Source organism: Pipistrellus hanaki (assembly GCF_964339955.1).
Source record: "Pipistrellus hanaki genome assembly, chromosome: 12".
Classification (NCBI taxonomy): domain Eukaryota; kingdom Metazoa; phylum Chordata; class Mammalia; order Chiroptera; family Vespertilionidae; genus Pipistrellus; species Pipistrellus hanaki.
This window is the reverse complement of record NC_140514.1, coordinates 23,301,557-23,373,645: the sequence shown is the minus strand read 5'-3', so window position 1 is coordinate 23,373,645 and position 72,089 is coordinate 23,301,557. Positions and strand designations below refer to the sequence as shown.

The 72,089-nt window shown below is 41.2% G+C and overlaps 1 protein-coding gene across 1 annotated transcript; it reads left to right on the top strand.

Annotated features, from left to right (window-relative positions):
* Positions 1-20,665: 20,665 nt before the first annotated feature.
* On the top strand, positions 20,666-71,821 carry LHCGR (luteinizing hormone/choriogonadotropin receptor; the record flags this gene model as incomplete). The annotated part of the gene is made up of 11 exons (XM_084901018.1): positions 20,666-20,829; positions 39,956-40,027; positions 43,270-43,344; positions 46,255-46,329; positions 48,257-48,331; positions 48,421-48,498; positions 56,327-56,395; positions 61,517-61,591; positions 62,875-63,060; positions 66,012-66,092; positions 71,453-71,821. 11 exons carry the CDS (start codon positions 20,666-20,668, stop codon positions 71,718-71,720), a joined length of 1,218 nt encoding a protein of 405 aa, XP_084757144.1. The 3' UTR covers positions 71,721-71,821.
* Between the last annotated feature and the right edge of the window lie 268 nt (positions 71,822-72,089).

Genomic DNA, 72,089 nt, shown 5'->3' with positions numbered 1-72,089 from the left:
CAGCCTCTCACCACAGAATATTCTGAATCGTTTTATCATGAGGTGCAAGATCCTTAGAGAATGATGCCAAAAGCACCTCTGTCAGATAGTTTTGCTACAAAAACAGGCCTGTTAAGACAAAACAGCAGCATTTGGGAAGACTGTGGTATTTGGCAGGCTGCCTTCCCCGAGCCTCTTTCTTTCTGTCCTTGCCCTCAAAGATGATAGTGGTGAGCGTTTTTTAGGCATTCCAGAGAGAATGATAGTGGAATTTTCAAACAGGAAAGATACCCTCAAAATATGGGCTGTAACACACGACCAAAATAATGCAGGTATCTTATCAGATCTATGTGTTTAGGTCCAAATGCACTAGGTCAAATTTCAGGAACAGAGGTCACCCTTATATTTTGTTGCTTAATTTTTAACTGTTAAAGTTGACAGTTTCTGGAATACATAGATGTCCACAAAACATACAATGATATGGAATAAAGGAATGAATAACTGAGCTAATTACCTAGAAATAAAATACAAATACCACAAATAATGGTAACTTGTTAAACATTCCTATTAGTATTTAATGCCTTATTGGGAAAGGAAGTTTTTAAAGGGGGGGAAATTGGAAGGAAATAAACAACAATTACATTGTACACTACATGGTTAGTGCTGTGCTGCCATGTTATATATGTATTTATGTAGGATTAATATGTTTAATCCTCACAATTACCTAGGAAGTCATTAACATAATGCCCCTTTTAATTTTGAGATGAAACTGAGTTTATATGACTTGCCTCAGGTGACAGAATTGGTAGAAATGGGAAAAGTAAGAGGACACTAGAGTAGCAAGGAAACACTGCAAAAGGAAAGTGGACGGCTCCATCTTACACTACTCAAAAAAATTAACTCCAAATAAAGTCTTTACAAATAAAGACTTAAATGTAAGACCTGAAACCATTAAACTCCTCCCAGAAAATATAGGGGAAAGCTCCTTGATATTGAACTTGGCAATAATTTTTTTAATATGACACCAAAAGCACCAGCAACAATAGCAAAAAATGGATAAATGGGACTACATCAAACTAAGAATCTTCTGAAAGACAAAAGAAATAATCAATAAAATGAAAAGGCAACCTATTGAATGGGAGAAGATATTTGCAAGTCATATATCTGATGAAGGACAAATATTCAAAATATATAAGAAACTCTAGCAAGAAATAATAATAACCAAATGGGCAAAGGAACTGAGTAGACACTTTTCCAAGATATACAAATGACCAATGAATACATGCAAAGGTGCTCATCACTAATTATCAGGGAACTTCAAATCAAAACCATAATGAGATATCATCTCACACCTTGTTAGGCTGGCTATTATATAAAAAGACAAGAAATAAGTACTGATGAGCATGTAAAAAAATGGGGAACCCTTTGCATTGTAGGTAGGAATGAACAGCTAATAAATAACAACAATATGAGGTTCCTCAAGAATTAAAAATAGAACTCCCATATGATCCAGCAATCCCACTGCTGAATATATGTACAAAGGAAACAAAATAATTATCTTGAAGCGATATCTGCACCCCTGTGTACACTGCAGCATCTACACTAATAAGAGAGAAATATGCAAATTGACCATACCTCCACAAGCCACACCCACCATCCAATCAGGAGTGAGTATGAAAATTAACCCAGCCAAGATAGCTGTGGCCATGGAGTAAGCAGGAGGCTTGGGTTGCCCCTGGCAATGGAGGAAGCCAAGCTTCCCACTTGCCCTAACCGGCCTGGCCTCTCCTCAAGGCTACAAAGTTTCAACTTTAGAATATAAATAAATCCAGATACCAGGGCCTTCATTTGGGTTGCCAGGTGGCGTGGCTGGCCTGCAAACCACCCTAGGCCCCTTCCCCAGGCCACCCCACACCCCAAGGGAACCCCCCACTCTGATCTGGGACACCCTTCAGGGAAAACCAGCTGGACCCCATCCATGCACAAGCTTCTATCCTATCTAATATAAGAGTAATATGCAAATTGACTGTCACTCCAACACACAAAATGGCTGCCCCCCTGTGGTCAAAGATCCTGCCCCCATGTGGACACAAGATGACTGCCACAAGAAGATCAGCAGGGGAGGGCAGTTAGGAAGGACCAGGCCAGCAAGGGACCAGGCTTTCAGGGGAGGCCTTAGGAGGAGGGCAGTTAAGGGTAACCAGGCCTTCAGGGGAGGGCAATTAGGGGCAAACAGGCTGGCAGGGGAGCAGTTAAGCATCAATCAGGCTGGCAGGGGAGTGGTTAGAGGGTGATCAGGATGGCAGGCAGAAGTGGTTAGGGGAAATCAGGAAGGCAGGCAGGTGAGCAGTTGGGAGCCAGAAGTCCTGGATTGTGAAGGAGATGTCCCAGATTGGAGAGGGTGCAGGATTGGCTGAGGAACACACACCACTGTGCACAATTTCATGCACCGAGCCTCTAGTTATCTATAACAGCCAAGACATGGGAACAGTCTAAGTGTCGACAAATAGAATAGGTAAAGAAAATCTATACACGTATTACTCAACTATAAAAAAAAAAAATGGGCAGGGAGGGGGAATCCTGCCATTGCAACAACATGGATGGACCTTGAAGGCTGTATGCTAAGTGAAATAAGTTAGACAGATAAAAACAAATAGGAAAAGACCCCACTTATATATGGGACCTAAGAAAAACTGAACTCATAAGAACAGGAAGCTAAACTGCAGTTGCCAGGAGCTGAAGAAAGGGATTTTAAGACACTGGAGTCACCTGAGCACTTTCACAGGTAGAAGGGGAGGCAGGAGAAAGGGGACTGAGGGCATAAAAAAAACATAGATCCATCAGCTAATGAATCAAAGGGGAGAACTCCCTTTCAACACTTACAATAGGATTTAATTTGTAAACATTTCATTTTCTAGAGGACACATATTTCTTAAAGCAAAGTATACCAGCACTAAAAGGTTTGATGTCTTAGCAGATGACAAGGGCAGGGTGGACAAAAATTAGGCAAATTCTTCTGTCAAGAGTCCTTGTGTCCAAGATCTGCTATCTAATGTGCTAGTTGGTGCTGAGGGTTTAATCTCATGCAAAAGTGCAAGCCGAGAAAAAAACAACTGGTCATCACCCTAGCTGATGTGGTTCAGTTGGTTGAGCATCATTCTATGCACCAAATGGTTACTGGTTTGAATCCCAGTCAGGACACATGCCAGGGTTCAGTCCTCAAGAGGCAATCAATCGATGTCTCTCTCTTACACGATTTTTCTTTCTCTTTCTCTCCCTCTCCCTTTGTCTCTCTCTGAAATCAATTTAAAAAAACACATACTTACAAGAATGACTGATGGTGATCTGACCTTCACAGAGGCATTTTACTAGGTCCTGTCAGAATTCATAAAGTTACACGTGCTTGACAGAGAGGGTATAAAAGTTACTGAATGAAAGTACTAAGTGAGAAAAATGAGAAATTTTTACTGAAGAGTAAGACTTAGAAATCTCTACTCCTCATTCTCAATTAGAGAGGCAAAGACAAAATATACACATTTTCCTATTTGAGTATTTACAATAACTTAATTGCTTTGATTTTATTGTGGTACCACAAATTACCATCTTAAATATTTGGGGCTCTAACTTTTATTAATTTAAAACCAGAGTTTTCATTTAGACATTTATTTTTAATCAGGTTCTACAAATGAGCCTGATTACTTGAATATTAATAATAATAATCAACTTGCTAGTGACTTATTTTTCCTCAAGTTGTGGAATTCAGCACAGCTATTAAATTGTAGTCATTAGCATTTTTTCCACTGGAGAAACTAAATCAACTGCACATGTAAAAGCTCATTTTTTCCATGCACATCCGCACAAACTTGTCTATAAATTTTTTATTCTTTTCCCACTTTATCTCCAGGCTAGAGTACTTACTGTACTCTCCAAAATGCACCTGATCTTATGTCAGATAATCATCAGAGGAGAGTGAAGAGCCAGAAAAATTATACCATTATAATCATCATTAATTACAGTAACTGCTGCTGTTGAACACTCATGGACCAGGTACTGTTTACAAACTCCCTACACATCATAGATAAAACTTAAGAAGTAGGTACTTGTAATATTTCTATTTGGCAGATAAGGAAATTGAGACTTTGAGAAGTTAAGAAAGAAGCAAATGGCAGAGTTCTTGTCTCTCTGACTCTTAGTCATTGCCTGCCCCACTCACTCATAAGTCCCTTACTTTTTCATGGGCTTAGTTAAAAGCAAATGGGACTTGCAAAGTTGGTTTAACATTAAAAAAAAAATCAAGCACTGAATATGGCATATTAATAAAATAAAGTATAAAAACCAAATGATTATCTCAATGACAGAAAAAGCACTTGACAAAAATACAATACTGCTTCATGATAAAATATCTCAAAAATTATTACAAAGTAATCAAGATAATATGGGACTGGCATAAGAATGAACATATAGATCAATTGAATAGAACAGAGTCCAGAAATAAACTATCATATTTATGGTCAAATGACTTTTGATAAGGATACCAAGACAATTCAATAAATAAAGAATGGTTTTCAAGAAATAGTGCTGGGACAAATGGATATGCAAGTTGGAACTCTACTTCACACTATCCACAAAAATCTTTTCAAAATTGATCACAAATCTATGTGTAGACTCTAAAATTGTAAACTTTCAAAATAAAATGTAGGAGTAAATCTTCATAACCTTGAGTTATATAGTGGTTTCTTCAATATAACACATAAAAAAAAGCAACAAGAGAAAATATAGAAAAATTAAACTGCATCAAATGATACCATCATGAAAGTGAAAAGACAACCCAGAGAATAGGAGAAAATATTTGCAAGTAACATAGCTGACAGCATACTTGCACTCAGAACACTTACAACTTGCCAATAAATAGACAAATAGCCCAATTTTTAAATGGGCCAAGAATTTGAATAGACATTTCTCCAAAGAAGATATACAAATGGCCAATGAGCACATAAAAAGATGCTTGACATCATTAATCATTGATGAAATGCGAATCAAAATCACAATAAGATGCCACGTTACATGCCCTAGGATGACTATTATCAAAAACAGAGACAATAACAGGGATTGGTGAGAATGTGGAGAAATTGGGACCTTCAGACATTTCTGGTGGGACTATGAAATGGTGCAAACATGATGGAAAACAGTTGGTAATTCCCTAAAAGATATAACTGAGAAATTCTAATTCCATTCATATACTCAAGAGAAATAAAAACATGTACACAAGTGTTCATAGCAGCTTACTCATAATAGTCAAAAAGTAAACAACCCAAATGTCCATTGAATGACAGATGGATAAATAAAGTGTGATATATCTATACAACTTAATATAATTTGGCAATAAAAAAGAATAAAGTGCCGATACATACTATGATATGGAAGAAACTTGAAAACAATATGCTAAGTGAAAGAAAAGCCTGATGTAATAAAACCACATATTGTATGATTCCATTTATATGCAACGTCCAGAATAAGCAAATCCATAGAAACAACATAGATTAGTGTCTTGTTTTTATTCTGAACAGTCGGGGGAGGGAGTGCGAATAAAGAGTGACTATTACTGTGCATGGTGTTTCTTCTGGGGGTTGTTGAAAAGGTTCTAAAATTATAAAGAATGGTTGGTGAGAATGAAAATCCAAGAAAAGTGGTTGACGGCATGGTAAAGTTAGTTTCTCCACCAGATTGAAGCTTAGAAATTAGACAGCAGATGCAAAAAGAAGTCCATTGTTTCACATGTAAGCCCCACATAATCTATATGGATCTAGCCTACATAGTCACATGCTTTCCAAAACTGACAGGACAGCAAACAAACATTAGTACATCAGAAGTCTAATCTCCTTTTCCATCAGTGTTTTGGTGTGGGATTTATTACCATCAAAACCTATATATCATTTCCTCATTAACAACTCGTCCTTATCCTCTTGTACCTGCACAAATGTCAAATAAGTTGATACGAGAGGAGGGGAATTAAAAGCTTTCATGTTTTATGAATATTCCAGGAAACACAAATCTGAATGTGCCTGAGAAGTTGGTGAAGGAGCCAGCAGAGTGTATTCGCCCTGAGAGTGATGGTGTGCTGGATCAGGTTCATGCCACCTGTCTAGAGCCAATCATGCTCTTCTCTTCCCTACTCTATGTGCACATCGGTAGTTTGCAATCAGCTACACTGGAGGTTTTAGAATGACATCCCTTTCCTTGAACTAGTGTGAGTACTTTAAGAGTGAGTGGGGCAGTTTTGTGATTAAATGCACCCACATTTGGGACTCTAATTCTGGCTCTGCCATTTGATACTTAATTAACCTATTTTCAAGAGAGCTGGTTTGCCAGAACAGCACTGGCAGCTCCTAAGAAGGCTTCCCATTCTAATGGCATCCTGACTCACAACCTGACTGAAGGACTGTGGGTCAGCAGCCTAAGGGAGGGGTCAATTTGAAGATGAATGGTATCATCCTCCAGCAGACCGAGTCCTAGAAAAAGAGAGGCTGTAATGAGAGCTCATAAGCCAGACCTGGAGCAAGAGTCCAGGACAGCCCTGGGGCTCCTTCACTAACACGCTGCTACCAGAACTGAGGGGACTCATGGAACACTGCAGAATTAAGTGGACCCCACCCAAGCTGCATTTGTACCAACCCACATTTGAAATAAATGAAAATAAAAAGAAGAGGGCCATTTGCGGACTTGTGAATTGGTTTGCACATATATACTATCTATTAGCATGAACAACTGGCTAACTGATTCATTTTTACTCTCTGGAGCCCCTGCAGCCTCTCCTCCAAAGCCCAGGAGACTCTTAAACCCTTATGTCAGGCAATTAATTTTTTATTTTTTAATAATTATGTTTATTGAGACATAATTCATATACCATACAATTTGTCCTCTTAAAGTATATAATTTGGTGGGTTTCAGTATATTTACAGAGTTATACAACCATCATCACTATTTAATTTTAGAACATTTTCATCACCCCCTTAAAAAAAAAAAAAAAAAAAAACACAATCCATAAGCATTGGCAATTACTCTCCATTCCTCCCTCCCTCAGCCCCTGGCAACCACTAATCTACTTTCTGTCTATTTTGAACATTTCATATAAATAGAATATTCAACATATGATCTTTTGTAACTTGCTTCTTTCACTTAACACAATGTTTTTAAGATTTATGCTGTAGCTTGTTTCTTTTTTTTAAATATATATATTTGATTGATTTTTTTACAGAGAGGAAGAGAGTGGGATAGAGAGTTAGAAACATCGATAAGAGAGAATCACCAATCAGCTGCCTCTTGCACACCTCCCACTGGGGATGTGCCCGAAACCAAGGTACATGCCCTTGACTGGAATCGAACCTGGGACCTTTCAGTCCGCCGGCCGACGCTCTATCCACTGAGCCAAACCAGTTTGGGCACTTGTTTCATTTTTTATTGCCAAATGGTATTCCATTATATCAGCAGTTTTCAACTGGTGTGCCACAAGAATTTTTAAAACATGCAATAGCTGACTATTTAGTCAGGAGAACTCACCTCTCTCTCCTTAAATTGTCAAATTTAAAAATGTCCAACACAATAGCTATTTGATGTAAATGAGTAAAAAGTATACCTTTTTTGTCAGAGCTGCAAAAAATATATTTTTGGTGTGCCATAAAATTTTTGTAATTAGTTTATGTGTGCCATCATGTAGAAAAGGTTGAAAATTGCTCCATTATATAGCTATACCACATTCCGTTTATCCATTCATTAGTTGATAGAGATCTGAGTTGTTAGGTTTTGGCTATTATGAAAAGTGATGCTGGGAACATTTATATTCAAGTTTATGCCCAACTCTCTAGGCATTTGAATCTCTCTCCTGGCTGTGTCCCTGGCCAGATGAACAAAGCTGCAATAGCAGTTCTGTTAGGCATCCCTAGCAAAGCTTTTTCAAGGAGACTGGTTCACGTTCCTTGCTGGTCTTCCTGCCACCAACTTCTTTCCAACCCTACTTCTCCAAATATTTGAACACAAGATTTACCTTTCTGGGCATTGATCTTCATGGTATCGGTTTTGTCACTCATTCCTACCTTCATCCAATCTATCCAACAGGAGTCGCCTTGCACATCTCTGCCATCCTATGCTACTTCTACATTCACCCAAAAGACATTACTAAAGTCCTGTTAAGTGGCTGGGCACAGTGATAGACATTGAAAACATCAAGAAATGAATTTAAAAAGATAAGGAGCTCATATTCCACATCTGAGTGCAGCAGGGGGGATATAGGATAAGAGAGAGTAAATAGACATGTTTGCCGACAATAAAGAAGCAATGTAGTTATGCAAAAATGTCATATTTGTCCAGTCCTACCAATGATTCAACCAGCCTTTACAGAGCCTTTTTCTCACTCCAGATGAAGTTTTTGATAAAATATTTTGGGCCCAGGGTTTGCATGACTAAAATTATGAGAACTTCCCTCCCCCCCACCACCACCTCCACACATAGATTACTAAAAAAGGGTAAGCGAGCCCCATTTGTCCCCAGCAGTGACTGAGGCTGGAGGGTGAGAGGCACTCTCAGATTGCCCTGGACAGCCACATCTGCACCCTGTCAGGATTATCAAAATTGCCATGACAATGACCCAAGGGCTGTTCCTTGGATAAATCCTGTAAACAGCTGATTTCAGCCAGGCCCAACTGCTTGCCCTTGACGTTTGCATATTGTTTTAAAAAAAGAGGACAAAAAAAGGTTGGGGGTGGGTAAGAAGTGGGTAAAGGCATGAGAGAGAGCCAGAAGCAAGAGAGAAAAGGCAGTGAGGCTGCTCACCCTTAGAATAATTCTCAGCCAAAGATGAAAAGAATTCACCTTACATCCTGACTTTATCTTCCTTTGTAAATGCAGAGGTAGAGCTGCTCATAGCTCCAGGTCACATTGCGAGTACCTCAAGACCTCAGAACTTTTCCTCACTACTGACCACAGGAGGTGGCTCTGTGCAGAGCGAGGGAATATATAGAGGTTGATTCCCCAAGGAGTCTTATTTAGACAATCTATTTAGAATTTAGCCTCTGCTAGATTGTGATATAATTACATTTAGACTTCCGAGTCCTGGCTTCTACTTTTTTAACCCTCCCACTCCTACCCTGGGCCCTGATTCAAATAGATCAATTCCCCTCATCATACAGATGGACATACTGAGGTCCAGAGAATATATCAGTCAGGGAGATTGAAACCCCTCTCTCAAAAGGAGGTTGGATTAGATGATCCCTAACAACACAAAGGTTCTATGATTCTAAGACTTGTCTAAAGGAATCCAGCTATTTTGGAGCTTAGACCAGAACAAAGATTTGTCTACTGCTAGTCCAGAAGCCACTGCAGGGTAAACCCTAGTTTGTCTTTGCTGACAAATCCACTATATGAATTTTCAACTCATATCTTAAACATCAGATAAGCACCATTATCTTGGGTAGAGGGAAAAAGAAGGAACAGAGCAAGAAGACATGCAGAACTCCCTTTACGCAAGTGATATATCCCTTAAAAGCTGAAAATACAATCACATTTTGCAAACTAAATTCTACTTTTAAATGAAAGGCAACTGCCCTGTAAATTGGATTTTTGAATTCTTAGAAAGGGGGCAATCCTTTTAGTAAAGTGAATAACCACTTCTTAATGTGTTAATGTAGGATATTTAGATATTTGTGCTTGGTTTTCATTAAAGCCCTAACTATTTTCTTGTGGCCATTTTACAGACAGTAAAACCAAGCTTCAAAAGGGAGTTGTATGCCAAGATCACAGTGGGACAAACTCCACACTATCATGACTCTCAAATCCCTTCCCTACCCACCCAGCCTCACAGCCTGGGTCTCTCCGGAACTTCATCTGGTCTCTTCTCCTCCCCTACATCAGAGCCCAGGGCTCCCAGTTGGCCATATCTTCAGATTTTTTTTTAATATGTTTTATTGATTTTTTTACAGAGAGGAAGAGAGAGGGATAGTTAGAAACATCGATGAATCATCGATCAGCTGCCTCTTGCATGCCCCCTACCGGGGATGTGCCTGCAATCAAGGTACATGCCCTTGACCAGAATCGAACCTGGGACCTTTCAGTCTTTCTATCCACTGAGCCAAACCAGTTTTGGCCATATCGTCAGATTTTTAAGCAAGGCTCTCAAACAGCCTTGTGCTGGATCCTGACATGGGAGAAGAGGACTGTGTATCGCCAACACACAAAGCCACCCTGAGTTCCCCTAATCCCTAACAATCCCCTCCCTGCCGGCTAGTCTTGTTGTTGAAGGGGAACATAGGCCCCTCTGACCCTGACCTGGAGAAGTGCTGTGCATTTAGGAAGACAGAGAGAAAGGATAAGCAGAAAACATCTTTCAGCACATTATCAGCCTGCTTGATTCCTACAGGCTGCTCCAGTAGGCCTGACCCCCCGCCCCCCTCACCCCTCCATTTTTGGAGGAGGGACCCTTGAGACTAGAGGCTGGCAAAGCATGAGCTCCCTGGGAAGCAGTGAACTGCTGGACAAACTGTTCCTTTTCCTGGAACAAGCAACCCTTCATACTCACCGTTACTGGAACAAAAAGCAATAAATTATTTTTCTTCCTCTCATTGTCCTTTAATGTTACAGTCACTGAACTCTTACTGCTTATTGACGAAGCCACACGTTTGCCAATTAAGCACAAGTACAGCTCTTAAATTGTTGTCAGACACAGATGATTAGCTTTGGTAAGGGTACCTAACTTCCTCCTAGCTATTTGAGTCCTCTCTCTCCAATGAGGCTGAATGCTCTTGGAAGATTGAAGCAGAATCCTATATGTTTTTGCTTTTACCCACAGAGAGGCTTGCTGATGTTTGGGATAGAACTGACATTCAATACACTAATTAAGCTATGGATGAAAATTTTTAAGGGCTTATAACCATTATGAATCTAAATTAACACACTGAGACATGCAAAATATCAATTTCTTTATTTTTTTAAATTAATTTTCATTTTGAGTTCTCATCTTCCTAGACTTGCAAGAATTTCTGTCTCTGGTATTACTGAGGTATCCTTCCTCCTGAGGGTCTCCCCAGAATTCAGTTGGCTTCCACAGTACTCAAAAAATCAATCATTGCCACTGCTGACATCCTCATTGTCCCAGCCAATGATGAACCCTTACAGTTTGATATCTCTGCTTCCATGCCCAGCCTGAAGAAAAGGAATTTTTGCCATTGGGAGCAAAGGGGCCTAATGTCAGGCTCCCTGGGTTCATTATTGGCCCTCCCCTTAAACCTTGCCACTGTGTTGAAGAGGCTCACATGTTGCTGAGCCCAAGTCTTTGCCAAGCTTTGTCCCTGACTCCTCCCCAGTCCTGGTGTCGTGTTAAGAGTCTGAGGGAAATCACTCTCCCACTCCTCTTGCTGCTCTCTATGACATTCACCAGTCTCTTAAACAACATCACCAAGACAAGTCAGGGCAGTCTTTTACTCAGAACACACTTAGGAAGCCTGCTTGCTTAAAGAAGTAGGAAGCAGTCCTTTCCACTTTTGGCCAATAGAGCAAAGAACAGAAAAGACAATATGTGGAGCTCTGGCTGGTATGGTTCAGTTGGTTGGAGCATCAGCTCTTATACCAATGGGTGGCAGGTTCCATTCCCAGTCAGGGCATTGACCGATGGATGTTTCTCTCTCTCATTGATGTTTTTCTCTCTCTCTCCTCTTCCCTCTCTGTAAATTAATGTTTTTAAAAGGACCACATATGGAAAGAAAAGTAGAGAGACTTAGTGTGTGATTAGGTTCTTTAGTTGTAAGCAATTAAAACTGATTCTAAAAAAATATAGACAAAATAATAATAATAATTTATTAGAACAACAGGACATTGGATAATGTCCTAGAACTTAAGAATTTAAGAAAGATATAAATAAGAAGTCTTCAAAAAGGAGAGAAAAAAATCAGTTCCAAGAATTTCTTTCAGTCAGAGTCTCACAGATGAAAGAAGAATGACTCAACTCTGGCCACCTCTGTTGACAAGTCATTCACTGAATACTGAACTTCCAGGAGAAAGTGTAACCCAGGTCCTGTGCTCACCACCTCTCAGGTAAGAGAATTGAATACAAAGGAGCACTTAGGTCAATACACCTTGAAGAGGGGACAGAGAGTTCCCTGAAAAGCAAAGCAGAGTGCAGCTACTAAAGGAAGAGTATAGTAGGTAGGCAAAATGACTAGTGCCAGCCCACAGAAGAGAGTCCTACCAGGTAACAAGATACCTGGGGCACAGCATTGTGTGTGGAAGAAAGCAGAACATCCTCACCAATATCACTGACATCTGATACTTAAAATGAAGTATCATTACATTTGCAGATGCAAAAACCAAGAGCTGGCCAAAGGAAAATAATACAGGCATGAGTATAAGAAAACTATCTCCCCAGAGCAGACTGGGTGAGAATAGAAAAGAATAGGCCACCTCCTGTAGGATCAGGATATTTAGAAACACTCAGGAGAAGAAAATTACATATCAGACCAAAAAGAAGACTATTTTGCCCTAGCCGGTTTGGCACAGTGGATAGAGCATGGTCCCAGTTCGATTCCAGTCAAGGGCATATATGTTGGGGTTCAATTCTGGTCAAGGGCATGTACTTTGGTTGCAGGCTCCTCCCTGGCTGGGCCCTGGTTGGGGCACATGCAGGAGGCAACCAATTAATGTGTGTCTCTCACATCGATGTTTCTCTCTGTCTTTCCCTCTCTCTAAAATCAATGGGAAAATATCCTCTGGTGAGGATTAATAAAAACAAAACAAAAAGAAGACTATTTTCTTGGGAGTAAAAATTATATCCATCTTCCTGGAAGGTGCAACTTGAGATTTATTTAAGAATTGTACTCCAAAAAACATATCTCATCTCATTGATATATGAAAGTATATCTAGGCTAGCTATATGTTAACTTACACATGATTCTCATAATTTTATGTGCGTTCAATTATTATAAACTAATTTTTTATGATTTTTCAAAAGTCCCTAAAGAATCCGTCCTGTTATTATTAAATACTGATACCTTGACTGGATATTATTCTGGGGGAGAATCGCAGACCTGTGCAGAAAATAGAGAAAGCTTTGGGGAAGAGACCTTCATGAACCACATAGGTGACATCAGCACAAAGAAACCTAAGTTAGTCCTCAGCACAGGCTGACCATTGCTGCCATATTCACAGAGCCTTCAATCATGTCAACATTCTAATTGGAACCTAACTAGTATCAGAATGTAATGAAAGTCTATACAGAGATTAGGCCACCAGATCTTCCTCCAACCCTGCCCACCCTCCACCAGCTAAGCCGTGCCCCAAATCCTGACCCACAGAAACTGTGCAATAACAATTTTAGGCTGCCCAATTGTGGTAATATTGTTATACAGCAATAGGTAATTAAAGCAGGTAGCTATAGAAGTATATTATTTATAAATGAAGCAAATGCCATGGCTGTGGATGGGGGAGAAATATGATAAAGTATTATATTTTTCAATATTTGGTGTTTCAAACCATCTGGATAATTTTAGCAGGGACATTACTTCGATGCAAAAAAATTTTAAGTAAAAACTTAGACATTATAGAACCCTTGAGGTGGGTGTTAGTACTTGAAAGTGTCTGAAACTGGGAGGGCCTGTCACATGGAGTCTGAGGGGAAGGAAGGTGAAAGTTGGGACAGAGAAAGGCCAGATGCTGATATAAAGTGAGAGGGTCAGAAGTGGCATCTTAAGTCGATAAAGAGCAGGGAAGAGTTGGAAACCAAGCCAATGATGGAACTGGGGAGAAGAGGGGTTATGATGTTTACATGTGAGAACCATGTAACTGCTCAGAAAACCAATTGGTGTCTGTGGCTTGCTTTATAGGTTACCAGGAACATGGTACATGATACATTGAGCTGACTTGGAGTTGCAGGATTGGGACAGAAAACAAAATATGGTTTTCTTCTCAAAGGAATATGTTGATTTGAACTTAAAATGTAAAGATTACTTTGTACTCTGACTTTTTTTTTTAACATATCCAACTCTTCTATGTCTCTTAATTAGTCCAATTATTTTAATTACTATAATATTTCAATGATTAAGTGAATTCATTTATTTAAATCACTGTAATATTTCAAATTTGTTATATGGACACTACTATAATGAACATCTTCATTCTCGTTGTGTTTTTTATCCCATTTGAATACTGTAAGTTCTAGAATCAATCGATTGACACACATATGCCTGGATCAGGATAGAAATTACCATATTGCTTTCCAAAAGGCTGAAATCACTTTAAATGCATGGATGTGTTTGCTTTACAATTATTTCTCTACCATTTGGTGTTTGCTTTAAATGACTTTTCTTTTGGCTAATTTACTAGTAGACTGAAGTAAAATCATATATCTGGTTTTCTTTAATTTTCAGATCTTTATTTCAAGTTAGAATAACGTTTCCTTTGTGTTTACCTATCATAGGTCTTGTTTCTTGAGTGGATAGTCTATTCCCTCGATTTTACTGCATTCCCAAATTCTGCTATGGCTCCTCCTATTCCTCCTTCTCCCCAACACAGGTAACTCACCATGCTGTCCTGAGCCCACTTCTCTCCAGACATCCTCTCCCTGGTTTCATCTACCACTCTGGAGCAATGTTTCTCAGAGGGTGGACTGGGGTTCCTTTTCCAAATGCACATTTCCTGTCCTGAGCCAAAAGGACAGAAGCAGAATTTCCCAGTAAGTCCCCCTAAATCTGCCTCTTAAGTAACTTCCCAAAAGTGGTTCTAAGAGATGACAACCAATAGGGTAAAATCTCCGAATTCATCTCTCCCATTTCAGTGTTTCCCTAGCTCTGCAACAGTGCGGTCCAGCTGCCTCCTGGGTCTCTCCAGCCAGCTGTCACTTCAAACTCCACACACCCACAGCAGCACTCCTCACCTTCCAGTGTAACCCAGGCTCCCTCAGAATCGTGAATCAGCTCCCACTGCCTTCTGAAAATGGGAGCACCATTCTCTCAGTCTGTCCGGTCCCATATTGCACAATTCAGTAATGACTCCTATTCCTTGAAGAGGATTCCTCCTTTAAGAAAGGCCTTTCGGGCCCTAAGGTGATGACTGGCCTTTCTGTTTGTCTACATGTGACATGATATCCAGAAAGCGTAATTCAACGTGACAAGTATTATCAGCACCATCAGGCTGATGCGGTGCTCTGAGCATCTCTAATGGATCCACATGCGAGCAAGAGGGTCTATCAAGGGGACTGAGAGCCCCAACCACGCCTGATGCAGGGACAGGATGAGAGCAGGAGGGTGAGAGAGCAGGCCACCTCCACACAAGGCAGCCAGGAGGAAAACAGAGGTTTTGTTCACTCTCCAGACTCTACTCTCTGTGTTCTGAATGCATCTGTGGGCAAGTTATGTCTGTTCTGAGGAAGAAACTTCCTGCCCTCCCTCCCTTCAATTGAGGTTCATCCACCTCCTAAACTCCATGTACCCTGGGTCTTCACACCATCCCAGGACTCAGAAAAATTATTCTGAAAACAAATAAATCCAATGAAGATATAATCAAATCAGTGTGCTGTATTTTCATTTTTAAAAGGAGACTGGTGAGGGCAATGCTCACCTTAAAAGGATATACAGATAACATTGGGGTTCTCTACCTGGACTGTCCACATCAAAGGCTAGAGGGAGAAGAGTTATCCAGCAACCTTCCCAATCACCAGCAAGTCCACATATTGGTAGGCTATCTTCATGCCAAGGTCAACTCTGGCTTCCAGGTTAGTGAAGGGGTTCTTTGCCACAAAAGTGTTTTCTCAATCTATATTCCCAAATTAGTATTCCCAATGTATGTCCCAAAGCAACACCATCCCCTGCATGTCCTATGTCCCTCTTGGAGATGTACAATGCATATTACAAATTCTGAGAAAGTCTCTAGTAAAGAACTTTGTTTAATTTGACCCAAATTTCTTGAACTTTGACACCTATTCCCTAAATACTGCCAATTACCATGGGAGACAACAGTATCCTATGTACACACTTTAATTTTACATCAGTTTTTTAAAACTCAAGTCCTGTTTCCTTTTTTATTTATTTCATCCTGTGAGGAAGTTTTCTCTTTCCTTGTGTTGGCTCTACTTAGTATTTTAGTTTGAAATTTTGATTTTTAAACCAGTGGATAGAGCATAGGCCTGCAGACTCATGGGTCCTGGATTTGATTCGGTCAAGGCATGTACCTTGGTTGTGGGCACATCCCCGGTAGGGTATGTGCCCACTGGCAGCTGGTTGATGTTTCTCTCTCACTGATGTTTCTAACTCTCTTTCGCTCTCCCTTCTTCTCTGTAAAAAAATCAATAAAATATATACATAAAATAGAATGCTTAGAGAGTTATTTAGCAAAATGCAGCTTCCCTAAAAAGAAGAATAATGTGTTTCTGTGATTCTGCATCTTTTTTCACTCATTCACATTCATTCATTTGTTCATTCATTTACTGGGCCGGTTTATTCCCAGGAGCACAGTGATAAATGCTACCAATCAAGGGGGAAAAGTGAGTCCTATGACAGAGATAAGAATGGAAAAGCCCTATTTCTTTCCTAGCTGAGAAGGAAAGGAGGGTGTAGGCAAGTCAAATAAAGGTCACAGCAAGGCTGGTAGGAGAGATTAGGAAGTTTAGTTGTAAGTGAGAGAGACTCAACTCCAATTAGATTAATGGGAAAAGGTGCATTGGCTCATTACTTGGGAAATCCAAGGAAGGTGCTGGCCTCAGGGTCTGTTTGCCCACATCTGTCTCTCATCTCTGTTTTTCTCTCTGTGGTTTTAATCACTGCAATAGCAGGTAAGCTTTTCCATGAGAGAAGGAGAACAGCCCCAATTCATTTATATCCTTCCAACAACAGGACCAAAATGGCAAGGCCCCTTCTCTAACTCTCTCCAGCAGTCCTGGAGAAGAACTCTCATACCCTAGACCAGTGGGCTGCAAACTCATTAGTCAACAGAGCCAAATATCAACAGTACAATGATTGAAATTTCTTTTGAGAGCCAAATTTTTTAAACTTACACTTCTTCTAACACCACTTCTTCAAAATAGACTCGCCCAGGCCATACTATTTTGTGGAAGAGCCACACTCAAGGGGCCAAAGAGCTGCATGTGGCTCATGAGCCGCAGTTTGCCAGCCATGGCCCTGGCCTAGACTATCCTTAAGCCTCTATTACCAGGCCCATCCCTATGGCTGGTGCCCATCAGCCTTCAGCTTTGAGCTAGTTCCTGCAAAGGCTCTCGGGAATCCCAGGGCAGTGTTGGAGAGGGCACAGCTGATCACCTCTCTGATTTCACACCATATAGACAGTAAAACAGAAGGTGAAATTTCCAAGCAAGCCACAGGGAGGTTGCATGAAATTTCACAGTGGAACTTTCAGGGGTCATCTTTTTTGTTTGCTTTGTTTTATTTTGCTCCTGGTGGTAAAGTGAACAACTGACAGGCTAACTGTATTTTTCTTTCCTTACACATTTTTTTTTCCCTCTGCCCTACTTTCCTTCTAAGGGAAAGATAAAACCAATGCTTTTAAGAAGGAAAAAATATCAGTTAGGGTATTATACTAATATGATATGTGTTCAAGAATCAGAAAATCTTACCTAACCTGCTTGAGGTTTTTTTCATTACTTTGCCGATTTCCTCCAACTCCAGCATCTTAGTGTGACATCAAGTGCTAATGATTTTTGATCTAGTGAGGCATAAGAAAAAATATGATCTATGATTTTGTAAAATTGTTCATTCTCCCACCAAAAAAAAATTTAAATGAGTAAACTGATTGCTACTTCAAAAAAAAGTAAAACAAAACCTCAGTATTATAATCAGTTGAACAATTTTACAGATATATTATTTGTATGCATGTGCTAACACATACCAGATTTCTTTAACAATGGGTCAAAATTTTTTAACTTCATTCAGAATCCATAGTAAAGATTCTTGAACTTTGTCTTCTCAAGGCAAATTTAATTCTAGGACTTCCATTTTTTAATGTTTCACAAATTGTGTTCTGGGTACCCCATGCATCAAAATTGCATGAGTGCGCGTTAGAATAGTCTCCTGGGCCCCACTTTATATCAACTGAATTCTCTTTGGAGGAAGGGTCCCAGGAATCTTTGTTTTTAAAGCTTCCAAATGATATTTCTGCATCTTAAAATATAAGAAGCCATGTTCTAAAATTACCAAAAAAAAAAATTATTAAGATTTCTGAGTTGTAATGTCAGATATTCTTTTTCTGTTTTTAATCCTCACCCAATGATATTTTTTCCATTGATTTTTAGGGAGAGTGGTAGAGAGAGGGAAAAGATAGAGAAACATCACTGTGAGAGAAACACAATGGTTGGTTGCCTCTTCATGAGCCCCGACCAGGCCCCAGGCCTGGGGAGGAGCCTGCAACCAAAGTACAGCATGCCCTTGACCAGACTGAACTGGGATCCTTTGGTCTGCAGGCTGACACCCTATATCCACTGAGCCAAACCAGCTAGGACACATCAGATATTCTTTATCTCTTTAAGGTAGAATAAACTTCTTGTGAATTCCAAGAACTTTAGTTTATCAGTAAAATATAATTAGCAATCCTGTGGGTCATGCTCTTTTGAGGTTCTGTGACAAAAGTAACTATAAGTATAATTATATGACATAGGGGTTCTTCAGATTTAAAAATATTCACTCTAAATAGGTTACATTTTACTGAGGATAGGTAAATTCCACTGTAAGAAACTTTTGTGATTTTAACAAACCATCAGTGTGCTTTTGTTATAATAGATACACTACAGGAACCAATGTGATAAGCAAGATAACACAGAAATTAATCAGAGATATAAAAGTTTAATGAAAGCTTATTAGAATTAAAGTTTTCCTTCAACTGAACTTCTCCTTTTTATAAAGGATTTAATTTCCAATCCAACACAAGCAATAAGAAGTTAACATGCACAATTCACCTCCTTCCACCAAGACAATAGGAGCTGCCCATGAAGGCCTTGCACTGTTAGAGCTAGAAGAACCTTAAGGATTGTGAATTCCAACCTCTCCTCCTACAGATGAGGAAATCAAAGACCAAGCCACATGGTTGATGATGAAACAGAAAGGAAAATCATGATGTTCTGACCGCTCTGTTCTTCTCTTATGGGAGTTTAAATAGCCTCCAAGGATACCCAAGCACAGAATCAAATGGCTCTTCAGGGATAGGTGGGAACAGCCATTCTTTTTATACTAGTGGCCCAAAATTCATGCATGGAGCGGGGCGGGAGGGTCCCTCAGTCCAGCCTGTACCCTCTCCAATCAGGGACCCTTTGGGAGATTTCCGACTGCCAGTTTAAACTGCCAGCTGGACATCCCTCTCACAATCTGGGACCACTGGCTCCTAACTACTCACTTGCCTGCCTGCCTGATCACCCCTAACTAACTGCTTCTGTCTGCCTGCCTGATCACCCATTAACTGTCTCTATCTGCCTGATTGCCCCTAACTGCCCTCCCCTGCTGGTCAATTTGGTTCTGATTGGTCAGTGTCTATGCCAGTCAGCATCAAAAGCTTTGCCTGTCTGTACAGTCTTGGGTACCTTCCCAGCTCTCAAAGTCCACCTCTTCCAGAAAGACTTCTAGGATTTCCAGAGTCCTTGGGAAGAAGTAGAAAAGTGTTTTAATGATGGGGTTAAATAGGGGAAATTATGGGTCCCCAGGTTTACCATAACATTTTATCTCCTTTCCAAGTTCTTGGTATGTAGATCATATAGTAATTTTTTTGCATGGGTAATATATATGAGTTCAAGCAGGTTTCTGCTGCTTATAAGCTGTGTGACTTCGGGAAAATCACGTAACCTCTCAGGACATCGTTTTCCTAATTGTAACACTTGCTTGTTTACTGTGAAGCTTGGACATGATGTGAAGAAAAGCACCTGTCACAGATCCAGCCTATCCTGGGCCTCCCAGTGGAGTAGTGGCTGTATATCTTTAGAGCAGTTTCATCCACTCAACAAATCTTTACCAAGTGGAAGTCAGAAAGAATCCCTGGCACCTCACAACCTATAGCGGAGATTAGAACAGATTCAACCCTCTATTATACAATATAAGGAGGAAAGCAGTTACTACCAAGAGGGTACTGAGCAGCACTGGGGAAGCTGGGAAGACAGAGATTAGGTTAGAGTGGAGGGAGGTGGTGGGGAAGGAGGAGGAAGGATTTAGGGCTGAGAATGAAGGAGAGAAGAAGCTTCTCAGCTGGGCACTTTCACCCCTGGGATGGGGTACTGTTTGTACCCCAGTACGGGGCTGTGCCCTCCCAGATGAAATAAAAGAGGAAGTGAATTAAAGTTTCCCTTCAACTGAGCTCAACTTCACAGTCCTGGTTCCAGTGGAGCCAGGACAGGCATTCTGAACTTATCCAAGCATGCACCCCTTATCCAAGCATGCACCCTTCCCACCACAGCTACCCTTAGAACTACGGCTATTTGCAGAGGTAGCGGACCAGACAGCCCAGGAAAAGCAGCAGTAAGGAAGCGATGGGGTACTGAACACTGTCCCAAGTCGAGGCACAACCTAATTTCAGCGGCGGGGACGCTGGAGCGGGGGTAAGGGCGGGCGGAGCCAAGGAGGTGGGAGGACAGGCCGAGGGGCGGGGAGAGGGGCGCGGGCCACTCAAGGGCTATCAAGGGCGCCCGCCCAGTCGCCAAAGCCTGCGCTCGGGCTCTCCTGCCATGGGGCAGCCGTCCCCCGCGCTGTGGCCGCTGCTGGCGCTGCTGCTGCTGCTGCCTCCGGCGCTGCCTCTGCCGCTGAGCAGGGCGCACTGCCCGGAGCCCTGCAGCTGCCCGCCCGACGGCGCCCTGCGATGCCCCGGCCCGCGGGCCGGCCTCACCCGACTGTGAGTACGCGAGGCGCCCCAGACCTGCGACCCTCCCCCGGCCTGCGACCCTCCTTTGCTCCCCACCATCTCGCTTCCCTACTCTTTACCTGGAACTTTGGAGGAAATTCTTTCGCCTGGTCAAACCCACCACCTTTTAGAATGATGAGAAGCCAAAGATTGGGGTCTGTCCTTACCACTCTGTACCGCATCTTAGATTTGGGCCCCACCTGCTGTGCACCTCCAGCTCCTAGGGATCCCCTCCCCTCTTTCTCCTGGTTGGGGCGGCAGCAGGGGGCGTGGAACTGCCCAGAAGCCAAAGGGGAAGATGTAGTTACATGAACCGGGCAGGGTGTGATGCTCCTCCATCAGCAGCTGTCTCTGCCCCGAGGAATCTTGCATAGTCTGTGAGCCTTGAGGCAGCGGGTGGGTAGAACTTACTTTGACTCTGGCTTCCAGTGGTCCTCTAGGAATAACTGTGTTCAGGCCCAATGGCCAAGGGTGAGCTGGTCACAACCCGGACAGCTGGGAGCCGCCTCCCCCAGCCAGGGCCCACCTACACCTTAGTGAGCATGCGAGCCCTGCGCCAGACAAATGCATTTCAATCAAGGCCTCATCAGTCAGAGGCTCTGTGTCCCCCCTGGGCCTGCCACCAAGGCCTCCACACCCACAGGACTGGTTAAGGGAATTGTATACATCAGCAAGCAGGTGGAGGAAGGTGTGTGCTGAAATAACAGGGTGAGGAAGAGAAGGGGGGTTAGTGCGAATGTGTCAGAGTGTCTAGTGTATCAGGTCTCCTTTCTTCAATTTAGAAAAAGGTACCCACATAATATGATTCTATTTATTTGAAATATCCAGAGCTCTGCTGGCGTGGCTCAGTGGTTGATCATGGACCAATGAATCAGAAGGTGACGGTTTGATTGCCGGTCAGGGCACATGCTGGGGTTGCAGGCTCGACCTCCAAATGATGTGCAGGAGACAGCCAATCAATGATTTCTCCCTCATCATTGATGTTTCTCTCTCTCTCCCTCTCCCTTCCTCTCTAAAAGCAATAAAAATATATTTTTTTTAAAAAAGGAAATATCCAGATACACAGAAACTGCCAGATTGGAGTAAGGGCCAGGTGACTGTTAATGAGTGTGGCTTTGGGGGGTGACAAAAACTATCTAAAATTAGATTGTGGTGATGGCTGGACAACTCTATGAATATGCTAAAAATTATTGCATTGTACACTATAAATAGGTGAATTTGTGGTATATGAATTACATTTTAATAAACTTTTTACAAGATAAAAGGGATACTATAAAAGTATCCAAATGGCACCAAAGTGGAGGTCTTGGTCATGTTCTAATAACTGGAGGTGATAGAATTTCATGCTGGGCGAGAAAAGAGACCCCTCCCCTCCTCAATGCCCTGGGCCCCAGCAGTCTGTCAGAAGCCCATTTCACTGAGGGGAATCCCTCCCTCCTGAGGGGCCAGACTTCTTCCCCAGAAGAGTGAGTGGCCTTCAGGGGATATTTGTGGTTGGCAGATACGGTTCAAAGGTTGGTTGAGGGGTTTATAATAATTAGTTCTCATTAATTATCTTGTCAGTTCAATCCCCTGAAAGGGAGGAGCATGCTGATAGAATTTGTTTCAATCAATCTACAAATCTATGGAACCTGCCTTCAAAGTCCCAGGCCTTGTCCTTCTCTGACAAGCGTCTCATCCTGCTGTTATGAATGACTATGCCACTCACAGCCTCTCTCACTAGCCTGGTACTCCTCATCCTACTGATTATACATATATATAACTTTTTCTCCAGCTTCTCCAAAATTGGCACTGAGTGGAGAACCCCTGATGGGAGGCAGGAATGGGTGGACCAAGTTCCAGCTCCTTTCAGATTCAGCTTTTCACTGAAATCTCGCAATTCCTGCCGCCACACCCTTGGAGGCCTCAGAAGTGTACCCCTTTCCTGGAGAAGACAGACGGGGAAAGACCAAAATAAAACAAAAATCCTCTTGTTGTCCCAAAGCACGGTTTAAAGAAGCTGAGAACCCTTCTAAAAGATTTTAAGTGCTGACTAGATTTGGGGTTGAGTGTGAGACAAGATAAGTCTGCTAGCATGCTAAAGCTGCCTAGTCTCACTCCCAAAAAGGAACTAGTTGTCCAGGCTCTGAAGTCCTTTGCCATCCCTGTGGGATTCTGGAGAACCCTGGGCTTCCTCTATTTTGGCATCACTCCAGAAGCATCTTCTCCTAGACATTTAGACCCCTTAGGTCAGGGTGGGAAACATCCAAACTCAGGCCGCAAAAGGCCCTTGAAGTCATTTGGTCTGGCAAGTCAACTGCAGGTGCAACTCACAATTCTATAAATCTAGAAGCTTTTTTCATAGCAACATAAATTTATATTAAGTGAATTATATTAAGCAAATTATGTTATAAATATTTAAATGGCCCTTGGCAAAAAAAAAAAAAAAAAAAAGAAAGAAGGTTTCCCACCCTGTCTTGGTCCCAGACTAGCAGCATAAGCATCACCTGGGAAATGTTAGAAATGCATACTCTCAGGCCCCAGCCCCAATCTACTGAGGGTATGGTCCAGCAGTCTGTGCTTTAGCAAACTCCCCATGTGATTCTGATGCAAGATATTGCTCTCTACAGAGAATATAACCTTCTGGAAAACAAGACACATGTTGTAAACTTCCTTGTGCCATATACTTCCCATCTCCACACCTCCACCACCCCCCCCCCCCACACACACACACACACACACATCCATAATACCTATCGATTGTAATATGCAGCTGTGACCAAATTAAAACCCCAAACTCGGAAGCATATGAAAAATAAACAGGATTGAGAAAAATGTTTTTTCTTTTAAAGAGAAATAGGTGGAGGAATCCTTGTCTGTCCATGGAGAAGGACAGACACTGACAATGCAAGGAGTGGGGAGAGTAATATTTGATGGAGTGGGATCTCAGTGCGAGTGGAAGGAAAGTATTCGTCTCAGATCATAGGTTAATCTTAGAAAGAACAGACAGACTTCTGAGTCCCAGGGCAAGAAGTCAGTTGGGTAAAGATATATGGAGACAAAGGGCAGGAAAGGTGTTTGAATTCATGCTAAAATCCTCTTTTCTTAATGATGAATAAATGAAATGGTAAACAGTAATTATAAAATAGACAAATGCTATGAATGACAATTTATCAGGAGTTTGTAAAAAGAAGAGAACTGACATTATGAGGTAAGGCTTCCGGAAGAAGAGGAAGGTGGGCTTGCACTGTTATCCACAGGACTTGCCGAGAGAAGAGGAGCACTCTGGGTTCGGGGATTGGAGAAGGGGAGTACCTAGAGCACCTCAGAATTCAGCAGCCCCTCAGCAAGTGCTAGTTCACGCTTTAATCATTTCAGGCCTTGGCTATCCTGACTTGTAAGACCTCCAACTGAAGTTCACTATTTGGTTTAAATGGGGGTGGGTGGTCTGTGGATTGTAATTGCTTATCATTGACAAGACCATGCTGACATATCTTGAAAATGGCATTGTTCAATCCTGTCCATCCCTTCTGTATTTTATTAAAACTTAGGTATTTCAAATCTAAAATGTGCTACACACACAAAAAAAAAGCCTCCCACGTTTTTACTAGTTTTAATTAAGGCATAAAAAATATAATAGAAAAAATAGATTTAAATTTTTTCTTTCCTTATTAGTTCCAGACAAATAGAAGGGAGAGAAAAAAATCTCACCTTGCCTATGATTATATAAAGATCTCTGCCTCTATGACAACAAAAAGGTTGATCTGCTTGATATAAAAATCAAGCTTCTGAAAAAATCTGTAAGAAAATGCTAATAATAATTATGGCAATTTATTTTTTGCATGTTGTTCCAATTGAGCAGAGATTAAACTTTTAGGCTTTATTATAAGACATGATCCAGAGACTTGGAAAGATAAAATGTGCTGTATACAGGAGTCCAGTGTCCCAGCAAAATGTTAGTATCCTGATATCTTCCCTGAATCTCTTTTTCCTTCTTCCTCTTGGAAATCAGGGTCCAATGTTGTAGAGGGATCTGCAGGAGGACCCTGTTCTTTAGTAGCCCATAGTCTATGTATAAATACACCCAAGAGACTGATATACATGAGGAAAGAGGTAACAAGGCTCTTAAGGAAATTAGAGAATAGACCGGTAACAGTGAACTGAAATCTCCAAAGGTTTCATGAACCAAGGGTCATGAGGATGAACCTTGAAAGAGAAAAGGGAAGAACTGCCCAGGTGGAAGAACTATAACCATAATAGGTTATAGTAGACTAGAGAAGCATGAACTAAGGTTACTAAATGGATTTTTCTCTTACTATGCCTCTCCCCAGCTCTTTGGGGAAATTTTATTTTTAAGAGAAGATATGAAGTCATCAAAAACATTTGGTTAAATTACCCAGAGGGTTGTGCAAAAAGAAAAAAAAAATCCAATATGTAGTTCCTGACTAATAAACTTTCAAAAGTCATTCTTGGACAGTTAATTAAAAGACATTAAGTAAAAATCGTGATTTGGAGTCTTTTTCCCATGAAGCTTTCCACAATGTCCCCCCCTACCCCTACCCTTCCAAACACAAACATATGTACTTGCTTCAATATCTTGTACTTACGTATATTTTTGCATGTATCTCACCACAGCATAACCAATTATTCAATGTGTGTATCTTCTGCTACAGCAGGTTTCTAAACCTTAGCACAACTGACATTTGGAGTCAGATAATCACTTGTTGTGGGGGCTGTTCTGTACACTGTGGGATGCTTAGTAGCATCACTGGCCTCTACCCACAAGGTGCCAGTAGCACTGCCCTCCCAAATGTGACAACCAAAAATGATTCTAGACATTTGCCAAATGGCCCCTGGGGATAAAATCTGCCCCCCTTGGTTCTGAATTGTTGAAGTGAGAATCAGTTGAAGAGGTCTTACTCAACTCAAGATTCCCATAATTTCTCAGGTAGTATGATTCAAGTGTTTACTGAGCTATTGAGAAAATAGTTGAATAAGAACAATGAACCAATGCCAAAAGGAAATACATGTTATTTAGAATGTACCATATCTAAATGCCATTTAAAAATTCTCCATCCTAGACAATGAGGAGGGTGCTATGAGTATTGGAGGGAGTTCTCTCTGTTATGAGAGATTTTGCAGAGCCCTAGTCTGTCCTTTGAATGGGCCTTTGTAGACATATCAGCCTCTGAGAAGCAAGACTGGAAGCTTCCTTATATTAATATACCCCATCCAGATTTAATTTTTATTGCCTATTTGTTTTAACTCACTCATTAGAAGAAGAAAAAATTAATCCCCAGCCCAGGATCCATTAAAACAAAACAAAACCATTACCAAGGCAGCCTGAATTGAGACTGATGGGTTTTCTGACAAGGATACCAGGTAGAAGCCTGCAGAACAATGAGAAGCTTACCTGACTCTTGCAAGTAAGACAGTTTGTATTATCCCTGCCTTCCCTAACGCTAGCCAGACAAAAAATAATAATAATAAAATAAAATAAAATAAAATAAAATAAACAACTCAAAATTCAGGAAGCTCTTGTCCCACCTCCCTATCCCACAAAAAGCAAAGGCCCCAGGTAGCAGTTGATCCTGAACCTCAGTTCTGGCTCAGCTCCCCCAGCTACACCTTCAAGGCAATTCTTAAACATGCCTATAAACAGGCTCCTTGGGGGAAGCTTTGCAAGAACCAGATTTTATTAGTTTAAAAATCATCCTTTTGGGGAAAGTGAATGTTGGCCCCTAGTGAGATACCAGAAAGCATGCAATAGAGTTCCCAAAATCTCAGTGGAAGTGTAGAGCCAAAAGGTTCACGTACAGACCTTTTAGGCATTGGACCCAGCTTCCCCCCTTGGAGAGCAATAATTCTGTGGGTTTTTCTTGCCTTATTCTATTTTTTTATTTCAAAAGCAGTGTCAGATTAATTCAAGCTTCTTTTACCCACCTCTATCTTCTTTCCAAGCCCCTCAATTTGGCTTCCTTTCATGTTTTAAAATGAGACCTGAAACCTTTCTTTCCAAAATATAATCTCCCAGAGTAGCTGTACCAGACGATGTCTTGGCCACATGTACCTGATCTCACACCTGGGAAGCTAAAACCAGCTGAGCCCCTGCAGTGGGGCAGGCCTTGCCGCTCACACCCAGACCCCAGAGGGCTGACTCCAGGGGAGCATATGTGTTCTGTTCTGGCAGCTCCCCTGGGTGTGTGAAAAATCACATTCAATGCAAATTTTAGCAAGTCTCCCACCAGCTATTTTTTTAAGAAAAGAATTAAAATAATTCTTCCCACCAGGCAGGTGGGCTCTCTGACTTGATGGGCAGCTTCTAGCAGCTTCTCTACATGGTCCTCATTTACTCCCAGCGTCTGCCTCACTCAGAGATGAAACCCCCTCCCGGCCAGCAAACCATGCACAGCTGGTTTGGCCCTGAGCCAGAGCTCTGTCACCTGAGCCAAACTCAGAATCATCTGTGTGGCCCTGAGCCAGAGCTCTGTCACCTGAGCCAAACTCAGAATCATCCTTGACTCTGAGGAAATGAGGCGACTCTTGGGTCCCTAATTCTAACTCATGAACAACAGCAGACAACATACCTGAGCCTCAGAGGGATGGGGATGCTCTGGTATGATAGGGTAGTGTCCAGCATAGCCTCCAAGTGATCTGAATTGATTGGCAGGACAAAGGCCAAGCAGACCTGAGCTCTAGCACCAGGTCTCTTTTCCCTAACTTGCACTGTGGATTCGGGCTACGGATAAAGCCTCTATGCTGTCCATAAAAGGGGTGTGATGACTCCTGCCCCTGAGTGGGTGTGACTATGGGGAAGATAAACGGGACAGCCGAGTCAAAAGTACTGGGAAGTAAAGGTTTCCCTCAACTACGAAGTATTATTGTAGCAATCTGATGATGCAGAGAAGACTGCATTTACTCTTCATGCTTCTAGTCCATATAGGAGGATGAACAGTAAACCTCGATCTTCTAAGGGGCAAGCCTGATGGACTAGTTTTGTTCCTGGTGGTGATCATTAGAGAAAATGACCCACTAGGCCTCCTCAACCTTGAATGTGAGTAAGTTAGAGTCCCTGAATGGTGCAGCTCATTATTGCCTGCAGTCTGATATGCTGTTCTTTTCAGCCCAGGGTGAGCTGCCTCTCAAACATGCCACCCAACACCTCATCATAGGCTGGTTTTGCATCCTATATATGCTCCTATATATGCTCACTCCTATATATGCTCTCGAACCCATTCTTCAGCCTTCATTTCCCTATTCCCCATCCCTAAGCCACAGGCTAGAAACAGAGAAAGCCCCTAAGGTCAGACTTGCTGACCACTCAGGAACTACATGCTGAAATGGACAGGTTAATGTGCAGGATCCAATGACTGTAGGAAAGAGAGGACTACGGTTTTTAAATCACTCCCAGAACAATAGAAGGTAATAAAAACCACTATAAACAAAATCTGATAGGAGTTCAGAGGAGCCTTTCCTTCTAGCCACAGTAACAAAGAAGCCTTGTGGAGGTATCATCTGAGGTGTAACTTTGTAAGCCTCACTCTCTATATGGGCAGCTAGGTTAGCGCCATTATCCCATAAGATTAGTACTGGCCTTTGACACAAGCTTAGAAAAGCCACTGGGAAAGAAAAAATCACTCTTGCCCTGGCCGGGTTTGCTCAGTGAATAGAGCATCAGACTGCAGACTGAAGGGTTCCGGGTTCGATTCCGGTCAAGTGCACATGCCTGATGGGCGAGCTCAATCCCCAGCAGGGGGCACACAGGAAGCAGTCAATCAATGATTCTCTCTCATCATTGATGTTTCTATCTCTCTTTCCTTCTCCCTTCCACACTTCAAAGTCTTCTGCTCTCTCACTGACCACCAGCACATGCCCTGTCTGTGTTGTGGAGCATCAAGGACACAGTGGGCCACTTCCACTGGAAACCCTGGGCAGGGCTCCAAATAAAGCTTTTCTCATTTGCAAGCACCAGAAATCACCTCTGACACACTTAATCATAAGAGGTGAATTTATTAGAAGAATAAGGAGGTAGAAGGGTGCTGTGCTGGCAAGATCCAGGGAGAATCTGTCATTTTAGCAGTAAGAGGTCAGGGAACTCCTTTCCACCTTCACAATGAATCAGCTGCAAAGACTCCTTCTGTCTGTCTGTTACAGTTTTAAATTCCCAAGAGAGAGAATCTGATTGCCTCCCCCTGCCCAGCCCCAAGGCAGAAGCACCAGAGCACAGTCAGGGAGGAGCTTCTACCAGGATGCAATCAGCAATGACATGCCTCCAGAGAAGGGGCATTTTTGAGCCAGGCAACCAGAAAGCACACATGCTAGTAATTTCGGGCACTTCAAACCCATCCTCAGACTAATTAAAATATGTGGTATATCAGTGCAACCACCTTTTCCAGGCTCATTAAAAATTAAAGGAAAATAAAATGAAGAAGGTGTAGGTGTCTGGAAACAGAAGCTTGTAATGAAAGAGCTTCCTGAAGCATATCTGCAGTGTCACTGCCCTGACAACATAATACTCTCTGCTTCTAAAAAATATTTTTGAGAAATCATTTCAGATGATGCAGACATTCCCCCTGGAAGAATTCAACATGTAGTTTTATTTACCAGAGTTATTCTTGTCATGTTATATTATTGCTAGGAGAATTCTAGTTTAGGGGGTAAAGATTTAGATCATTTTGCTTTGTGTCTTGAGAAACCTTGAAATGGGTTTTGAGTGAGAGCCTAGATTATACCATTTTCCTCCGAGGCTTTATATTTTTAATTTAGGTGTAGCACAAATGACTTGGAAAATCCATTATCTGGGAAGCTTCTTGAACATCGTGGTTCCCATTATAATTCACAGGCACCTAGCAGCTTGTCCAGCGCTCTGGAATGGCCATCTTAGAGGATAGTCACTCAAACCGCACTTTCAATGGCAGAGTTCCCACTGAACTTTTTAAGTCAGTGAGCAAATGTGAACTCTGCAGAGTGGCTCCCTAGAGTTGAAGTATTTAATGGAGAGTTGTTCTTTATCATTTATTTAAAAGCTATTAGTGGGGGGGGGCCTATAAGAGATACCTGAATCCTAAAGAAATTGGATGTGGTTAGCCTTCCTCTCAGTTATCCTATGTTTTATCAGCAGATAGTCAAGTGTTTGGAACAAGTCACAGTTTTATAAGCTTAAGGATGACCTTAAGTAGAAGAGTGCATCCCAAAGTTCTGAACCCATCTACCCCACCCCCAATAAGGAAGTAGAGTTATCATTAGGCAGAAGCAGGGAAGCTTGAGTTTTTCACAGTAAGCAGCTATGAATTAAAAGTACTTATTGAGCCTCATTTTGTGCTTGATGCTGTAGCCGTATTATATAGACACTAGAGGCCTGTTGCATGAAGATTCGTGCAAGAATGGGTCTTCATTCCCCTGGCTGCCTTTCAGGCTCTAGCCACCTTTCCGCCTTGCCATGCTGCCCAGAGCAGCGGGGCCGGTGCAGAATGTCTGCGTCATCCTCCTGGTGAAACGCAAGCATCCCGCCCCGCCCCTGGCCGCTTGGCTCCTGCGTATGCAAATTAACCCAGCATCTTTGCTCAGTAGTTTGCATATTCACTCCTGATTGGCTGGTGGGTGTCATGAAGGTATAGTCAATTTGCATCTTACTCTTTTATTAGTGTAGATTTTCTTACTTAATCTCAAAAAATCTCTGGGTTAGCATCATCATTTATAAATATGGAATGAAGTGATGATATGAACCAAGACAGCCTGGCTGCAGAGACTATACTCTTCACTATCCCACTGTGCTACTTTCAAGAAGAAAGCATATGCAATTGGTGGGAAGACACATTCCTTAAAGTATGTAGCACCCAAGACAAACCTTTAACCAAGAGTAGAATTTGACCAGCAGAGAAGTACAGATGTGCCAGAAGGTGGAGAAGGTATGAATAAAGACAGGTAAATGAGGCAAGTTCACGAAGTACAATAGTCTGATTTGTCTAGATAGGCACTGTCCAGTAGAAATATAATGTGTCATGGATGTCATTTTTATTTTCTAATAGCCACATTTAAAAAGCTTTTAAAAGGTGAAATTAGCTTTAATAAAATATTTTATTTAATCCAATATGTACAAAAAATTATTCAAAATGTAATCAATATGAACTTATTAATGAGATACTTTCCATTCTTTTTCATACTAAGTCTTCAACACCTGGTGTGAATGTTACACTTACAGTGGATCTCAGCTTGGACCGGCCATAGTTTAAGTGCTTAATGGCCGCCTGTGGCTAGTGGCTATGGAGCTGTACAGCAAAAGTTTAGTGTGCTAGTTACCAGTATATGAAAGGAATGATGAGTTATAGGACTGACAAATTAAGTTTGCGCCTTTATTTGGAGAGCCTTGAATGCAAGGCTGAGACAATCATAGATATTTAAGAGTGACACAGTAGGAGTTATAAGGAAGATTAATCTAGGCTGGGCAGGGGAAACACAGGACAGGGTGAGAAGAAACCAATTTTGGGAGTATAGTTGAGTAAGGTGAAGGTGAGAAAAAGGCCAAGAAGAATAGCTGTGGGAAAGGGATAAAGAACTAGAAGCAAGATATGTATGAAGGCAAAATCCACCAGAGACTGGGTGTCCAATGGTGGAACAGAAGAAATGTTCATACAGGGCTCCTGGTAAATTTCAAATATCAGTGCAGTAAACAAACAAACAAAAACCTATGTAGTAATTAAATGCTGATGAGAACCAAAGAGAGAAAGAAAGCCCATTCTGGTAGACTCTGAAGCTTCATGGAGGAAGAGGAATTTGAGCTGCATCTTTTTTTTTTTTAATCTTTATTGTTGAAAATATTACATATGCCCCCCTTTCCCCCCATTGACCTCTTCTACCCCACCCCCTCCCTCCACCTCAGGCTTTCACCACCCTATTGTCAGTGACCATGGTTTATGTATATATACATGTAAGTTCTTTGGTTGATCTCTTCCCATATTTAATGCTAATTAAATATGAGCACATATCCTCAAGAAGCTGAAGGCTCCATCAGAAGTCTAGGTTTTCACAGGAGATCCAGAGGATTATGTAGCAGGATGTATGAACCTCCCCACTCCCCCCACAAAAAAATACTGATGTGATTTGATTAGTGAAGGACACAGCACTGGACCAGGAATGAAATTATCTACATTGTAGTCCAGAACTGCCACTGAATTGCCAGGTGGTTTCAGGGAAGTCATTTCACTTTTCCTAACTTAAGTTTCAACTGCAAAGTGCGGGGTTGAACCAAACCACCTGGTTCAACCCCGCACTTTGCAGTTGAAACTTAAGTTAGGAAAAGTGGACCTTTCACTCTGATCCTTTGAGCCAAATTCAATACATACTTAAAGAAGTAGTCAAACAATAAAATTACTTGGATGTGTTTGATGTTTTTTAAACCTCACCCACAGATATTCTTCTGTTGATTTTTAGAGAGAGTTGGAGAGGGAAGGAAAGACAGAAAGAAACATCAACATGAGGAAACACATTGATTGGTTGCCTCCTGCAGGGGCCTGATCCAGGAAGAAGCCTGCAATGGAGGTATGTGCCCTTGACAGGAATCAAACCCGAGACCCTTCGGTCCACAGGCTGATGCTTTATCCACTGAGCCAAACTGACTAGGGCTACCTAGTATATGTATTTTTAATGCATGCTCCAAAATTTTCTGAAGTAAAAGTTAACATTTTGGATGTCCATCTATATGACTTCATTATTTCAGTTAACATTGCAGTCTCAGCTCCCTCAAGGTAAATGCTAAAGACAAGAGGCCAACAAATGAAGACAAACTCAATAATAAAGTTACCAAATAGATCAATGCATTTGAAATCACAAAGATTTAAATCATTTTGGAAAGAGAAAAGCAATTTTATTTCATTCCAAGATGAAAGCAAGTTTATTGTAATTACTGAGCAGCTTTGAAAAGAATAGAGAAATTCTTAAGCCTCTGTTAAATATAGAACAAGGTTTTATATTATAAATACAAAAACATTAACATTCTTGTGAATTTAAATAAGGTAATGTTCCTCCCTCCTATTTCAATGAATTCATTAGGCAAAAAAGCTTTGACCATCTCTAATTTCTCTTTTTCCCTCCCTTTGATTTTTGTAGTGTTTTAAAATTCAGGGTGTGTAGCTCCATCAATAAACTAATCATCTGTAAAAGATGGATGGATGTTTGTAGCTTTCCTAAATCAATAATATAGATGGCTTTTCTAAACAATTAGAGGGGAGTGAATAAAAATATTTCACTTCTGTCATGCTGGGCAGAAGTGAGGCACGATAGTTAGAAGCTAGGAAAATTCCTTGGCAAGTGGAATGGGGAAACTGAGACAGATGACTGATTCAGACTGGCCTCATCCAGCATCCTTAGGTACCTGTCTCCTTCTCTCACATACCACTCCTTTCAGCATTAAGCCTTCAGAACAATCAGGTTCTTATCAGCACCAAATAATCTTTGGAACAAAGCCTCAGGTCTGTTAACAGAGTTTTAGTCAAACTAGAGATAAGACCAGATGCAATAACCAATGATCCCCTACCCTAGGACTGACCAACCAGTAGAGATCGTGACCTGAATCCTATACCCTCATTTTGATGAATCAGCATATTAAGGGATCTACCTGAGAAGCTGATGAATAGCCTATTGATATCCTCTCTTGAGACCTCCCCTAAAATTCCCACCTTAAGAAAATGGATAAAAACCCTTAAGACAAAGAACCCAGTATGTGCGCTCTCTCTCTCTCTCTCTCTCTCTCTCTCTCTCTCTCTCTCTCTCTCTCTCTCTCTCTCTCTCTCTCTCTCTGGAGTATGCCCATGTCTACTGTCTTCAGGTTTGTGTCTTTGCTTTCTTTCTCTTCAGCTCTAAAGGTCCCCATGAGACTTGCAACCAGGAGCAGTGAGCAGGGCAGCTCATCCTGGGCTAACCCCCTGAACCTATCTCCAAGGGCCCTCCTTTTGCTTCTGTTACTTGTTTCCTGAGTCCACGAAGCCCAGCTAGCTCACTGCTTCTATCTCTGTGACTTTCTTTCTAAAAGGCCAAAGCAACTCTCTGAGCAGCGGGCTCAAGCCTTTCTTTTCTAGTGTACTCTTGCCTTGCTTGCTCATTAAACTTCCTCTGGCATTAGAATTCTTGGCTCTGAATTCTTCCTTTGCCAAACTCAAGAACCGAGACCTGATTCACTGGTAACAGAAGGAAGGTAAAAGCTCTAGCAAAGTAACCAAAGACCCCACCCAGGCCTTGAAGGCTCCAGATTGGTGTTGCATCTCTTCCCTAGCTCTTGTCTCCCTCTTGCCCTGCTCAAACTATGGGCTTCAGAAGTGGGTCCTGCCCTGAACTATCTGTATACTCCAAGCTCTTAAAAACTAAAGGGAGGTGGGGAACCTACAGTTGTTATTGGCTTTGTGCATTGCCTGGAATTCTTTTGTAAGAAAAAGAACCCTCTGATAAAGCAAATGTCTTCCAATTGATAGGTTTTTGTAAGCAAGGATTTCCAAATCTTAGGTTCCCTTGAAGGGGCACACAGAGTCCTCTTATTTCTGAAGCTCTCCAACTAACATTATTTTGAGGGTTCATTAACAATCCAGTGGGCTGGACAGATTGTCTCCTTTGAAGGTTATCAGTCAGGAGAGAAAAAGAAGAGGGCTCAAGGCCCAACCTTGAGTATTCAAGAGATATTATTAACAATTTAAAAGGATCTATTAGTGGGGAATCATCCTCTTCAAGGTGATGGGGTTTATCTGAAAGCTATTTGCTTATCTGTAAGCAGAGCCTCTGGTGCTGGACTCTGACACATGGTGATCTAGGTGCTTGGCAACTGGGGTTGGCCATGAAGAGGACTGAGCAGGCCAGGTGAAAGAGTTGATGGGAAGGAGTTCTGAAGGTGGGATAGCCCTTCTAAGTAGTCCAACTGTTAGACAAAAGGGGCCATGCCTTTATTCTATGCATTGACCAGTCATTGGATGTGGGCTGCCCAGGTAAGAAGATGTGATCTTGGGTGAAGTGGTGATTTGGGGCTGAGGATAATTCCAGGAGAGCAACTCAACTGAGAACTTTAGCTGCTCACTTTCCCGTGTGCTGGGGGATCAAGTATTTTAGTCCTAAAGGGTGATTTTGGCAGCTCATCATAGCATATACCATAGGAAACCCAACTGCACTGGGTAGACCCTACTACACAGGGCCCCCATCTGTGCCAGGGGGCCCAATCTGAAAGACAGAATGCAGCAGTGAAATATATTAGGTTCATCCTAAGCAGATAGCAACTAGGAACTGTTTTTGGTCATCAGTGTCATCTAAGGGGAACAGATACAAGGATCAGGATCTTTTTAAAAGAAGGCAAGGCAGGGGCTCCATTCCTAGATAAACTCTGGGGAGTTATAGAATAAGTAATCAAGGCAAAAACCAGCACCAATATGGTATGGGGGAATCAGGTATAATCCAAGGCTCTACAGGCACACTCCTACCCTCCAAATATTGTTGGGCCCAGTGTAGATAAACACAGGGCTTCACCAGAGTCATAACCAATTATAAAATCTCAGAACTTGGGTGAATACTTTATTCCAATTCCAAGGAAGAGAGGCTGGCTGTTTCTACTTCAACTTTATAACTGGAAGGGTGAGGAACTTGCAGGCAGGATTCCTGAGTAGATGAAACTAAGGCCACCTTTGTCTTCCGATCTAAGTATTTGTTTCAACATCTGTGTGAAAGGCACTTGGGCAAGGTGGGTTTTGGCCATATTCCAGGTGTCACCTATGCTACATTATTCATTTAGAAATCAAAGTTTTAAACTGTACAAAGGACTGTGAAAATGTAATAAATGTAAGCAGCTACATGATTTCACAGCCATATTCTTCCTCAGTCATCTTACTTTTCAAGAGGCAGAGTTCAAACTCACATTTGCCCACTAATCATAGCTCTTTACCACCCATCTGAGACCCACAGTTTGGAAGGATAACTCTACTTGTCTGAGACAGAAAAGGCTGTTCTTCCTTTATTTTTCTTTGCTTTATGCATAGCTTTCATGCCTCTTTTGGCCCTGAACAGCAGAGTTGCTGAACTGTCCTTGCCTTTGGCCTTTTGTCCCCAGTTCTCCTTGGTTTCTGCTTTATATCTAATGATATTGACTAGACCTTCCCACAAGAGTCCCTGAAGTTCACAAAAGTCTTGGAATACATGTAGGCCTAACTGCAAAAAGGGAAGGAAGAAAAGGAGGAAGGAGGGAGGGGAGAAGGAAACTCAATACATCAAAATAAAACTTTTTCTCTTTTCCATTTTTCTCATAGTACAGAGCATTAAGTTGATTATATTTCTTCATTCAAGTAACATTATCATTGGTCCATTCAAAGTCCCTCACTGCTTTCAGTTATTTATTTTATACCTTTCTACTTCCTTTCAACCATCCTAATGTATGTTTATATGTTTTCTTTTTAAATGTCTATGTTTGATGTGTATGTATTGTAATTTTGTAATATATATATATACACACACACACACACACACACACACACACTCTGAGTGGCCAAATTATTATGATCTCTGAACACATAATAATCTGGCCACTCAGTATGTATATATATTAGAGGCCCGGTGCATGAATTGTGTGGATCTTAGAATCATGCTTTAGACTTGCTTCTCACTGTTGACCAATTAGTTAGGTGTATACTGTCCACATTTTAACATTCCCTCACTCAGCAGAGGATACTCAGGCTGCCTCCAACCCAACTGACATCAACAATGCTATGAAGGCTTGAACAGTTGCCCTTAAGTAGATAGAATTGTTCTGGGATGTACGTGGGTGTAGAATATGGCAGGGTAATTGAGACAACCACATTGCTAAAAGTTTCTGGCTTTGTGGAAAGAATCATAGAAGCATCCATCAAAGAATAGAGCACCTTAATGGAAGTGCATTCAAATGGTCATGAATAAACCATATGCCACGTGAACAAACATATTTAAATACAGGAGACATACACTTGAATGCTAAGGAACTGCTGCCAATTGAAGATACAATGAAAATAAAGACATAACATCTCTAAAATAAAAATATAAATCAGTGGAAGGAAAAAAAACAGTTTTGGATTCGCAGAAACACATTCTCCAAATCGGTTTAAGAGAATACATCAGTTGTGAAAAGCTCAGTGCCCCTACCTCACTCAATCTCTCTCCCCATTCTCTGGCCCCCAGGCCTGTATCTTGCCCCAGCCACAACTACAAAGCTATCTGCTGTTCGCTTGGTGGCTCTTTTATGATAGGAACTCAATCACTCTGCCTTTCCTGCTCTGTGGCATCAACATCAACTTCAAAAATTTCATCTTGCACCAGGGATTTTCCGTAGTCTTTGGGGACAGCCAGTGCATGATCTACTGCTTCTTTCACTTCTGGCTGACCTTTGTTCTTCATCCCTCATTCCTATATCAATCAAAAGCTCAAACAACCTCTCTGGTCAAATCTGAGCCAAACTGCTCCTCTGAGAGCCACACCTTGCGCCCTATGGAGGAGGAGGCTGCCTGGGGAGAGGCGTCAGCCTGGGGGCTTCATTTGCATATAAATGGCTCTGAAGTGTTCAGTGGAAGCTTTTATGTAAACACTCTTCAAAATATGTTCTGCACTGCATTATCCCCTGCAATAAAGACTCTGAAATCAGAATTTGGCTGTCAGTTTTATTGATGTTGCATAGGGTACAGTAGAATACAGCTTTCTCTTCTGGAAATTTATTGGCTTGGCAGTGCAGAGAGCAATAAAACTGTGTTTTTAATCAGTAAGCCAACCGGACATGATTCCAGAAGAAATATAGGAAGCAAACATGCCATCGTAAGAAGATTTCTCCCCCACTGTCCCTGTTCCTCTTGGATGCCCTGTTAAATAAGTTTGGGTAGTGAATGGTGTACTTGGGGAGACTATCTTCAGGAATAGATTCAGAGGACCGAGTTTGGATTACTTCCTCAAGGTTGTACCATCTCTAAGAGAATCTTGAATGAAAGCATTTTTCTGCAATGAAATTTCTTTGCATTAGCCCCAGAGAGGAACTGTTGGTAAGATCTTTGCAGGAGGAAATATATAGTGTGACATGCCTCCTCTCAAGGAAAGCAAGGTTACAAAGCCTGTCCTACCACTATGCTCACTGAGAGAGAGTGCATTACCTGGGTAGATGTCCAAAGGAAATGAAATCACTATCTCGAAGCGCTGCTATCTGCACTCTCATGTTCACTGCATCATTTATAACAGCCAAGATAAGGAAACAACTTAAATGTCCTTTGACAGGTGAATGGATAGGAAATATAACTATGTGATATATAGACACACAGACACACACACAAATGGAATAGTTTTCATCATAAAAAAAGAAAGAAAAGCTACCTTTGAGACAGTATGGAATGAACCTGGAGGGCATTATGCTAAGTGAAATAAGCTGGACAGAGAAAGACAAATATTGCGTGGCATCACTTATATGTAGACTCTAAAAATAAATTGTTAAAACTGCTTCATAGAAACAGGGAATAGAATGATTGCCATGGCCTAAGAGAAGAAAATCTAGAGGCCAAAGGTTACAAACTATCAGTTATAAATTCTGAGGATCTAATGCACAGCATGGTGACTATAGTTAATAATACTGTATTGCATACTTGAAAGTTGCTGTGAGTAGATCTTAAGTGTTCTCACCACAATAAAAGTAAACTATCCACAATGTATGTGTATATCAAATCATCATGTTGAACACCTTAAATATATATAAGTATGTTTGTCAATTATTCCTCAATAAAGTTGGTGAGGGGGGTGAAGAAACAAAAAGAGAGTGGATTGGGAATCACATACTTTGGCCCAGTATTAACAGTGAGAAGAACATTTGGACTCAATCTTCTTAGTCCTATTACCTTGTTCAAATTACTTAATTTCTTTGTGATCCAGTTTCTTCTGCTATTAAAGGAGAATATCTACTCATTCCATTGTTGAGTAGATACAACAAGGTTAGAGGTTGATGTGCATCACTCACACAGCACCTTACACCAGCAGCAAGTCTCTCTGGAACTGTAAGACATCTCACTAACTCAAATCTGCTCATGATGGAGCTGTTCTTTCCCATCACTAAGGCAGTCTCTGATGCATAGATGTTGAAAAGCAAAGGCAGCACCTCCCACCTCTGTTCTCACTGTCATGATATTCCTGTCCCACCTGAAATGTCCTGCTCCATTCCCCTTCTCTCCTTGTGCTAAAACTTTCAATCGCCGTAAATGCCTGATAAATGTTGGTTGAACATTCATCCCTGCCTGGCAGATGCTTTCTTCTGAGTTATCTTAACTCCAAGTTCGTTTGTCACTTGTACATCATCCTGTTCTAGTTTTTGCTGTTGCTGAGTAATCATTCTATTCTCAACTCTTATGTAATGCATAATTTTTATCTCAATTCAAGAACACTTAGATTGTTCCTCTGGGTATAAGTGAGTGCCTGAAGGAAATGTGCTATGTAGATGTTCCCCAAAAATGGCATGTGATGCCCATACGATTTAACCATATTAGCAAGTGCTCTTGGGATAATAGGCTGCCTGGAGAAGATGGGACATGTTTTTAATAGATCTTCCCTTCTCCTTTCTGCCTGATTCTCAGTTGTATTTTTACCATTTGTTTCTCCACTCTACCCAAGAAAGCTTCTTTTCCACCCTCCCAACCAAACCTATAGGACTACTTTAGAACTATGTATTAACTATTTACTTGGTGCAAAGCCCTGTCCTTCACATGGGTTATCTTGATTAAACATCATAATAACCCTGTGACATGGGAATTATTATTTTAGTTTATAGATGAAGAAACTGAAACAGAGGGCTTAAATAACATGATCAGGGTCACATAGCCAGGTAGTGAGAGAGTGAGGATTTGAACTTGGTATGTATGATCCCAAAGTTCAAATCTTAACCAAAAAATTACACACTGTTTGACATAAACCAGCAATAATTCATGACACATCTCTTTATGGATATAAGTTAGAATTCTCAACCTAAATTCAGTTGTTGAGAGCTCTGTAGTCACACACATAAATGTGCAAGCGCACACACACGCGCGCACACACACACACACACACACACATTTTATTCATGAACTTAAAAGGCATCCAATCTTAAAGTTTAAACTCTTGGCTTTCCTTTTTTCTTTTCTAGATCACTCACCTATCTCCGTATCAAAGTAATTCCATCTCAAGCTTTCAAAGGACTTAATGAGGTCATAAAAATGTAAGTAAAAAACTACATATCAAAAGACATTCATAATTGGAATAATAAATTTTTCCAAAAGGAAGCATAGTTGAAAGGGGATCATTTTTCTAGGAGAGAAACTATATTTTGGAAAACCTAGTACTTTTATTAATACAAATAATATCTAGGAACATTTGAAGAGAGAGATGATTTTCAAGAGTCATTAAAATCTAGATAATTAACCTTGCTTCAATGAACTGAATGTATTTTGATAAGTGATAATAAACTTCTCAAGTAGAAAAGATGATAGATTCCAATCATAAAAATTCTCCTGCTACAGCAGTTATTTTCTCATGTCACATTTTTAGATACCATCACATATAAGAAAATGTGTTAGAAGTTTACTGTGCATGAGAAGATAATCTTCGTATCTAAAATATAAGCAATGACAAAAACACAATACTTATAGCCTTATTGATTAGAAGTACTTATCAAAGTGTAGAGCAGCCTGAAAAGGCAGTGTGATCTCACATTTGTGTCAAATGTAACTTTAATCCTTTGCCCTGGCTCTCAGCTTCTATGGCCTAAGACTCCATACATGGAAAGAGAACTTTCTCAATATTCCAGGATTCCAGTATCCTCCTTAATGTTAGTCTGAGTCAAAAGACCTAAGGGGCCTTTTAGTTCCCAGAGAACATCTCTGATTTTTAACGATCTGCTGGGCTTTCAGAGCAATTCCAGCTCCTTGAGAAACTTCTGACTCTCTTAACAATATTAGCAAGCAATGAGTATAGTAAAAGTAACCTTAAGAATTAGTGCATATTATGACAAATTCGCTGCAGGTTACAGAAATGTCAGTTTGCTTGAACCTAATTTTTCTCTTCTCTCAAGTTTACATGGTGAGTTTTTGAAATTTTTTAATGCATTAAGACTTCCTGGTTAAAAAAAAAAAAAAAAAAAAAAAAAAAAAAAAAAAAAAAAAAAAAAAAAAAAGGCAGCCACAGTTAAATAAGCAAACCATTAGGTAGGAATGAGATGAATCAGCCCAGGAATGATCCATTACTGTGTTGTTCATAAAAGACATTAACTGCCTTACGCTCAGCCTTTCTGTGGGCTAAAGCTCTCATCAAATCTGAAGCCTTCAATGAATGTTAACCTTAAAAAACACACAAATGTACAATTTGTGAATTTGAGACATTTTTCTTAGCTGTCAGTAAATGGTAGCTTATGTTGGGATTTTAGAATAACATTGACATTACCTACATGCTTGGAGGTGGTATATGGCAAAGCTGTTTCCTTTACTTTTGTGTCTTCTAAAAAAAATCAACTCATTCATTAATCTATCCGTTCGTTCATTCACCAGGGTTCAGAAGTGAATGGGACATACTCTCTGTCCTCAATTTGCTAACAGAGAAAAACAGTCAAAGAAATAGACAGTCACAACCAGAAAGATACTATGTGCAGGAGGTGACCACCTTGCATTTGTCTCAGGACAGGATTTGGGGAAAAGGGAAAGAGTTATGAAACAATAAATTCAACCCAAATGAAAACCTCACTAAAATGATGGAGTTGGGAACCTAGATAGCCTGATCCTGATCCTAAAACCGTCCTATAAATAGTAGGTGCCTCTGGTGCAGCCACTCTGGAAAAAAGCATGGAGAATACTCAAAAAATTTAAAATGGAACTTCCTTATGACCCAATGATTCCACTTTTGGGTATATATCCTATATGCACCCCTCTTTTCATTGCAGCATTATTTACAATGACAAAGGTATGGAAGTAATCCAAGTGCACAACCAATAGATGAATAGATAAAAAAAGCTATGGTACATTTACACAATGGAATGTTACTTGGTCATAAAAAAGAATTAAATCTTATCACTTGCAAAAGCCTGGATGGACCTGGATGGTTTTGTGCTAAATAAAATAAATCAGCCAGAGAAAGACAATACCATATGATTTGACTTATATGTGGAACCTAATAACAAAATAAATGAACAAACAACATTGAAACAAACTCATAGATACATAGACTTATAGTTGCCAAAGAAGAGGAAGTTCAGGGACTGGCTGGGAAAAAGTGAAGGGATTAAGAAATACAAATTGGTAGTTACAAAACAGTCATAGGAATGTAAACTACAGCAAAGGGAATATAATCAATAATATTGTAATAACTATGTATGGTGCCAGGTCAGGCTGAAAACTTTGTAAAGTATGTGATTACTATGCTATATACCTGAAACTAATACAAAATAATATTGAGTGTGAGTTAATTGAAAAAATATTTAAAATAAATGATACAAGCATAAATAAAAAAACAAATGAAAAAAAAATAGGCGCCTCTCCTCTCAGAAATTCAATTTGCTGTAAAACAAAGGAATCTGATTAGATTTTCTTAAAGGGCCTGTCAACTTCTAATAATCTATGATGCCATTCTAAATAATAAAAGACTAATATGCAAATAGACCGAACAACCAATCACTATGACATGCGCTGACCACCAGGAGGTGTGCATGGGACATGATGGGCATAGGAAGCAGGTGGCAGAGAGCAGAACATGGCCAGCATCAGCCACAGTGGGATGGTGGAGCAAGAGAATGGGAGTGCCAGACTAAGGTGAAATGCCAGCTGCTGTCATTGGGGCAAGCCTCTGGTGGTTAATCAAAATTCTTTGCTCCTGCATGCTGTAGTCCCACCTGTGCTCACACCTGCTGGCCCCAATTGCCCCTGAGGGCTTCTCTACCTCCCCCTGCTCCTGAGGGGCAATTAGGGCAGCAGCTGCCACTCTCACCCACTGACAGTGCTAGCCCCAATCACTCTGTGCCATTAGCATCAGTGGATGTGAGCGGGGCTGGCTTGGAGGCAGTGGGAGTGAGGCTATCGGCAGACAGGTGACTGGGGCCCACAGTGGGAGGGAACGGTGGGCGCACGAATGATGGGTCAAGATTTGCCCCTATGCCACTGCAGCCTCACAGCCCACAGTTCCTTTCAAGGTGCACAAATTTGTGCACTGGGCTTCTAGTGTCATAATAAACAAGAAAAAAAAATCCTGTTGTAAATAAACAGGGGTTACTGAAATTTGCATTTCAACAGCACCTGGATTGTAGGTACCCATAGGGCTCCTAAAGGGAGCTGTTAGCACTTTATGATGTGAGGACAGCTAAAGGTGCCACTGTTCTTTTTTAAAAGGACACCCCAGTTGTTGGGCCACATGCACAGCTACCTATGATGCAGACAGTCATTTATTTCATGTTTCTTCTTTTTTTTCCTCTCTCCCTAGTGAAATTTCTCAGAGTGATTCCCTGGAAAAGATAGAAGCTAAGGCCTTTGACAACCTCCTCAATTTGTCTGAAATGTAAGCATCAGCTAACAGATCATTTACTGCTGTACACTATTACTCTCACTGGCTGGAGCCCACTCAGTTTTTGTATTCAAGCATCCACTGCTAGAAAGCCAAGAGGAAAAGACTACAGCAATTACTAGGTCTGGGCAGGCACTAATTTCGCTCACTGCAGTGGCCTGTAGGTTGCCATGGTGACAACTGCTTCTCCCTGAGAGCTGCATAAACTCTGAAACATCACAACACAAAGTTAGAAATTAAAATTGTCATTGCAGAGTCCTTCCAAGTAGCACTTACCTTATGGAAGGGAGGGTATGGATTAGTTGGGGTGGTGGGAAAATTTGGAAAGGAGCTTAGAGCTCATGAATTAATTCAAAGGGAGCTGTTTGGGCATATTCACTCCTTCAGTAAATGGTTCTTGAATACCTATCATGTAAAATCCTGTGTCGGGCATGTGTTTGTTGTTATTGTGATGTCTTAAAATTGATTCTTCAAAATTATCCTTTCCAAATTATTTTTCTCCAGTTAATGAAAAGAGTGGGAGAAGACTGGCTTAATTCAGTTTTCAGCTCATGAACTTTGTGTCCCAAAGCTTAACTGACTTGCCTGATGCCACACAGCAAGTTAACTAAGACTATAAATCAGGTCATGTGACTCTAAAACTGGGTCCCTTATTGCTGTCTTGTTTGGCCCAAACCTGAACATTATAAACTTCACCTGCATAGGAGTTTCTAAAGTTAAGGAAAGGAGAAATATGTTGGCAACAGTTTTTAAGTACTTATGCTTGGCACTTATTTCTCCTAGGTTGTGTCATTTAATCCCCACAACCATCTGTAAAATGGAGTAACTACCCCTTGTGTTCAGGGGAAGGAATGGAGCCTCAGGGAGGTCAGTGACTTGACCGAAGTAGTGCCTCAGACTATGGCAGGTTTGGGATTCAACCCCAGCCTGTCTCCTCAAAGCTTGTGCATGTGTCAGTAAACCAGAAGACCTCCCTGTGAATGGTCCAATTAGCAATTATCTAAACAGAATAATTAATAAGTATGATAAGTACCTGCCACATGTCCAACCAAGGGCCAAATGCTGCTGGAGTACAGAGGAGGTAAAAATACAAATATCCCCCAGGACATGAGTGTGGCCAGGGGAGTGAGAATAACTGACCAAACAATTATGAGAAATCCAGAAATGAGTTTTTAAGTACTAAAGGTATATCTGGGCTTGACTGTGAGGTATAATTTCTTGGGGGGCTCATTACAATTATAGATGACAGCCTATAGACCTAGAAATCCGCAGTTCTAATAGACTTCCCAAGGGATGCTGATTCAGCACAGTTTAATCAGAACCACAAGAGCAGCTTCAGGTAAATAAAGCTTCTCCTGATGCAAAGCAACATTTATCAACAGAAAGAAAAATGAAATGCCCTGAGGAAAAGTTTATGGACTTTTCTCAAGGAAGGCCCTGAGATTAGGATGCTAGCTCTGCATCCACAGCACCTAAACAATACCTGGCACATGTAGGAGACCAATGTTTGATGGATGGATGGAGGATGATGGACGGATGGGTGGGTGGTTTAAGGTCAAACCACAAAACATCCTTAAGAGCTAAAACTGCCTTCCATCTCACCCACATAATGCTATGTATGGCCCATGTTTGTTTGGTTCAGTTGTAAAAAGCAATTACAGCAAAATGTCACTCACCTTTAAGTAATCAAAAGGACATAAAAAATGGAAATAGGCACCAATGGTGGGTAAATAAGATAAGGTGGAGTGGGCACTTGACCTGGAGTTAGAAAAAACTGGGTTCATCTCCAAGTTCTACTACTTCTCAGACAAATCATTCAATTTCCTGATTTCATCAACTATGGTAATACTTGTTAACATTGGTTGAAGCCTTACTATGAACCAAACTTACACATTTATTTCTTTAAACTGCCTTATGAAGAGACAGAACTGTAAGCGATATATCCAAGTCATACAATTAGTATAACCAAGATGTAAAACCAAGCTGACCCCAGAGTCCGCCCACCTAACTAGTGCTCTGTATTTTCTTTATACAAGAGCAATTATTCTTTCATTGAGTGGTTGTTGAATGAGTTAAGAAAGCCAAATGCATTTACTGGCCTTTTACTGGGACCTGGCAGCTAAGTCTTCTTCTCAAAGGGTCCAGTTCACTGGTGGGACTAGGGAGAAGGACGATTCCACCACTATGATGTATGGCTGGCTGTACTTCTACACTTTGCAAAGCCCTATCTTGACATTGTTTCTGCATATTCTATTACTACCTCTCAACCTGTGAAGTAGGAAGATTGTGTGTTATTATTTCAATATTACAGAAGGGAACACTAGCTCAGGGAAGTTAGGAGACTGGGCATCATCATGCAACAAATTATCTACAGAATAATCATAAAATCCCCAAAATCCAAGCCCCTGGACTCTGCCCTGCTGTTCTATGGACTGGGTGACCATCTGGATAATTGGTCAGTGTGCCTGCCAGCCCAGTATGAAGAGAACCAATCTACCTACAAGGGAGAGAAGCTAATTTGCTCCTCTCTCCTGGGAGCAGATTCTCCCATCTCCCCCTGTGTGCAGGCTACATGATAGGGCAGGAACTACTTGGCCAGGAGCCCTGGACATCAGTGCTGCCTGGGGAAAGGGGGTAGAAGGATATGGAACAGGGGTAGGGGGTAGAACAGATTCCCAGCTATGATGCACCTGCATTGGCAGGATGTTGAGAGCAGAGCTTCCTGGAAATAGCCCCTAGCTCTCACCATGCTGCTTTCATCCCAGGGGTCTCAGGAGTTGCTCTCAAGCACTTGATTCTGTTGATGCTGTTTTCAGCCAGCATCCTCTGGTGACCATGGTTTCATGCATTCCAAACAATGCACATCTAGTAAAAGGCTGCCTGTTTCCCCTTCTCTCTTTACAGACTGATCCAGAACACCAAAAATCTGGTACACATCGAGCCTGGAGCATTTCTAAATCTCCCCCGGTTAAAATACCTGTGAGGAATTTTCCTTTTTAAGCAACTGGTGAGGGGAAGATGGGCATCTGGTAAAAAGCAAAACAATTCCAAGGTTAAGAAGAATTTTTAACCATATTCTTAGAATTATTTTCATGTCCGTCTTCAGCCTTCTGACTTAATCAGCATTTCTTGTCAGCCACTATGCTGGCGCTTTCAAATACCTATAAGTGGTTCTCAATACTATCTCTGTCCCAAACACCAGAGAAGACCATCACCTCTTTGCAGGGATTTTCTAAGCTGATGGTAGAATGGGGGCGGAGGAGTCATGACACTTTGAAACGTCATAAATCAGAATCTCTAAGGGGAGGTGGTAATGTGGAGATAGGACAGGTGAATGTGGGAAAGGCAATTCTGATTTGACCTCTATCCCTGGTTGAGATTCACTGATCTCCTTTATCTCATTTGTTCCTTCATTAATTACATGAAAACATTTTAAGTATTGCCTTCAGGTAGGCACTGTGTTATATAAACTAAATCATTATTTTGTATGTCCCATTAAGTCTGATTGGTCCACTGCTAGACTTATCAACTGAGGTCCCTCCTAGCCCTACAGATTTCATTGCCTTGCCAGCAAACCCAAAATTCCTGAAATTTGATATAATCTATAAATGTATCACTGTGGATCTTCTTACATATCAATTACTTATTCACACAGAAAAATTAAATCACTTAACACAGATGTCCTCTCTCTTTTCTTCCTGATAAATTAAATTTCAGAGGATGCAAAGTCTACAACGCCTACCACTTTTTAAAAAATGGAAGAGAGAGGAGGGCCATCCTCTCTCTGGTGTTCAATGTCATCTGGGCAGTCTTGCTCTGGGCCCCTGACAGGAGCTGTGCTGGGATAAGGGTAGCTCCTTTAGCAGCTCCAATTCTGGAGGATACCTAACTCAAGTGTTCTGCTTTTCCAAACCTTAAAGGACACATAAGCATCTCAGTATTAACCACTTTGGATGGGAAAACATAATAAGAATCCCAGAACCAAGTGTGATGACTGCAGCCCCTTGTCATCTAAGAATCACTGTCTTTATTAAATAGCATTTTCACCACCCCTTAAAGAAAGGGATATTCCCTCAACCCCCATACACATTGCAGTCTAAGCCCACACTGCTATCACCAGCCACAGACAGTGCAGGATTCAGTGTGATCTGAGGTAGCAGGTAAGGAAGAGAACCAAGGAGAGCCAAAACGAACCTTTTATTGTCACCAGGGTGCCAAGCAGTTCATGTCAGCTGTCCAGAGTCCAAGACTGGCAACTTGAAATTCAGTTAAGGGAAATCCAGATGACTTAACTCCTCTAAAGGAATCCCTTTCTTATGTAATAAAATATCCTTCAGTTTAACCCACCACTGAAGACTCTCTCTTCTTTGAAGTTTAAGTATAAGGGAGAGGAGGAGCCTTTAGTAGCTCAAATAGCCAAGAGAATGTTGAGTGATTTCAGTGAGATATAAGGAAGACTTTCCTGAATCCCAGACAGCTAAATAAAGGAAAATTTGCAGTGATAAGAGATATGGATTGCTTACAGAGAGATTAATCTTTCTGAAGAGTTTAAATTAAAACCCATTCTACAATAGAGTACTGTGGAGAGCATGGTATAAACTAATTAGCAAGAGGAATCTGGAATGAAATGAAAAACAAACATAAATGAAAAAGTTTGGTCCCAGACCCTAGATCTCTAAATAGAAATCATTAAAGCAACCTCTCCCTATATAGGGTTAGGGGCTTTTAAATTCTCAGTCTTTGACATCTGAAAGTGTGACTGGTAAAGCCAAACTCAATATTTTTAAATTTAAGGTGAAAATAGTATTTGCAAAATGCCTTTCTACTGTTTTTTTATCTTTATGCCTTAATAACAGTCCCTTTTGCTCACTCTCTGCCCACATCCCCACCTTGTCCCAAATCACAGGAGCATCTGTAACACTGGCATTCAAAAGCTTCCAGATGTTACGAAGATCTTCTCCTGCGAATTTAATTTCATTCTGTGAGTACCAGGCTGATTGCTATGCATAACAGTTTTCTATTTTGCAGCTAAAATTTGGAAAGTAAATATTTCTCATTTCATTCTTCAAGGGAAATTTGTGATAACTTACACATAACCACCATACCAGGAAATGCTTTTCAAGGGATGAATAATGAATCCATAACACTGTGAGTAACTCTCAGGTTCATGTTCTTCCATACAGCCTCCTGCTGTTCTCATCTTTAGCTTAGGGTGATCTCTTTCTTGTCTTATGCCTTGCCCTCACTTGCTGGTGACATTCTTTTGGATCTAAGATGCCACATGACTTCTCTCTGTTACATGAGAGTTGTGTGGCATCAAATCTGGGTCATATGTTCACATCACAACAAACCTTTTTAAACTGATTCCCTTCACTTTAAAATTAATCAAATGGACCCGGAGAATTTACAGTGAACAAATATCCAACTGATTAAAGTATTCATTCATCAGTGGAATGCTTTGCAGCTGCAAGGAGATGGCCTAGAGGGGTTAAAAGAGAGCACAGAAATTTCGAGTTTCATCTGAGAAGAGTTTGGAAGGATGCTCTCTGAGTAGGCAGAGTACTTGTCTTTCTTTTCTCTTCTCTCTTCAGAACTGGAGCAGATATACAACCAAACAGTCTGTCTCAGAGTCATGGGCTTCATCATTATGTTGTACCACACACTGAGAATAGGGGAGCAAGGAATCCAAGTGAGGGGCAGCATGAGCAAATCCATGACTGAGGGAGGAGGAAAATAGGATGAGGGATACTCACTGGGAGTACACATCCTGCTTAAGGGATGGGAAATAAGTTTAGATCAACATGTTTACATAAAAAGGAATGAAGGGACTTTGGATTGCAGGGGGTCTTGAATGCTGGGATAAGGGGTTAGAGGCTTCAAAGTAACTAAATAAAAGTAGTAAGAAGAAACCACTCAAGTAAGTATTCTTTAGTCAAAGATCATGAATATCCAAGACGCCCTTTGATTTTGTCCTAAATCTAAAAATAACAAGAAACCAACAGACACTCCTCTCAGGTAAATGTACACTGATGGGAATGGAGCAGAATGGGAATGAAAGAGCAGAAGAAAATAATAATCCATGGGATACTACAAGCTCACAAGACCAGGCCTCCTTACCAAAGTCACAAACAAATCAAGGATTCCTTTTCACACATATTTCAGCATGTGTACACTACAGCTACATGGTATTTTTATTTGCAGACTATTAATTTATGTTAGTAATGATTTTAAGATGAATAGTGCCTACCAGCAGGGCGTATCTGCCCCACTTCTGAAGTTAATGAGGATTATGGATCCATCTCTCCCAGAGAGCCTATGGGGGCATTGTGCTTCCTCCCCCTCCTCACTCTCAACCCTGTGTCTGTGAGGAGAAAGTTAGTCATTTGTTTGGCACTTGTCCTCAGCTGAATGGACCACCTGGAAGTGGAGGATCCTGTGGAGCACCCCCTTGGAAAAGGGTATTGCTTAAAAAGGAAAGCCTGATTTTCTCAGCTATAGAGTTCAGCTCCCTAATTAGAAAATAAAGAAAATAAGCCCTCTCTCTTCATGAGTAGTTTTTGTGAATTTGCTTTTCATGGAAACCTTCCTGTCTCCCTCACCTAAATCTGTACCAACTGTGAGCTCATTTAATAAAAACAAAGCATTTCACTTGATGCTGGAGAAGCTCAGTGGGGCTAATGCTCAAGCCATGCATTATACTCTTATGTTCCTTTATGGCCCTTTGGCTTTTCATTAAATCTCCTCCAGACGCCACTTTGAAATGTCCCCGCTAGGTAAGCAGGATTTGGCTTCACCATCTCTAAAATATTCTAGATCACTGATCACGCAAGTCTCAAAAATGTGACAACCTTAATTCATATCGGAACTCCACAAAGAGAAGGAAAGGTCACAGCAACTAATTCTCTAAGACTAATTCAGATAAAAGATGCCTGGCAAAGAAGGACAACATTTCAGATTGTACCTGTGATAAGCCACAGTAGAGAGACTGCTTGGCACTGAAATTGAAAGCCTGGGTCTAGTCCTGGCTCTCTACATAACCAGCCTTAGTCAAGTCACACCACCTCGACGTAACTCTGTCTCTGTCTTTCCAGTGGGATTATTAATACCTCCTTGTATAAATCAGTCACACTGTATAGTCTGCACTGCACTGTCACAAATAAAAGCTAACATTCAGCAAGCCAATTGTTTAGACCACCCTTAAAACACTATCACATCATCTCATTTTAAATATTTTTATTTTGAAATTTTAAACTGGTAATTGAAGTCACTTTCTCTGTGTCCCCACTGATAAATGGAAAAGACAGTACTATGAACTCCCTATATACCTTACCTAGATTCATCTACTATTTCCAGCTCACCATGCCTACTTCATTTCTATATATGTAACTATATACAATACATTTCCCTTTGGCCAAACCATCCAAATATAGACATCATGACACCCATATCTAAATACTTCAGCACATATATCCCCAGAATAGAGAAATTCCACATAACTACAAGAAAATCAACATGAATTTAATGGCATTATCCAACCTATAATCCATATTCAAATGAAAATATGTTTATAGATTTTTTTTAACTTGGAATCTAATAAAAGTTTATGCATTGAGTTTTTGCTATTATGTCCCTAGTCCACCCTCCACCCCATTCTGCAAAAAACTGCCCCTCTGCCTTCCTCTGTTCTAGATTACACTATCTGGATTCATTTGTCTATACTGTCATAACTAGATTCAGGTCAATGTTTCTGCAAAAACACAATAAAGGAGATATTATCTCTCTCCCACTGCATCAAACCAGGAGGAACAGCATGTCCCAATGTCCCACTCCTTGGCCATTCAGTTAAGGTAGTGACTGACCTCTCCATTGTAAGGGTGCATATTTCCCTTTGTCATTAATAACTAAATCATGGTGGGATAATTTGAGTTTATGTGACTATCCTGTAGCCAACAACCTTTTGTCCAATGGTTTCAGCATCTGTTGATTATTCAGTTAATACACAGGAAAGTCTACCATTCTTCTGCATTTGTTACTCTTCTGTTTAAAAAGGTTTCCTTTTTTTCCTTTCCATTCTCTCTCTCTCTCTCTCTCTCTCTCTCTCTCTCTCTCTCTCTCTCTCTCTCTCCTCTCTCTTTCTCTCTCTCTCTCTCTCTCTCTCTCTCTCTCTCTCTCGTCTCTCTCTCTCTCTCTCTCTCTCTCTCTCTCCCTGTGGAGTGTAGATTTTTAAAACATTTTATTCATTATATTATAATCCATTGTTGTTCATCATTGTTTGAATGCCTGTCACCATTTTTATTACATATGATAAAATCATATAAGTTGACATGAACTTGGTGAGATGGGAGGAAACATAATAACTCTAGTAGTTCAGTGATTGAGTGTACACCCATGAACTGGTCATGGTTTGATTCCCAGTCAGGTACATACTCAGGTTGTGGGCTCGATCCCCAGTGGGGGGCATGCAGGAGGCAGCCAATCAATGATTTTCTCTCATCATTGATGTTTCTATCCCTCTCTCCTTCTCCCTTCTCTCTGAAATCAATAAAAACATATTTACATATTTTTTTTAAAAAACAACTCCAGGTCTGCTGAAAGGCAGGAGGCATGACCAAATCAGAGAGAGGAATCCCATGCCATAGAGGCTGTGAGCCCCACAGGAATGGGGGGGTTCTGATGAACTTTCAAAACTATGGTCCTGGCAGCAGATAGTAGAGACAATGATAATTATCCTCACAACCACTCCCCAGGGGATCCAACAGACAAGTGTCTTAATGTGTGAGGAATTATTCCAATATAAAAGGACTTCAGCAAAGTAGCACATGGAGAAGGCAGTAGCAAACTTAGGATCCATCTTCTTTGAGATGGTGTTTGTACAATTGTTTGATAAAAATTTGTTTATAGGTATACCATCACAGGATATATATTTTAAAATAGTATGTTTTGCCCTTCAGCAATTAGGTCTTTCGAGTCCCTGAGGGTCTGTAAACATAAGCTTTTTTTCTTTTCTTTTGAAGCCATCCAAAACTAGGTGAGTACATGATCCAAGAGGGAACTGTAGTAGAACATTAATATAACCTAAGAAATGCTTTTGTAGACCAAGGAATATCTGGAGTTTGCTATAAGGCAGCATTCAGAATTAAAGTGTCATCTGTGGTTAAGTTCTAAAGCCTGAGTCTTATTTTGAATAAAAAAAATACTATTCTCTCTGCTTGATCACAAGTACTGACATTTGAATAGAGGACCTAGACAATGCTTTAAAGTAAGGTACAGCTATCATAATAGAGGAGAGGAGGAAGAAGAAAATTCACTTCCAAGCCTGTGACAGCATCCTCAAGGCAAAGGAAGCCCTTCTCGTTTAATTCTGACACCATGATGTTTTGGAAAAAAAGTTATCTGAAGTGACTCTCCAGATGTTTGCCCGGGCACAAAGCATTGTGCAGGCCTGACAACATGAGGTCTCCTTCTCGCATTTGTAATTTCTCCAGAGTAAGGAAGCCAGTCCTTTAATCAAAACAATGCAGTGCATTCTATTGTGTGAGTCTGGTAACAACAGAGACAAAGAACAGCATTTGAAAAGGAAACAATGAACCTTGTTCTTTGCAATATTGGCACAAGCAGGACCCAGGCTATTCAAAAAAAGATATGAAAAATGTCCAATCGCAAAAATGTCAATGATGCCAACACAGATGAAAGGTGGTTGAGGGCTTTCAGAGAGTGAGGACATTTAGGACAGCCCAGGCCACTGAACTGACCTGCTCTACCCAGGAGCAGAAAGGCCTCTACCCCAGTAGAGTTCGTTTAAACAGGCGGCTGCATGTCATGAAAATTCTATCCAGCACATGGAAAGGAAGACCATTTCCTTCAGTTCTGGTAAGAGAGCTGGAGGCCACTGTTGAATGTATGAATGATAGGAGCAACACATTAAGTATTTACGGTGTCCAATAAACACTCATTTCTAAGAATTTAGCATGTTTACTCTTTTCATCTTCACAATAGCCTTTGAGATCATTCTATCATTATCACCTCTATTTTCAGATTAGGAAATTGAGACACAGAGAGGTTAAGTAACTTGCCCAAAGTAATTCAGCTCCTAAGTAGTAGACTTGTATTCAAACCCAGGCAGTTGGGTTCAGGGCTTACAGATTTAACTTTGAGGTGGCACTTAGAGCATTATAAACCCCACCAAAAAAAAAAAAAAAAAAGAAGTACAAAATCCCAATATGTATCAAAACTAGGATCATCGGGCCAGCACCTAGAAATGATGGGGAATGGCATCCAGACAGTTTTGCTTTGCCAAAATCAAAGTAGGGACTGTTTCTTCGTTATCCACTACACATGTAGCTTCATCACTTATAAGGCAGAGAAAGCAATAAGGGGACTCAGTTCTGACCAACAGACCATCTGGTGTGCACTATGGAAATGATGAGAACTGTATGATCCTATGACATCCCCTAGGGCAAGGGGTTCTAAAGTGGCATGCCCGGGCTCACTGGGAGAGCTTTCTATAAAAGCACATGCTTCTGGGTGCCACTACCAGAGTCTGATCTATAGATGATTCTGATTCAGTGGATGGAGGAGAAGGTTTTGATAAACACTGATCTAGCCTCTAAGAAATTAAATTTCAAAGAAGTTCAGAAAAGAGACAGGTAGGATTTATTCTTCTAATAGAAATTGCTATAAATAACAAGATACTGCCAAATGACAAGATACTGCTAGAAAATAATATTCTTAGTGTAAAACTTAAAATAAATCCAGTGGGACTAAATGCTAAGGAGGCATGAAGGTTGTTTTTGATTTTACAACAGATATACACCAAGTTCCTATCCCCTCAGATTCTACAATTCAAATGGAGAAGGGAAATTACTGCAAAATTGGCATCCAATAATTGATTACAGAATATGGTTAAAAGCTAGCACATGCAGCTTTAAACTCAGAAGACTCCCAGACAGAAGCACAGGAGATCGGGGGAAGCCAGGAAGGCTGTGGTAGGACAGGGCCTCTGCTCTAACCAGCCTGATGATCAAGCCCCTGCTAGGTAACAGGCAGCATGAGAGGCCTGAGGGTTTTGTGGAAGGAATTAATATCCTCCCCTGTTCTCTTTGAACTTAATCTAATAAGACTTCACGATTATTTCATAACCACTGTATTTTCTGAATTTCAATGTTCAAATAACATGCTTCAACATGAGTCCCACTTCTATATGTTTATATGCTAATTTGTTCCAGGTGTATTGGGGGCTGATGGAAACCACACAAAAAAAATGCACACGTATTACACATATAAACACTACATACATACCGATGAGCTTAAGTAGAAATGCATAAACACTACATACATATACCAAGTGCTTTCAGGTGACAGCCACGTGGAGCGAGAGCAGGTGGAGAATATATCTAAACCCTTTCTCACATCCCATCCCGCAGCCTGTTCCTGACATGGCTGTGCAGCTGCAGCAGCCCCGTAGAGGGAAGATAGGACCCTGCCAGACACAGGAGTTTAATTTTATGTTTTACCACAGCCCTTTCTCACCTGAGTCTTCCATCATTGCTCATGAAGACCTTATACCAATATTTCTACTTAAGCTCATCGGACTATGATTTATAGTAAGAAATTAATCTTCCATAGACTTGTTCATCCATTTCACTTAACATATACTTACTGTACTCATCCTGGGTGCCAGCCACTGTTCTAGATGCAGAGGATTCTGCAAAGAGCAGAAGAGTTTATATTCTGCTGGGGGCGGGGGTAGACAATGAACAAGTATAACATAATTGTGGGTCAGACAGTGGCAAAGCAAAAGAGGAAAAACAAATCAGAGAAGGGGGATGGGGAATGTTGAGATGCTAGGGAAGAGGAAGATGGCAGTTTAAATAGGGCAGCCAGGAAAGGTGAGCCTCCAAATCAAACCCAGCCTGCAGGAAGAGGGAGAAGGGATCAATCATCTCAGGGAAGAAAAATAAAACCAGCAAAACGGATGTGCTAGGAGCCACGAAGTGTTTTCTGGTCCCATTTTTGCCTCCTGTGGGCTTTAGACAAGTTACTTTCCTCTCTGATCCTATTTCCTTCTAGCTAAATGAAGGGGTGTCACTTAATTCTTTTCAAGTTCTCTTCTGATTCCAGCATTCCCCAGCACTGATCTGTGTTCTAAAAAGCCTCCCTTATTCTGGACAGACGTGTGTGTGTGTGTGTGTGTGTGTGTGTGTGTGTGTGTGTGTGTATTTATCTGTATATAACATACAAAAATTATGGAACAAAATTTCACAAACAACACTACCCTAATTGCATCCAAAATACACTAATATTTTCCATTCTGTCCTAATCACCTCTATATTCTTCTTTAAGTGCTGATTGCACCCAACTATATTGATTTCATTATCCACTAATGGTTCTTCAAGAACTGTTTACAGACATTGAAATCTTATTGGTTGTGGAGCCAGATGTGATATCAAAACCTACACTCATCCCAGAAAAAGGACAGCTCGCTCAGCACAGGAGGCTTCCTCTGCCCTGAGCTTTCAGCAGCCCAGAAAGCCCCAGTGCACACACAGGCCTGCACAACCGCGGGCAAGATCTGAGTGTTAGTCAGACAGGTTTGGCCTCAAATCCCAGTTCTGCCACTGCTTTCTTTGATCTTCTGCAAGCTGCACAACACTGAGGCTTAGGTTTCCTATCAGGATAATGGAAATGACAATGAAGATTAAATCATATAATATACATACAACGGCTGGCTAAGTATCTGATACTTAATAAACATTTAAACCTGGTGGTGGTGAAGATTGTAACGGTGGAGGTAGAGGCAAACTGGAGCAAAAAATAAAACTTCGTTTTACCAGGCGCTTAGGATCTAAAACGTTAGTGAAACACAGCTAGACATGTGAATGCCAATAACCATCTTAGCAATAAACATCACAGGTGGAAGGATGTGTGATTCCAAACCGCTTCTTTCGATCCTAAACCCTCTCTCTTCCCTCTTCAGCAAACTGTATGGAAATGGGTTTGAAGAAATACAAAGTCATGCATTCAATGGGACGACACTGATTTCCCTGTAAGTACGCCCATTTCCACAGCTCATGAATAAAAATGATATCTTACTCTGGCTACCAGACCACATTCAATCTTCAGCAACTAACTCGGGACAAAAATAAACTTTCAAGTGGCTAGTCCTCAGTGTTTCATGCATGTTACTAGGCAACTGGCTGGCTGGAAACCCCAGAGCACCCTGATTTCAAAGATAGATGCAGCCGGAATACATTGAAGTTGACAGCTTGCTGAAATATTCAACACCCTACTTTAGGTGCCGCCGTCTCTCAGCCTCCCTCTTAGCCCCCGTGCTCAGGTTGAGGGTGTGTTAGAGGCAGCATGATTTCAGCAAAGAAATTCTTCCCACTGGCCCCACTGCAGAGAAATCGGGTAACGCCATTTACCAGCTAATCAGCCATAGCAGACGCACTCCGCGTCCCATCTCCCTACTGCTGGGGGTGGGAGGTGGGCGAGGGGAGGGAATAGGCTGCTCATTTTCCACCAGGTGAGGGAGCCAATAACATTCACCACACCCTACTTGAGTCCCAAGTGTTAACAGCTTTTATTTTATTTTTAAAATTTTATTCATTTTTATTGATTTCATAGAGGAATGGAGAGGGGGTGAGAGAGAGAGAGAGAAATACCAATGATGAGAGAGAATCACTGGCTAGCTTCCTCTTGCTCCCAGTAGGGATCAAGCCCACAACCCAGGCATATGCCCTGACCAGGAATCAAAATGCTCAACCGCTGAGCCACACCAGGCCTGGCCCCACTGTTAGAAGCTTTTAAATCAAGGGGAGCATCCCAAACAATTGGTTCTTTCATTGTTCTCAACCTCTTTCTTTGTAAGGCTCCTTTTCTATTAGAGTGGTTCATGCGCAAAGCTTGCCAGGCAAAAGCTGTTTGAACCCTAACAGGACAAGGTGACTGATGATCACACTACAGCTGTGTATAATAAAAACTAAGAGCGCATGAAAACCCCAACTATAGTAAAATTAAGGAAAATAGATGAAAAAATACTTTTTAAATAAGTAGATCATATAAAATCTAGTCTACACCAGTGCTTCTCAAACTTTAACACACACAAGAATAATGTGAAACTTGTTAAAACACAGATTCCTGAGCCTGATTCCCAGAGACATTCATCCAATGGGTCTAGGATAGGGATTATGAATTTGCAATTTTAGCAAACTCTCAGTAGATGCTGATGCTGCCGGTCTGAAGTTGAGGAGCATAAGTCTACATAATATATTTACTTTAATAATAGATATTAATCAAAGACCCTCTTATATAGATACCATGCTACATAACTTGGTGGCTAAGAGAACAGACCTAAGTGTCCCTGACTGGACTCTCTATTCAATCCCACTATTTATCAGCTACCTTGGAGAAGTTACTCAACCTATTTAAGATACAGTGTTCTCATCCATAAAATGGAGCCACTAATAGGCTTGTTTTGAGGATACCCACCCCTGAAAATGAAAAGGTCTGTTTTGTATCCTCAGTACTTAAAACAGTGCCTAGCACAGAGTATGTGCTCAATTATTAATTATTTATTACATCACATAATTATCAGTGAGTAAATAATAATTAAAATTAAATTTTTATGCTTTTAGGATAGGTCTGGCACATTCTAAGTATTCAAGAAACAGCAGCTTTTTAAAAGTTATCCTTCCTATCATGGTTTAAATTTCCCATCATTTTCTTCTTGACTTGAATTTAATGAAGGGTCCACTCTGGCCAATACAATCTGTTTCTGCCAAATCTAAATTAGAGGCCTATCCTCTCTTGGCACAGTGCTCTTAGATGCCTCATTCAATTATTCACTCAACAAGTGTGTGCCACATATCAGCTATGTTGAAGGGAACATGTTATATTTTCAGAGGAAATGAGCATGAATAAATCTGATGTTTGCCCCAAAGAAGCCTAAAGCCTAGGAAGAGGCATCTCCAAATGGTATGCAAACTGTACACTAAGTAGTAACTGAAACAGAAGACATGGAGAAGGAAACCGGAGAAAGCCTTGTGAGGTAGACTTTAAGCTGGGCCCAAGAGAGGCAAAGACAGAAGGAAAATGCATTCTAGGCCGAGGACAACAAAAAGAATGGCCCAGGAGAGGAAGTAGGAGATGTGTTCAGAGACCAGCAAATAGAAGCTTTTAGAAAGTTCTGATTGTGAGTGGACACAGTAGGAAGTGCCTTAGATGCCAGAGAAAAGAATTTGGACTCTGTTCTGTAGGAGAACCTGTTGAAAGTTCTGGGATGGGAGTGTGAGAGGGGAGCTCTGAGAGGGTCATCTGTTAGCAGGAAGGACACAGGGTGGAAAGGGTAAGCTCAGAACTAGAGACACAGACATCACGGTTATCCGAAGAGAGGGGGCTTGTGGCTGAGGTCACCTACCCAAGGGGGGAAATAAGGGGACTGAATATAAAACTGGAGGAACAAGACATAAGGAAGAGAAGCCAAACCAAAACAACCAGGTGGGAGGAAACCAGTGGAGTACACCTTGGGAGGTCAGATAGGACTTCAGGAGGGAGGGCTCGGTCAGCAGTCTCTGCTGCTTCAGAGATGCCAGAATGGGTGTGGACCTCGAATAATAAAACCAGTGAAGGTTCTAAGTCCCCCATACTTCATGGTTGGGAGAAAGAGGAAAGTAAGAGCAGGAATAAATGTCATTCATTTACTCATTCAAAAAGCATTTATTAAGCATCACCAATATAATAGGCACTTTGTGAAGTGCTGGATTGCAAGGTAGAGTGAAAACATTCCCTGTCCTCCTGAAGTTTCTGTTCTAGCATAAGAAACAGACAAAAAGGGAGAAATTTAATTTCTTGTAGGTAGTGATTTATACTCTGAAGAAAATAACCTATCGCTGAGCTCTGCGAGAGTACAGAGGGCACCTGACTGTAGGCTGGGGGATAGAGCCACGGAGAACATGATATTTAGGCTGAGCCTAAAAGATGGCAAGGAGTCCACCATGGCAATAGCAAGGAAAGTGTGTTACAGAAAGCAGCAGCATATGCAAAGGTCCTGAGTTGGGAAAGAAATGAAATTTCTAAGCTCCAGGAAGTTCAAGGAGGCTGGTGAGGCTGGAGAGTCATCTGCAAGGGGAAGACTGGTGTGCGATAAACCTGGAGGTGAAGCAGGAGCGAATCATGCAGAGCGGAGGGGCTATGGAAAGAAGTCTGAATTCTCTCCTAAGAACAAGAAGACCCATTGAAAGATTTAATCACAAAAGGAGGAGGAGATTTCAAAACTGTTAAGAAAAGTTCCAAACTCTACATTCAGCCCAAGGTCTGACACCTTCCCCATTAATAGGCCTGTCCAAAGGTGTTCAGAATGACACCAAAGCTCTGTCAAGTTCTCAAGCGCACTACTTACTAAGGCAGGACAGGGTGGAGAGGAGCAGTATTGGAAGGTTGTTCTCAGACACCTCCAGGGGCCTGAGAGTCAGGCCACCTCATTCCCAGAGCACCATGTTAGGAAAGCTTTGGGTTGAGTTTGGGGGTTCCCCACTCTGCTTCAAAAGGTCATGCTGACTGTGCTTCTCACAACAGGAGGACCAGGTCGCCTGGGAGAGTTCCCAAAAGTGACCTCCAGAAAAACGTGGTCGATGAATTTGATTTACTTTTGACCAAGTTCCACAATGCAGTTATCGGTATACAGAAAGATGTGAATTTTAGTGAAACATGCAAGATGCTTTCATGAAATTTGAAAAATTAATTGGACCTGGCTGACATGAGAATTACTTGCTCACAGAGTTCAGTTTCAACAATTTGTGACCAGAACTGAACATAATTAAAGCAAACCAAATCAGGAAGAACTTATGGAAGCTCAGGAAGGAAAGCCTCTTTTGATTTAGATTTTAAACAGCAACTGGCTCTGACAGCCTCATCTTTTGAAAGTGGAAATATACCCAGGCAAGGGGATGATGTGGGACTGACGGGTGCCTTCTGATGAAAGGGCTGAGGGATTCCAAGGAGCACACTTAGTAGAAGCACTTAGAAAACAGCTACCCAGGGAGGGAGATGCAAGGGCTCTTGCATGGAGACATGCGCAGATGCTGGAGAAGATGGAATGCTGTGAGATGTGCCAGGTAACTGCCTAGCCATCCTGCAGGGGAGAGGCTGGGTGTTGGAGCATCTGTTCTGCATGTAACGCTGTACCACGAAGCAGAAGAATCCTGTTCCCATGCTCGCAATCACCACACCAACAGTGGATGTCCACTGTGCCCCCTGCCCAGGGATTCCAGAACGCTCTTTGAGTCCCCACCCTTCTCTTTAGGAAGAAAGTGCTGAAAAGAAGGCTGGCAAGATAGAGCCCAGAGGCTCCTCTCCCAGCTCCCTTGTCTACGTAGAGAAGGGCCTGTGGTTGGAGCCCAGCCTCAGGGCCCAGACAGGAGGCTACTCTGCAGGACAAGCCTGGAGTATTCCTGAGAGTTCACACTGAGCTGCTTTGAATTAAAGGGAACAGAAGCCCTCAGGTAGCCTCTGCCTTAGCAACTCTGGGCTTCTGCCACAGGCAAGAGCAGTGGCCCTGAATCCTTCTGTTTCCATAATATGCACACCTGGTTATGATCACATACTCACACAGACCAGCAGGGCTCCCAAGTAATTTTCTCCACAGCCTGTACTTCCATCCTTTCTCACCTACTTAGAAATACATATTTGGGGGTGGAAAAAGTGCAATTAGCATGATAAAAGGGGTGGCATGGAATGAACCCTATTTTTTTTTTTTCTTTTTAAGGAAAGTATTTGCAAACCTGAGTATATCTCTAGTAAATTTTGAGACCTCCGAGGTCAGGGCATGAGAGCCTTGATCCAGGGCAGGCTGCACTTCACCCTCCAGCCCTGAACACTGGAGCAGCACTCTCCTCCTCCCAGCTGTGACAGTAATGGCCCATAACCCCAGGGCTCTTTAAGTTGTAGGACAAAAGGTTCCAGCCAGTAGGAGAAATCACAGGGGAAAGGCGGGGTCAAACACACAATTTCACAGTTTTGCCAAGATTAGCATGTTTTTCTCCCACTTCACCCGGAACCCTTGAACCCTGAGCACCAGGCACAGGCTGGCCCAAGCAGGGGTGCACACAGCTGTGACAGGTTACACAGGAGGTGCAGACTCCACTGAGGACACTGTCCTTCCCCACAGGGAGCTGAAGGGAAACGCACACCTGACGAAGATGCACCACGGAGCCTTCCAGGGGGCCACGGGGCCCAATATCTTGTGAGTACATCTCTTCCTTCCCAAGGAGCTGTTCTCATTATGCCTGAGGATTTAAGAGGTGTCTATAAGAATTCCTTCCACCCACGCCCCCAACATATTTTCTCTTCCAGTCTGTCACTGAGACTGAAAATCCATTATCAAAGATCCACTCCTTTGTAATGAGACCTTGTCATTTCTAGAATCCCAATTTAAAATATATTCCCCCAACACACACACCACCACCACCACCACCACCACTACCACCACCACAAGGCCTACAGAGTCATGTGCTCAATCCCTAACAAATCTGTATATCACTAGGTAACTCTATAAAGCAGAATAAGAACACTGGTACCTAAACTGATAAGGACACAAAAGCAGCAAAAGTCTGCAGTCCCTGAGGCAGGTCTCCTGCCTTGATTGTTCCACCAAGGCCAACACTAGACATCATTCCCTGTTGTCAAGTTCTCCTGTCCATCCATCACCTATTGATCCCCTCCCATGTATTGGGGAAGTTTTCTGAGTGGGTTGGGGCGTGGGGGGGGAGGGGTCGGGCTGTGCTCGGAAGAGTTCATGGGTCAGCAGCAGCAGCCTCTTAGACCATGGGCAGAGTTTTTAAATTTCCACTGACTGCTCTTCCTCCTCACATTTAACTTGATCAGTTTCCTTGGACATTGCCTCATCTAGAAAAATCAGGGAGTTCAGGACCTTGTTTACAAAGCCTGAGCTCTCCTCACAGCTCTGCCTGCATGGCCGCTTGCTTTGGATTGATGAAGCCAGGTTGCCTTTAGAGGACGTGCATTCTGCTTCCCAGGTAGACGATGGCTCATGCCACACAGCAGCTCTGAACAGCGTAGCCAGCCTGTGCTTCATGAAAACCTACCCTGCAGAGCTTGATCAGCCAGAGACCAAGGCATCTGAAGCTCTATCTCCCCTGGGGTAGAGCACTAAAGCTGATGTCACCACATGTGCCTGCTGCTTCATAAAGCAGGTAGTTGTTTCACTTTTGCTAAGTGGAAAGAGGTAGAGGGGGGAGAGATGGAGAAATGCTAATGAATGCATGACAGGTACAAGGAGTTATACTCAACCTTAACAAGAATAATAGAGTGCGTAAGAAAAAAACACAGCATAGCTTTTTTGAATTTAGATCTTAATGAGGGTAACTGAAATGGAAAATTCGGGGAAGGCGAGACGGAGAAAACTTTCCTCACTTCTAGAATGAGGCTATTGTTCAGAGGAGGTTTCAATGAATCAAATGTATCATATAAATAAATAAAAAAGCCTTTCTCCCTTTTATTGTTCAGGGATATTTCTTCCACCAAACTGCAGGCCCTGCCTAGCTATGGGCTGGAGTCCATTCAGACGCTAATTGCCACCTCATCCTATTCTCTAAAAAAATTGCCATCAAGAGAAAAATTTACCAATCTCCTGGATGCTGTATTGACTTACCCCAGCCACTGCTGTGCTTTTAGAAACTTGCCAACAAAAGAGTAAGTAAAAAACAATAAGTAAAGCCTGCCAAGCTGTGGCAGCAGCTTAGACATCAAAACACAACTGGTGGAGGGCTCCCTGCCCTTTCACTCCCTGCCTTCTAGGCCATTTTCAGAGAGACAAGAAGAAAATGAACCATCCTGCTTCCTCCTGAAAACCAATTCCAAAGAGTCACTTCACCCTGCAGCTAGAGACCTCTGAACTCCATTCTGAGTTAATTGAATTACAGTCTTAAATTATTAGGTTATCATAGCAGCTGCAAAATGGATACATAACTGACATTTTAAAGATCAATTAGCTCTAATCCTTATCAGAACCAATAATTCCTTAAGAGGTGGGGAAGTAGCCTCAAGAGGATAAATTTTAATGTCTTCCTCTTTAATAAAAGATAGACAAAATCCCCACAGAAAGTTTTTAAGCTATTTCTCTCGCAGCAGCAGACCATCTTGTTTCCGAACAGAATCCTAGCTCCCTAAGGACCAGCTTAGGGAACAAAAAAAGCCCAAACTCCTGGCTGCTTTGTGTCCAGTGAGGGGCATCTTACTACTTCAGCTGACTCACTTCAGTGCAGAATGGAATGGCAGGGTGTGCAGAATTTCATTCTTTCCTTAAAGCACTGTTTTCCAAACCCTTTTTTTTTTTTTTTACTGAGATGCATAGAAAATACCTTCTTTACATTGTAACCCAGCACACATCGCATATGTAACAAAACAAAGCTTAACTTTTCACATGTGACACGCTTCTGATGTTTTCTTGCCTATTTTTTTAGTCTGCTTTGTTCCGTGGTTGGTTGTGTGTTTGAGGGGGCTCTGGGTGCACAAAGACAGCAGGGCTCACGCAAGGCTCCCTGAGGAAGGGACTTCCGCTGAGCCTTGAAGAACAGGTAGAAGTTGGCTAGACAGGTGTGGGGGAAAGCATGCCAAAAAGACAAAACAGTTCCTGTGAAGGCACAAAGGCAATAGACAATAGGATGCAAGTCATTCAGAAAAACTGGGACAGGAAGACTTCTGGGTACACGGAGGAAGGTGAATAGGAAATGGGGGCAAAGTGAGCCATGACAAGGCTCTGAGTGCCAGGCCAAGTTGTTTTGAGGATGGGAAACCACTGAAAAATTTAAAGCAAAATTACTCAGACTTCCTTTTATCAAGTATCACTCTGGCAGCAGGATGGAGTATGGGTTGGAAGTGAGCAAAGCTGGTGAGAGGCCAACTAGAAGAACAGTACAGACAGTGGTTTATGATAAAGCTGACTCTGCACACCACTTTTGTGACAAAGGTTGTTGTCACAACCTTTCTGAAATTACTGGCAATACTTTAGTTCACGTGTGTGTTTGTGTTTCCCAAGTAGATGAAAGAGACTACTTCTAGGTATAAAAGGGGGGAGTGGATTATGCAATTGTGGACCAGTATCAAAGTACAATGGGAATGTAGTCACACAGGGGTTGACTTGAGTGGAATTAACTTGACTCCTTCCGTGACCCTAAAGCTTGAAACCTTGGATGCTGATGAGGATGAAAAGCCTGAAGCTGGGCCAGTGGATGTTTGTGCAATCTCTGATGACCCTCTGCCCTGCAGCTGTTAAGTCTGGATAATGCTCACAGCTGCCTGGGCAAAGGGCCCCAAAAACTTCCTTGGTATCTATGATTAAAATTTCAAAAAAGATAGACAGAACCCACTGCTATTATCTGAAGGACAAGAACAACCACATTTCATGTTAACTGAAGACTAGTACACACAGAACCTCTTAGAGTCAGATTAGAGCCAGCACACAACTCACGCGCGCGGACACACACACACACACACACACACACACACACATTTTATTCAAATTTCAGGATGTATAATCCTCACCCCAAATGACAAGCTAATTATTTTTAAAATGAGTCCAGTGGCTGAAACCAGTTTGGCTCAGTGGATAGAGCGTCGGTCTGTGGACTGAAAGGTCCCAGGTTCGATTCCGGTCAAGGGCATGTACCTTGGTTGCAGGCACATCCCCAGTGGGGGGTATGCAGGAGGCAGCTGATCGATAATTCTCTCTCATTGATGTTTCTAGCTCTCTATCCCTCTCCCTTCCTCTCTGTAAAAAAATCAATAAAATATATATTTTTAAAAATAAATAAAATGAGTCCAGTGGGTAAAATAGTTCCGATATACTCTCCATTTTCCTGATTCTATACAGTCATTCCTAAAAGAACCTGTCCTGCCAATATTGGGAAGGATAGTGTATAGAAATGCCCAGTTCGGATTGCCTCATATCTCCTTCCTCCTTAGGGAAGATTGAGGTTCTCAAAGCCTGCTGTAATTCTTCTATTTCTTTCTCAACTTTTCCTTTGTTCCTACCTTTGGTTTCATTTCAAGAATATAAGCATATATGCCTTCTTTAATTCTTTGCCTTCACTCTCTCCCCCCTTCTATTGGCCAAAGTGCTAAAAGAGAAAGATGAAGGAAAAAGAAGCACCTACATACACTCCTGGGGGAGAGGGGAGCAGAAAATCCACATAATGTCAGGTGCAGAAGCTTCAAACCCTTAAAAATGAGATTCCCAGTTACAGTTCAAAGCCATGAACTCTGAAGGGTTATTTGTTCATCAAGGTCAACGCAGTGAGGAGAGTGATAAGAAGCAAACCTTAATATACCATAAAGGCAGCTTTTATTGAGCACTGAAAAAAACTGTGATTCAATCTGACAAATGTTTAAGTTTTTTCCTCTTCAGAGCCCACACGAAACACTTAGTATTCAAGCATTTCATCAAAGCTGGAGGCACTCTAATGACAATTCAGAAGCCTCTGCTCTCTCTCCAGGAAGCGATTCAGCTAGGACAATAGTGCAGAACATGAAGCTGGTATAATGGGCAAGGAATTTAGATGAACAAAGCATAAATAGGCATGACCAGATTTAGTTTGAAGATCAAAAGCTCAACTGGTATTTTTTTTCCACCTCTTCTCTTTCAGGCAGAATTTTTCATTTTCCATTTTTGAAAACGTTTCTAAACAATGTGAAAACACAGCAAGGAAACCAAATAATGAAACCCTGTAAGTATTTGCATGCGAAGAAACTCAGAAGCCCTATCTCATTCTGCGTGTCCCTTATTAGTATTATCAGTGTAACAATTTTCTTTCGATAAAAGTCCTGGTTGGGGGGATGTTTGCAAAGCATTTTAAAATAACTTTAAAATGAGAACTTTTATTTGTAAGTGGCATCCAGTTGATCAGGTATCTCATTCAACTGGTTAAAAGAAAAACCTCTCTAAATAAGTACCTACATGTTCATTCTACAATTATATTAAATTCTCAGAACTCCAAATTTTATTTGCATGTATTTTAATGTCATAAGGGCTTGTTTAAATGAAAACTTAGTTCACTAGGAATTTTCTCTAGTCATATGGTCAGTATCCCAGCAAGATCAACCAATGGCAGATATGGCTTCTAGAAGTAACCACTTCCTTCCAAGAGACCAAGGCCACTTTGACCACTCCACTCTGGAGCTTAATGTTATTCAACCTCAATGCCATCACTAGCATACACTGGATAGGATCTGAGTTATCATTCTATTGATTTTTTTTAAACATTTTCCTGGCTGCCTTGGAATTTCACATGCCTTCAAATGTAAACAAGCGTGCTTCAGAAGATAACCCCAGGGTCCCCAGGCCACATCTACTGTGATTTAGAAGTTTGATCATTCCCCCATGTGTCCTTCAGGCTCTAAAACCAGATGTCCTTCTAAGATATCTTGCCAATTTCCTGACCCTTTTCTACATCTTCCCGCCCCCCCCCCCTTCTTTTCCACTCTCAATCTGCACGTATAGGCAGCAGGGTAGTGTGATGGAAGAACCCTGGGCCTCGTCACTCCTCAGAGTTGGATGTGAATCTTTGGCAGTAATGTTCCTGTTAACGCTGAGTATTCCTGGACAAGAGTTATGTTTTGGGGGGCCTTTCTTCATCTGTAAGGGACAGCAGAAGCACCATTTGACTTTGAGAACTTTGAGAGTGAAGGGAGTTGAAGAATGTGACAGCATCCAGGGTACATTATAAAAGACACCGACTCCTTTTCTTGTTCTTTTAACTAGGTCTGTCACCATCTGGCCTCCAATGTTTCTTTTGCTCACCCTTCCTACTCTTCCCTCTTGATAGTCTCCCTATGCGTCACCTTCCACATTAATTTTTTTTTGGAATTGCATGGCTTTTTCCTCATCAACAGGAAACCACTTCTGGGTACAGCCAATGGTAGCACCAAGGGATGGTTTGGGGAGGGGAAACTTTAGCTCATTCTCAATAGTCCTCATTGCTCCCCCCCCTCCCCCCCCACTGCAAGCCTTCCCAAATGAGCCTTCCCAAATCTCATTTGCTAGCACTGCTTTAAAACAAGTCCCCTAATCTCCAGCATCCCCAAAACTACCTGAAATTAATGTCATTTAAAAATATGTACTTCCTGCAAAAACATTTTTATGATAAATCCCCGTTCTCCCTTTCCCACCGGATTCCTGCCATTCCTAAGACCCTGGAGTTTAGGATTTCTAGAGCCAGCCACTAAGCCTTACCTGCTCTCCCAGGATAAAAAGGTGTGCTTATTGTTATGACTGGCCCTCTGTTCTACAGCTCCATCTCTGCTCCTCCTTCCTCTGACTCAATATCGCTAAGCCCATCCAAATCCATTCACATTCCCTCCATAAGCTTCAGTACTTAACACAGCTCCTTGCTGAGTTTTGTCAATAAGCACGATGCTGCCCTCAGGAGCCATCCCAGGACACAAATGTAAGTAGCAGCAGAGGCGTATTTGGTCTGAAGATAAATCACCAAGGAGAATATTGCTAGACATAGGCCCAGTAGTGAAAAAAAAAAATGGTCAAAGGACCAGGGGAGTAAGAGAATTAATGTGCCTGGCCTTTTATTAATATTAAATATATTCAGAATTTTTGGAAGTTTTCTAAAAGCTGAAGCAGTTTTATTAAGGGATAAGGAAATTAAGGCAGCAATCGTTTGAAAGTTTACACTTGATTTAATACAGACTTTTATTTTGTAGGAATCATCCAGGGAACTCGCTTAAAATGCAGATTCCTGGGCTCTGTCCCTAGAATGTTTGATTCTGGATCTGAAGCCAGGAATCTGTATTTTACAAACACCCTGCTGATTCTGATGGAAGTAGTTCAAGGACCACACTTTGAAAAAGGCTGACTGAGAGCTGGTGAAGTAGAGGAAAGGGCCCTGAAATGTGGGTATGCAGACCTCGTGTTGCCACAGATGCCTAGTGCTGGGGATCTTAGGCAAGCCACTAACCACCTTTAATCCTGGTTTCCTTAACAATAAAATGAGGGGGTCAATGAGGTGGTCTTAGGGATCTTCCTAATGCTAAGAAATAACCTATTTTCTTTAACCATACTTTATAACCCCCTCTTTAAAGATTAAAAAGATAGGTAATTACATTGATGTGCATGAATTGAGGGCTTACAATTAATAATGAAACATATGAGGTTCCTTTGCAGTCTTCTGTGCACAGCAGCAGCCCTTCTATGAATTCTGGCACCTTTCTAAAGTCCTGGGTCATAGATTTTTCTTTTTTAAAATCTGTGTTCTTTCATTTAAGTAATTGTGTTGCTCAAATCTATCACTCCATCCACTCACTGAATTAGGTACACACTTACTTATATGGGACATAAGAAGCTACATTTTGAAGGTAGAGAAAAATGCTTGTTTAATGTGTGAGGAACCCTCAGGTGAGATACATAATTGTAATGGCCCTGACAGGAAAAAAAATATATGACTAATTCTCCAGCTCCCAAGATTATAGCAGCTGACTGTGAGCAAAGAGAAAATTTGTTGAGCCTACATGCATCATACTGTAGTCCCTGCTTCCTCTCAGAGTGAGGATCACTCTGGTTTATTCATTGCACACACATTACTGAATGGATACTCAGAGCCAAAATTGTGTGAGGCGATGAGATTCCAGAAATAAATAAAACCTAGTCCCCTGCCATCAAGCAACTAATAAACTATTAAACGCATCACTGCATAATGGCAATGTGGTTTGATAATTACAATAGTATCTAAGAGGGAGAGAAGGGGTAATAAGCTCCTTGGAGGTGTAGAATCAAGAAAATCATAGAGCCTAACTTTAAGGATGAGAAGGAATTCACCAGAGAAATGAGAGGGAAGGGAAGAAGAAGAAACAGCACATATGTACATAGACAGAATGAAACAGAACTTATTCTGAAAGCCACTAGTCACTTCATGAGACCAAAAGGACAACTGCACAGGGATTTGTGAGTTAATTATAAGAATCTCTAATATCCACTGAACACTTAATACATGTCAGGATTTATTCTAGACATTCCACGTGTGTCCCTGCATTTAATCCTTAGCATGATCCTACCAAAAAAGATATGATTATTGCCCTATTTGGCAAATTTGTTTTCTAAAGAAAATCGTCCTCTGTAAACAACTTCATTAAGTCTTTGCATCAATGTACTAGGTATACCGGTTAATAATGCAGATTTTGTAATCAAAGAAAACACAATCATTTCAAGAGAAACATCAAAAGAGCTTTATTCAAAGTAATGTCCATCACTAGCTACACATTTCCCCATCTTTCATGTAATCTGTGGATACCGTCCCAATAGAAGTTTTCTTGTTTTGAGGCAAACCATTCAGAGACCAAATTTTCCATTTCTTCCTACATTTTGAAGTGCTGCTCAGAAAGTGCCTGTGCCAGTAATCAGAAAAAGTGGTAATCTGAAGGAGCAAGGTCTGGTGAATAAGGCGGGTGGGTTAATACTTCCCAGGCAAGATCTTTTAATGTGTCTTTAACTGGTTTTGAAGTGTGTGATAATGCGTTATCATGAAGCAAAATTACTTTGCTATGTCTTCTGGCCCATTCTGGTCGTTTCATGATAAAAGTGTGGTTCAAATTGATTATTTGTTGTTGGAAGCAATCAGTATTAATTGTTTCACCTGGTTTTAGAAGCTCATAATACACCACACCTTCCTGATCCCACCAAACACAGAGCATTATCTTCTTTCAGAAGCAATTTGGCCTTACAGTCGATGTTGATGGTTGACTTGGATCAATCCATGATTTTTTGCATTTGGAATATTCAAAATAAATCCACCTTTCATCGCCAGTAACATTTCGATGCATAAAAGACTTGCTTTTGTGCCACTGAAACATTTTTCTTATAGTTTTTCAATTTTCCATTTGTTTTTTGTTCAGCTGATGTGGCACCCATTTTCCTTCCTTTAAAATCTTTCCCATTGCTTATAAATGATCGGAAATTGTTTGCTGAGCAACGTATAATCTTTCTGCAAGTTGTTTTTTAATTTGACACGCATCTTCATCCAATAATGCTTGTAACTGTTGGTCTTCAAATTTTCCAGTTGACCTAGATGTCCTTTGACTTTCACATCAAAATCATCACTTTTAAAGCATTTATACCAGCATTCACAAGTATCTTGAGATGGAGCATGTTCACCATAAGCTTCCCAGAGTATATGATAACTTTCAGCAGCACTTTTCTTCAAAATAATGAATTAAAACTTCCCAAAAATGCTCTGTAGCATAAAATTGGACATTTTCAAAAATAAAAATATCTATGATGCTAGAACCTTCAGAAAATTTGATATATGAAGTTTTGAAGCTTATTGTCAATACAACAAAATAGCATACATATCAAATCACATATATATCAACATATGTGTAACTCCATTTATTGAAAAAAATATGCATTAATCAGTATACCTAGTATTATATATATATATATGGTTTTTTATTTCCTTCTTAAGGAACACCTACATCAATTCAGAGTTCTCAGATAATTTAACAAATAAATGTAAGACTAATATTGTTGTGGCTTTGTTTCCTTTTATTTCTTAGGCTGTAAAAAAACAGTAAGAATTATTGTTTAATTTTTTTAAATAATCATCATCATAAAAAATCCCTTAAGTTTACATTGAGCCTAAATATTCTTCTTGCAGTTATTCTGCCATCTTTGCTGAGAGTGAACTGAGTGGCTGGGATTATGACTATGGTTTCTGCTCACCCAAGACAGTCCGATGTGCTCCTGAACCAGATGCTTTTAATCCCTGTGAAGATATTATGGGCTATGTATTCCTTAGGGTCCTGATTTGGCTGATTAATATCCTAGCCATCATGGGAAACATGACTGTCCTCTTTGTTCTCCTAACCAGTCATTATAAACTGACAGTGCCCCGTTTTCTCATGTGCAATCTCTCCTTTGCAGACTTTTGCATGGGGCTCTATCTGCTGCTCATTGCTTCAGTTGACTCCCAGACCAAAAGCCAGTATTATAACTATGCCATAGACTGGCAGACAGGAAGTGGGTGTGGAGCTGCTGGCTTTTTCACTGTATTTGCAAGTGAACTTTCTGTCTACACCCTCACAGTCATCACACTAGAAAGATGGCACACCATCACCTATGCTGTTCAGCTGGACCAAAGGCTACGATTAAGACACGCCATTCCGATTATGCTTGGAGGATGGTTCTTTTCTACTCTAATTGCCATGATGCCCCTTGTAGGTGTCAGCAATTACATGAAGGTCAGCATTTGCCTCCCTATGGATGTGGAAACCACTCTCTCACAAGTCTACATATTAACCATTTTGATTCTCAATGTGGTGGCCTTCATCATCATTTGTGCTTGCTACATTAAAATTTATTTTACTGTTCAAAATCCAGAGCTGATGGCTACCAACAAAGATACAAAGGTTGCTAAGAAAATGGCAATTCTCATCTTCACCGACTTCACCTGCATGGCACCGATCTCTTTTTTTGCCATCTCAGCTGCTTTCAAAATGCCCCTTATCACAGTAACCAACTCTAAAGTTTTACTGGTTCTTTTTTATCCAGTCAATTCTTGTGCCAATCCATTTCTGTATGCGATTTTCACAAAGGCATTCCGAAGGGATTTCTTTCTGTTGCTGAGCAAATTTGGCTGCTGTAAACATCGGGCTGAACTTTATAGAAGGAAGGATTTTTCAGCTTATATCTCCAACTGCAAAAATGGCTTCATTGGATCAAA